This window comes from Paramacrobiotus metropolitanus, unplaced genomic scaffold (genome assembly GCF_019649055.1).
Source record: "Paramacrobiotus metropolitanus isolate TYO unplaced genomic scaffold, Prichtersi_v1.0 Parri_scaffold0000094, whole genome shotgun sequence".
Lineage (NCBI taxonomy): Eukaryota > Metazoa > Tardigrada > Eutardigrada > Parachela > Macrobiotidae > Paramacrobiotus > Paramacrobiotus metropolitanus.
Genome location: NW_026570314.1, coordinates 467,053 through 535,938, shown reverse-complemented (window position 1 = coordinate 535,938; position 68,886 = coordinate 467,053). Strand labels below are relative to the sequence as shown.

The 68,886-nt window shown below is 44.5% G+C and overlaps 7 protein-coding genes, 1 long non-coding RNA gene and 1 pseudogene across 11 annotated transcripts; 2 read left to right on the top strand and 7 right to left on the bottom strand.

The window, feature by feature from the left end:
• Positions 1 to 9,311: 9,311 nt before the first annotated feature.
• Positions 9,312 to 10,388, bottom strand: LOC129596731 (uncharacterized; annotated as a pseudogene).
• A 799-nt stretch (positions 10,389 to 11,187) lies between these two features.
• Positions 11,188 to 15,394, bottom strand: LOC129596764 (decapping and exoribonuclease protein-like). The gene is made up of 7 exons (XM_055494115.1): positions 15,008 to 15,394; positions 14,822 to 14,901; positions 13,668 to 13,812; positions 12,555 to 12,806; positions 12,105 to 12,243; positions 11,469 to 11,563; positions 11,188 to 11,371 (listed from the first exon to the last, which is right to left on the bottom strand). The coding sequence occupies exons 1-7, from the start codon at positions 15,331 to 15,333 to the stop codon at positions 11,266 to 11,268; spliced, it is 1,143 nt and encodes a 380-aa protein (XP_055350090.1). The 5' UTR covers positions 15,334 to 15,394; the 3' UTR covers positions 11,188 to 11,265.
• Positions 15,395 to 17,882: 2,488 nt separating this feature from the next.
• LOC129596693 (BTB/POZ domain-containing protein 3-like) lies at positions 17,883 to 23,266 on the bottom strand. Its single transcript, XM_055494036.1, has 6 exons — positions 22,898 to 23,266; positions 22,697 to 22,819; positions 20,983 to 21,142; positions 20,685 to 20,872; positions 19,951 to 20,086; positions 17,883 to 18,881 (listed from the first exon to the last, which is right to left on the bottom strand). Exons 1-6 carry the CDS (start codon positions 23,050 to 23,052, stop codon positions 18,369 to 18,371), a joined length of 1,275 nt encoding a protein of 424 aa, XP_055350011.1. The 5' UTR covers positions 23,053 to 23,266; the 3' UTR covers positions 17,883 to 18,368.
• A 126-nt stretch (positions 23,267 to 23,392) lies between these two features.
• Positions 23,393 to 27,129, top strand: LOC129596736 (BTB/POZ domain-containing protein 3-like). 4 transcript variants are annotated; one of them, XR_008691470.1, is made up of 11 exons: positions 23,393 to 23,674; positions 24,321 to 24,443; positions 24,527 to 24,686; positions 24,752 to 24,936; positions 25,146 to 25,281; positions 25,387 to 25,483; positions 25,552 to 25,654; positions 25,736 to 25,893; positions 25,972 to 26,039; positions 26,219 to 26,536; positions 26,801 to 27,129. XR_008691470.1 is itself a non-coding variant. In XM_055494085.1 (10 exons), exons 1-10 carry the CDS (start codon positions 23,514 to 23,516, stop codon positions 26,897 to 26,899), a joined length of 1,290 nt encoding a protein of 429 aa, XP_055350060.1. In that variant the 5' UTR covers positions 23,393 to 23,513; the 3' UTR covers positions 26,900 to 27,129. The 4 variants fall into 4 exon arrangements, 1 of the variants encoding a protein (XP_055350060.1); XR_008691469.1 differs by having other exon boundaries at positions 26,216 to 26,536; XR_008691468.1 differs by having other exon boundaries at positions 25,972 to 26,536.
• An 801-nt stretch (positions 27,130 to 27,930) lies between these two features.
• LOC129596759 (BTB/POZ domain-containing protein 6-like) lies at positions 27,931 to 31,400 on the bottom strand. The gene is made up of 6 exons (XM_055494110.1): positions 31,138 to 31,400; positions 30,935 to 31,054; positions 30,695 to 30,851; positions 30,306 to 30,484; positions 29,562 to 29,697; positions 27,931 to 28,644 (listed from the first exon to the last, which is right to left on the bottom strand). Exons 1-6 carry the CDS (start codon positions 31,302 to 31,304, stop codon positions 28,084 to 28,086), a joined length of 1,320 nt encoding a protein of 439 aa, XP_055350085.1. The 5' UTR covers positions 31,305 to 31,400; the 3' UTR covers positions 27,931 to 28,083.
• A 5,116-nt stretch (positions 31,401 to 36,516) lies between these two features.
• Positions 36,517 to 38,647, bottom strand: LOC129596745 (BTB/POZ domain-containing protein 1-like). The gene is made up of 6 exons (XM_055494097.1): positions 38,477 to 38,647; positions 38,273 to 38,392; positions 38,001 to 38,157; positions 37,705 to 37,883; positions 37,318 to 37,453; positions 36,517 to 37,093 (listed from the first exon to the last, which is right to left on the bottom strand). The coding sequence occupies exons 1-6, from the start codon at positions 38,632 to 38,634 to the stop codon at positions 36,524 to 36,526; spliced, it is 1,320 nt and encodes a 439-aa protein (XP_055350072.1). The 5' UTR covers positions 38,635 to 38,647; the 3' UTR covers positions 36,517 to 36,523.
• A 15,736-nt stretch (positions 38,648 to 54,383) lies between these two features.
• LOC129596747 (uncharacterized) lies at positions 54,384 to 56,045 on the top strand. Its single transcript, XR_008691471.1, has 3 exons — positions 54,384 to 54,654; positions 54,799 to 55,611; positions 55,832 to 56,045. It is a non-coding gene; the product is annotated as an uncharacterized LOC129596747 (long non-coding RNA).
• A 3,177-nt stretch (positions 56,046 to 59,222) lies between these two features.
• On the bottom strand, positions 59,223 to 62,578 carry LOC129596676 (BTB/POZ domain-containing protein 3-like). Its single transcript, XM_055494009.1, has 7 exons — positions 62,359 to 62,578; positions 62,079 to 62,271; positions 61,873 to 61,992; positions 61,639 to 61,795; positions 61,310 to 61,488; positions 60,680 to 60,815; positions 59,223 to 60,026 (listed from the first exon to the last, which is right to left on the bottom strand). The coding sequence occupies exons 2-7, from the start codon at positions 62,249 to 62,251 to the stop codon at positions 59,454 to 59,456; spliced, it is 1,338 nt and encodes a 445-aa protein (XP_055349984.1). The 5' UTR covers positions 62,252 to 62,271; positions 62,359 to 62,578; the 3' UTR covers positions 59,223 to 59,453.
• A 622-nt stretch (positions 62,579 to 63,200) lies between these two features.
• LOC129596746 (BTB/POZ domain-containing protein 6-like) lies at positions 63,201 to 66,273 on the bottom strand. The gene is made up of 6 exons (XM_055494098.1): positions 65,986 to 66,273; positions 65,777 to 65,896; positions 65,392 to 65,548; positions 64,975 to 65,153; positions 64,362 to 64,497; positions 63,201 to 64,069 (listed from the first exon to the last, which is right to left on the bottom strand). Exons 1-6 carry the CDS (start codon positions 66,150 to 66,152, stop codon positions 63,515 to 63,517), a joined length of 1,314 nt encoding a protein of 437 aa, XP_055350073.1. The 5' UTR covers positions 66,153 to 66,273; the 3' UTR covers positions 63,201 to 63,514.
• Positions 66,274 to 68,886: the final 2,613 nt, after the last annotated feature.

Sequence of the window (68,886 nt, the reverse complement as noted above, 5' to 3'; positions counted from 1 at the left end):
CAGTCCGCACGCTGCCTTTTGCACTACCCTTTATTCCCTGTACTACCATTTCGGGCACTACCTTTCATTTGGGAAACTATCAATCCATGCTACCGTTAGCGTTGAGATTGCCTTTATGGAATAGACTAAGCGAAAGCATCTTATTGCAGTAAAGCTTTCAAAATAAAAAAACGAAAAAGCGGCACCTTGCAAAGCTTCAAACGCTGCAAGGAAAAACCGACACACCGGCGCTCGATGTTGCTTACGTTAGTTACGTATAGGTAACTGCTGATAAGATTCTTTAAATTAAGCAGTAGTTGTAGCTGTTAAAAAAAAACTTTGATTCCCGAAATAACGGTGATGTGAAGAAACTGAAAAAGGTCGTGCATGTGCACGCAGATAAAGGGAAAATTAGCCTTCGGAGTGGTCTCCAGAACTTAAATACGCATACACAATGTAATTTATTACTACAGTTTATGTTACACGTGTATAATACACTGTAATATATACTGTAGTAATAAATTTTTGTGATACACAGAACTACGTACGATTCATTATGTATATCGTCTTTTCTATAATCTATCACACGCGGGTTCCAAAGCAGCGGCTCGACCCTTTTACCTCGATTGCCTTTGCCCTTTCAAAATCTACTTATAAATTCTGTTGCTGCCATAATTCAGAAAGGTTAAATTAAAGGTGTCTGGCAATCCGTTCTCTTGCAAAAAGTACAGATATCACGCAGCAATCCAGCTCCGCCAAGCGTCCATGGCATTTTGCAATGTACTGTCAAATTGGAGGAAAACCTTTTTGGAGGAAGACATTTCAAACTGAAGGAAAACAATACCAACTCTCCGCCTAGCTGTGTACTAGGTATCCGGCAAATAAGTGCACCGCTTTTACCTAATTTTTGATTTCATATCTCATCTTTTAAAATAATAACTGGAGGTTGCTTTAGCCAGGCAATCATTCTCAAAACGGGATATACCGCTTAACATACAAGTTTGTGGGACAAACACGTTGTTCGGAGGTCTAATCGAGCACAGTTTCGGGCAGGAATTTTTTTCTACAGCTACCATACGTTACCATTAACATACAAGTTTTGCTCAATGTGAATTACACAAGATTTCGCAACACGGAAAATGAAAACATTATTGAACAAAAATTGAGCTTTATTCTTTTACACACTGTATAGCACCACACTGTATAGCACATAGCAAGGTAGTAGGTACGGTACGGTAAAGAAGCTACCCGCCGTAACCCGCGCGTGGTGGAACCCGCGTGTGATAGATTATAGAAAAGACGATATACATAATGAATCGTACGTAGTTCTGTGTATCACAAAAATTTATTACTACAGTATATATTACAGTGTATTATACACGTGTAACATAAACTGTAGTAATAAATTACATTGTGTATGCGTATTTAAGTTCTGGAGACCACTCCGAAGGCTAATTTTCCCTTTATCTGCGTGCACATGCACGACCTTTTTCAGTTTCTTCACATCACCGTTATTTCGGGAATCAAAGTTTTTTTTTAACAGCTACAACTACTGCTTAATTTAAAGAATCTTATCAGCAGTTACCTATACGTAACTAACGTAAGCAACATCGAGCGCCGGTGTGTCGGTTTTTCCTTGCAGCGTTTGAAGCTTTGCAAGGTGCCGCTTTTTCGTTTTTTTATTTTGAAAGCTTTACTGCAATAAGATGCTTTCGCTTAGTCTATTCCATAAAGGCAATCTCAACGCTAACGGTAGCATGGATTGATAGTTTCCCAAATGAAAGGTAGTGCCCGAAATGGTAGTACAGGGAATAAAGGGTAGTGCAAAAGGCAGCGTGCGGACTGCGGAGTAAACGGTAGGGAAATGTAGTTTACGCCTTTACGGAGTGGTCACCTTAAGTCATTTGGGGATTTACGATTGCGCAATACTTTATCTGTGCGTGACCGATGTGACCGACGTGACAGAAAGTCCCGTATTCGTGAACATAGAGGACCTCCGCTTCGCTCCGACATTATTGAACAAAAATTGAGCTTTATTCTTTTACACACTGTATAGCACATAGCAAGGTAGTAGGTACCGTAATCATAATTAGTTTAATAATAGTTCATGACCTTCTGGCGTCTGTAATGGGCCAGTGGTCAAAAAGACCTTCTTTCAACAAGGTTTTTATCTAGTAGAGCAACTGTATCGCGTGCGAAATCAGTTAGAGCGTTACCGGTTAAACAATCGCAAAACTGTGAAAATTATTAGGTCGAAACTTCCTGTTGGCCTTGAATGAAGCAAATGCGTTCAGATCAATGTCGGAAAACTCTTCAAGTTTTACGGCTGGAATCGAGGCGTGGCACCCTTGGATCAAAATCTGGGTGCTGTTTCTGGATGCAGCACACTTTCATACAGTATCTTCTTTGTTTCGCTTCGGAAATTACATCCACCGTAACCCTGAAATCTGCACCTTTCCCATAACAAGCCCCCCTTCCTCCGTAATAAGCTCCTTCCCTTGACCGGTTTGAAAAATAAGGCCTCCACAAAAAAAAACGTTACTAAAATGTCAAGTGCCGTAAACGGAAGTTCAAACATATTATGAATTCATTAATAATAATTTAAGAAGGTTTTCGGCTAATGAATTGAAGCAGCAATTGAAAACTGGGATGTAAGAATTGATAACGAAATGAATGTTAATGAACTGAGAGAGATTGCTTGGGCATCTCTGTATACCGCGCTTGCACTTCAAAGGAAGTACAGCAACGCGAATCGCATATGTCATGCGTTAAACAGCCGTAATACGAGTATCGAAATTGAAATTAGTGCGCTTAACGCTGAACTGACTAAATTGCGTAATAAAACTGGAAGAATTAAAAATGAATGTCGTGTCGAAAAAACACGAGCTGTTGAATTGATGGAGCGTCAGTTAGCTTTGATGTTGAAAATGGAAGAAATGCAGCGAATGCCTGAAGTCGGTGACAAAATACAGTATCCGCAAGTGTACGAAGGTACGCAAGAAAGCGGTAAAGTAGAACGTTTCATAATGGACTGTGAACGATGTAAAGATTTGAATGGCTGGAGCGAAAAACAGTTGATCGAAAAAGGACTGTCATATTCATTGAAGGGTGATGCATATCTGTGGTATGCGGAACATAAAAAATTAAATCCCGATAGGGACTGGAAGGAATGGAAAGTCATGCTAATTAATCACTTCTCATCGGAGAGTGATCCGGCCGAAATACGGCAAGCGATGTATGCACGTGCCTTCAAAGAGGAAGACACGGTTAATTCTTACGTTGACGGATACCTAAATTGGTTTAATGCACTTGGTACGAAGGAAGAAGAAAGAGTATCTGTACTCGTTCTGGGCTTGAAAAAAACGCGTAATAAGTGGTATGAAAACTTGACTTTGTCAAAACCGAAAACTGTTGAAGATGTTATGGCACAGCTAAAAACGCTGTACGTACTGAGAGTGCAACGAGAAATGTATGAATACGAAGATGACTGTGGAAATGAATACGGTGAATATGAAACCGAAAGTTTGAATGATGACGAATGTGAATATGATGAAAATTATGAATGTTACAATAATTATGGTAATAAGCCGTACATGATCGGAAATGTCGAAATTGATATTAATAAATGGCGAACTGATAGCGGTCAGCCGATCTGCTTTAAATGTCATGAGCTGCACCCAGCAAAGTACTGTACTTTCGAGGGTAAATGGAAAGAAGTGTCAAATGAGCCGCCAGCTGAAGTGCTTAAGCGGTACAATTTGAAAAATGTAGAAGCGCGTTCACTGGAAATTCGTACTGTACAGTGCGATTTAAAATTAACTGAAAAGGTGGAAACTGAAGTGCAGCAGCAGCAGTCAAGTTTGCGGGGGCGAACAGTGCCCAATGAGCTACCGCCCGATGCGTTGCAAACGACTGTGTCCAGTCAAGTTTGCGGGGGCAAGCCCGATATGAATGGGAGCGCCTTAATGGCTGAAAATTTTGTAAACGAAAAATTTTGGAAAGCCGAGCAGCGCAAGTACAAGGATACCAAACACTGGTTCTACTTGTACAAAACCCAGTTAAAGCGAAAAATAAATTTCAAAATGAAGAAATTTATCACTTTGTTGTGATAAATGGTTTGCTTTGTAGAAAGCGCTCTGAAAATGGTATCGACAAAATTGTGGTGCCTAAACAATGGCAGGAAAAACTGGTTGAATCAGTACGTGAACGATGTTTAAAAAATGAATTAATGCCGCACGGAGTGTCAGTTCAACAGTATCTGACCACTCGGTATTATTGGCATAATATGGAGAAAACAATTGGAAATGTTTTGTTGAAATGTGATTATCCTGAAGTTTCTGAAAATGTATGTAGAAATGTCTCAGATTGTGCGAAAATCCGCCATGTTGAATGCGTAGCGGAAGTGTGCGGTGAATTGCAGTTTGAAAAAATTCATAATTGTCAGTTACAGGGAGAAAGCCAGTGCACTACGAAATGTGTTCAGTGCGATTATAATGGGGCTGGTCGACGCATCGACGCAGATAATTGCAGAAAGTCCAAAGTTGAAAACCAGACATTAGCTGATTCAAAAAATGCGGTAACTGAAGTTGATGGTCAAGTAGTGAAAATGGTGTATGAAGTGGTGTCCAGTGATGTGGACAATGCGCCTGTAAATTTCTTGGGAGTTTATTCCCGGAGATATCCTTTCTGAATGCCGTCAAACGGTGATTGTGTGTGCTACGAGAGTCGCATTGGTAACCGCCTTCGGGTGTTATGCTGACTACTTGCGTTTGACTGTGTTTCGCAATTTTCAAAGTGGTGTTTGCTTTTATTTTCATTTTTCATCGCGGATGTTTTTTGCTTTAGTTTTTCATCGGCGATTTACATTAATTTAATGTTTGCCACTGAAAAAACATGAACTTTGTTTCGTTCCGACGTTTCCTGTTTGTCTTTACTCCGACTGCCGTTCTGCCATCCTATTCAGTCTTTCTGCCTACGCTCAGTTCTCCATCCCGTCAAGGATCCTCTCCTCATTCAACATCTCACTCAGTCACCCGTGGAGGAGGATCAGTCAGTTTGTGGACGGTGGATGGAATGCCCGCCTTTGCCCAGTCGTGAGCATGAGAACTCATTTAGTTTTTGTTCCTGTTTTTTGCTTTCCTTTTCTGTTCTTTTTGTGCTGGGTTCCCCAAGAGCCGTTTGCGGGGGTGACGTGATATAGCGGTACTGTAGCGATACGTACGTAATAATGTGACGGCTTTACTCGTACTTTGTATTATTCTTACACTTTCTCGACGTTTCTCTTTTGTGTTCGGATTTACTTTTGGTTGTTTCAACACGGATGCGCCGTGTCTATATAAGTGTCCGTGAGTGGCAGTACTTTTGGAATCAGTTCTCTCATTACGAGTTTTGGCAGTTTCGGAGTTTCTAATTAAAATATCGTCGGAGATGCAGTTCTCGCTTCGCGTAGATTCGTAGACTTAGCTATGCCACATTGAGATTATTAGCTCATACTCTGTCGTTGAGTAGGTCGGTAGGATAGATTATTACGGTAATTATTCCTATCGTACTGATCTCTCCGTCACAGGTATGTAGCCTACAGTCTCCGCCTAACTTTGGTTTCCGATCAAAAGGTGCTTTTAATATTTGCGTCCCTTGCCGCAATTGACGCCCAGGGCGATTTTAAATACCACCTCGCTTGGTCGTTCGAAATATATGAACGCTTCCCGCAGATAAGCGCTCCGGAGCGATGTGACGACATCTTCTCTAGTCGCACCGCACGACCAATGTTAGTGTGACGACATCTTCTCTTGTCGCACCGCACGACCATTAGTCACCGGAAACCTACGTGCAGGTATGCCCTGCACATTTTTGCGCGGTCATATGACATCATGGTGACCGCATATCACATCATTTTGCCGTTATGCACTCTGTCACTGGCTTGTCGCCACACCAGCCCCACATATGGTAGCCGAACCCATCCGGACCAGGACCATATATAAAGCACCCCTCCACTCCGTACCAGTCAGTAGTATGACAGCAGTCCACCAGCAGACTCTCAGTCGACTCCCAATCTACACCTGGCTATCTAGCATTAGCATTGTTTATTGTGGGCATAGTGTTATATTGAATGAAGGTCACTGTCTTACGGGTGCGTTGCCTAATCGTTATAGGAACACATAGGTAAAGGTCATCGTTGACCTGCGCAGGTGTAGTACAGGTGCGCTTACAGGAGAACTTAATAATGCGACAGCGACGGTTAATCTTTTTCCCAAGATCAGCCCTTTTGTGTTATTGGTTTGACTAAAATTATCCAGGGTTCGAAATAACAAGCTCCCTAGATGCATCAAAAGCTTTTCCAAAGCATTTGAAAAATCAAACGCGCAGTGCATTTAATGTACAAACCATAATAAAGCGACTTATCAAATCGAATTTCTTATTCAACACTCAAAGAATGCAGTTGACTGTACAAGTTACAAAAGGTCACGAAATCATCTATGGTAACAGTTTTCAGAATCGAGAACCAACAGATTCTTGTGGACCTAAATTAGTAGAACGAACGAACAAAGCAGAACCGAAGCCAAATAAAGTCAAGTTTAGAAAAGCTTGACCACTTCCGTTAAGTTAAATGAGGGCAGGGCCGTCGCGAGGGGGGACGTGCTGGGCGCAACTGGCGCTGGCGCGAAAAAATGGGACTGGCGCTCGAAAATTACAATAGAAAAGCGTAGAAAAGTGGCTTTTTTGAGCCACTTTTCTACGATTTTTTTCAATTTTTGAGCCATTTTCGAACTGGCGCGCCGGGCGCGCGACCGCGCGTTCCCCCCTACCCTCGGAACTCGCGACGGCCCTGAATGAGGGCAAACCAGTTATGGAAACGGGCCATGGTTAGACACAACATGCTGAACCGCTTAGACAACATCCGCTTTACTGTAGTTGTTTATAATTATAATAAAAAGTTAAATGGAGAGGTAACTGGCTGCTTGTAGGTCAAAGCGGAGCACGTGCAGAACGGAGCTCTTGCGACAGCCCTGAACCAACGCTTCCCCAACAAGGACACCGTTTTCATGAAGAGACCTCAAGCAGCTGACCCTGGAAATCGCCAGCAATGTGGTGGCCAGCGAAGTGACCGACGATGAATTTGTCAGCCAAGACCAGTCTATCACCATCGGCACCTTACTGGAGAACATTCTCAAGGCCAAGAGCATATCGACCGAATCCTTCGAGGAGCAGATGTGGAGCTCGGTGTTCTGGCACGACGAGAACGGCCGACCGGACCGCATCACCCAGTCCTTAAACGATGCGTACAATAAGAGTGATAGCACTTTAAAGGACGATATCAAAAAGTACATAGCTAACCAGGACAGCACCAATGTCTCGGGTTCATTCATGTCGAAAGTGGACGTTCTGGGAATATTTGGGAGCGACTCCTCTGGCTCCGGTGGCGTCAACACGGCGTCGCAGTCCGTCAGCAACGAAGAAAAGGCCAAACTCGTCGAACTGATGACCGAAGCCAAACACGTCATTCAATGGGATGGGGAGAAGTTCATTCCCAAGGCCATGCAGCTCCGACGAATCAACTTATCTGGTAAGACGGAAGCGACCGCCGCCTTGTTCAAGAGATTTTACTCGAAATTTAAGCGTCAGGTGATCCGTAATATTTGGCCCGCGCTCAAATTAGAAACTGGGCCTAGACCACTTCGGACCACTTATCAGACTTGGACTTCTTGACTTGGACTTGAACACAATAGTTTCTTAGTTACTTTAGGTTTTCGTTCTTACATTTTCTAAGATATCTTGAGATTTGTTTTAGGTTTTCAGTTCATGATGTTTCATAAGTGTCCTTGAGTTGCTGGTTTTCTTAAGGAACAACCTAAGAAATAATTTGAGAGACGTAAGAAAACATAAGAAATCGAGATCGAGAGATCGAAACTAAGATCGAGAGGTCAATTCCAGTGTAAGAGGTTAAAGTGGACTAGCTCGAAACTGAAGAATTTTGAAGCTAATACAATATGCCGCAAAAGTTAGTAAGTCCAAGTCAAGTAGACCCAACACTCACCTAGCTCAAGTTTTATTACTCGTTAGATAGTCCAAGTTTTAGAATCTTCAGTTCAGTCTTAGTTATGTAGTCCAAGTCCAAGTTTTAGTACTGCAAATCCGAGCGCAAGTGCTAGCTTAAGCGCAGACTATACTCTATGTATCCAGTTCTGGATGCGTTGCAGGACTGCGAACATCTTCCGTTATAACGTCCACGCAAGTGCAAGTGACGAAGACCACATCAGAACTCAGCAGCCGCATCAATATCCTGCCGTCCGCTTCGAGCACCGGTGCGTTGGCTCGCCAAAGAGAGGAAATGCACCGCCTAGAGCGAAAAGTCCGACAGCTCCAAAGCCGAATGGGAGAGATGGAAACGACCGCAACGGATATCCAGGCCGGAATGATGCCCATCGGGTCGGTTATAGCCTACCCGGTCAACCGAGAGATTCCACCATGCTGGCTAAAGTGCGATGGGAGTTATTTTAGTTACACGCACGAGAACCTGTCCAGGATACTTCCCACCTCGTATACTCCGGATTACCGGGGACGTTTTCTCTTGGGCAGTAGCTTTGTGTACAGTCTCGGAGCCACAGGGGGAGCCGCCACCCACAAGTTAACCATCAACGAGATGCCGGCCCATTCTCATTCAGCTGATACCAGCTTCCTGACAAAACACAGCGGCCAAACGGTATACGATATTTGGACAACGCGGGTCAATGATTTGAAGTACAAATGGTCCAGTAAAACAGCCAACACGGGCGGCAGTATGCCTATAACAACATGCCACCATATCATGCTGTCAATTTTCTTATTCGAGCCTGCTAGTGCGTACATTTTGCTTCAAATACCAGGTGTGCTCCTTTATTGTTTGATATATGTCGTTAACTTATTAGACGGGCTGTGTATGCATGTGCTACACATACATACATAGTGTAAATGTTTAAATAAAGCCGAGTGCCCTAATGATATTTGTGAGAATGATAAGTATCACGTGCAACATTCTAGCTTGGTATTGCAGCTCTTGCGGAAAATGAGCTTCGATCTGATTCACGGTAAAATTCTAACTTGAAAGCATAAGGACTGAGCCATATGATAGCACAATGATGTCAAATATTCAGTTTGATAGCAGCAGCCACATCCCCGTCACGAGATTCGGTTGATACATAATAATATTAATATTGTATTTGTTCTGCCCATCGTTGTAATTTCTGCGTTCGTATAGCCATTTAATGCGAATAAAATGCTTAACAGTCATAACAAAACTCGATAGTACGGTACGTCAATGCGATAGAAATTCTTTGTTGCAAATTTTTCACGGTTCTACTATTTGCGAGCACAGTTGCTCTTGCGCTGCAATTCCGCCGGACATTGTACCGGTGCAAAGTTCATGCTGGGATTATCTGCTCCTTTAAACCAATCAAACCGCCAATAACATCCGGCCCGGATCGGCTGCGGCAGCGCATTGCACTGGTCCCGCGTCCGCACCCCACCGTACCGCTCTCCCCACGCACTCGCCGCTAGCCCCACTGCCGCGTACACCCATCAAAGATCCCGAAACCGCCGCCCGGGATCTGCAGATCAAAGTAATTCTCCCCCAGATCGCCGCCGCTGTTGACCACCTGCACGATCATGGACTTCCCGGATACCGGGCCGCTGGTGAAATCCAGCTTGTAGCACAACACCATCCGCGCTCATCCGAACCCTTGATATGGGCGGCCGCGAATCCGTAGGCAAGCTTATCGTTGACCGCCCACGGGATGTTGTCGTTACAGACGTACGCGTCACCGCCGTCACAACCACTCTTGGCGTTGACATCAGTTAACGCAGCGATACCGTCCTTGCGGCAGGTTTTCACGGGGTTGCTCACGACGGCTTTATCCTTCCATGAGCAGCTGGGTTTGCAGCAGTCCCAGTAGCGGGTCGTCTTCCCCGTCTGCGTACTGCCACCACCGCCACCACCGCCGTTGCTGCTGCCGGCCGTTTCGCGAATCACTCCGCAGACTGCAGAAGTATCCCCGACTGTTATGGCGTTGGATTTGCTGATGGCACCGCGTTTCAGGGAACACCCCTTCGAGCGGGTCCAGGAGAAATGGGTGCACTGGGGATTGTTGGCACACTGTCCACAGCATTGCTCGCTGGGTACCTGGACGCGGGATAGATCGTTCCCGGAGAAGTCGCAGCCCATGGCCCAGTTACCGTTCCATTGAATGTTGGCGCACAGGGCTTCTTCCACCAGGTAGGAAGAAAGCAGGAACAATGAGAGAATACCAGACATCTGTAACAGTAGAGCTTGCATTATTGCAAATACGAACAGTTACAATTACAAGCAAAGCACAGCTGCAATACTATCCCTCTTTCAAAACCGGGGACAGCAAAAGGAATTGATGCACTTCTCAGGACAAACAACAGTTAAGTACTTTTCATTGGAGCGATAATATGATTTTGGCGATGCAGCCGTACGCTGAAAACATTTATTCATAAGGAATAATATAAAATGTGTGTGCGACTGTAGTACGTGATACATCGAGGCACGTTACACATCGGTTATAAGTGCTTAAGGAAACAATTTGCCGGTTCAGCGGATTTACAGTTGCGAAAGCAAATTTCTTTAAACAGTAACAAACAACTCTTCACCGGATATGGAAATTATGCAGGGCTGCAATATCTACGTAAGCGGAATAGTACATTGTATGGAATTCTGAAAACCGCTCCCTGTCACGATCCACTTTCACACGGAGGTGCAGCTTGAAACGTCACTTTAACCGGTTACCAACAAATACATGTGTAAAATTACTAAGCAGAATGTACGGTCCAGAGGGATCCCATTTGCGCTCGTGCCGTATTCCACCATACTCCCCATTCTAACAATCCCTTCTGTTTGCATCTTCGCATCGAACCTCTTTTTCCTCCATTCCAGTTTTAGCGTCCCATTTTTAAAGCAGTGTTTTGAGTGAGCATCTGATCGACGATTGTGCACATTGCAGATATCATCAGGAGATTAGGTCGATACAGTTATTTGTACTGCATTTTGCTTTGCCCAGCTGTAGCCCATTAAATGCAAATAAAATGTTTAACAGTTATGACAAAACGTGATAAACGTAAACAAGAAATTCGATAGAAAACTAAAAGCAACTGCACTACTGGAAGCAGCAAACAATGATGAAACCAGCCACATATCTGTAATTATCACAAAAATTTCAAAGTACATATCTGATTCTGCATTAGATAATCCGTCAATATAGGAAAGTAAATAATTAGGACAATAGCCGGAGTTTACGCTGCTGTTTCACAGTAACTGCTCTTCTTTGGTTGGTTCTTTGTGATACTGTTGATTTTGACTAATAACGTTCCGGGGCTCCATTCAAATGTGTACATATTCCTGCAAAAGAAGTATCCACTACAGCCGCCCGGAAAAAGCAGCACGTTGCGCGCTCAAAAATTTTTCACGTCAACAAGCCAAAGACCGGCCCACTCACTTTGTATAGTCCTCTTTCACTGTCTTTTTCACCTTATCCAGAAAGGCACCCAGAAAATTAATAGCATCTTGGCAGTTCCACTCAGCTCCTGCCGCCTGAAACCAGGAAACGATACTGCTACGGTGCTACTTAATGGTGCAGGGAAAGTACGACCCGGGTACAGCACTGTACTTCGTACCGAATTCGTATACGTGCACGGAAACATTCGCTTTCGCGCCCTCCCAGACACTCATTTGCGTTCTTTTTTTGACAGTGTTTAGGCACATAATTTAAATGCAGTGGCGGGTGCACGTTGTGCTCGAAGCATCAGGTAATAGCGTAGTTATCGGTCAAATAAAATTTCAAAAAGTTTAAAAAACAGGCCTTTAACAGGCAAGTAGGAATAAGTACTGTACATACAAAAGTTGGCACCAAGTACTTCGAAATACGAACTACTACCTGAACACACACTTTTACACTGAAATTACTCACTACTACCTTTACATTGAAATTCGCAATAATCGTCACAGATTATGGTATAACAGTACGTCACTGTACTACTGCAGTACATGTACAGTGCTCTTCAGCCGCCAAGCTGAAATCCTTTTGTTTAGCTAAAGCGCCAATGGTTCGGGTTGTGCTGTCACTTGTCAGTACCTTGCTCTTGGCGGGAAGATCATCAGTGTAGAATTCATCGGTCGAAACGCAACAACCGTCAGCAGTCCGGTAGCCGACAAGCACTTTTGGGACTGCAGCAATGTAACACTGAGCCCACCAACTCAGCATCTTGAAGCGACTGCAATGCAGATTAGATGGTGCGACTATTTGTCTACAATGAGTTTCTTAAAGATATACAGTAACAGCAAAAATGATACAAGTCGTAACGGTGGCTCCGGATCGGCTTTTAACTATGGGCAGCGAGTTCGTACTCACAGGCTGTGGGTCACAGCGAAGGCATAGTAGAGAACAGAGATATAATTCTCTGTACTTACGGTCAGGGAAGGTTTTTTAAAATTGTGTAAAAACATTAATGGGGATTTGATTACATTTTCTAGGTGCACTAATTTCTCACAGTCAAAATGTAAAGCCCGTAATATGCTGACTTACTAGTAATTGTTTTTGGCATTGTTCATACTCCTGCCTTGGTGGGTACTTATGGCGTCGACGGATGTTGTTTTGAGTTCAACGTAGCGTCCGGAACCGTCCGGATCCCGGCAATCTATCTCCGCTCCAAACAGGACTTTGATGCCGTTAATTCGGCGCGATCGGACCGCGATGTAGCTGGTCTTATCTGCTGATGTATCGCTGAAGTTCGCTTCCTCGTTCGAATGAGTGAGACACTGCTCGAACTTCTGGCCCCTGTACCCAAAACACTACGCAAAACTGATGCTAATATGCATAGCCATTACATATCGGCAAATTTGGTGACGCCAGTTGTAAGCACTGTACATTAAAAGACAACGGTGTGGCTTTGTTAAAACGCAGAATAGGGGTGATAACTAAATATTACTGACGGAACTTATCTAAACGACAGATACGTCTTCAAATCAAACAGACACGTCTCACACTGCTAGCCTTTGACACACTCGATCTATGGGGAAAGTGGAAAGTCAGCTATCCTGTTAGTGAAAAATTCGACAAGCGACTCAACTTTCTACGGGTGGAACTCGCTCTCATGAATTCCTTCGCCAACGGCTGTCGCTGGAGATTCAGCGAGGCAACGCCATTTCTGTACTCGGAACATTGGAAGGATTGAGGGCAGCGTTAAATGAAATTTTACTGTTATGAATACGAGTACTGTTACTTATTATAAAATCTACTTTTAAATTACAAGTTATAAGCATAGATTCACTAACGTGCACCTGATAGCGCACTTGAAAGCTTGAAAGTTAAGGCGCGCACAAACGCTTTTCACGTCACTGTGTACAGATACACCCGTTTTCTTGCAGAGTTTACTAACAACCGGCACTCAAAATTAAACATTCTCTAGACACATCTGCGGGTAACCATGCGAAAATACAAAGCGGCAAAAGCGCCTAGTACACATCAGCGGAAGGTTAATTGAATTTTGATATAAATGCTGTTCACATTTGATAAGCGAAAAATAAAATATAGTATCACCTTGATTTCGTGCAGTTAAAAAGATTAAAACAGTATGCATATGAAGTATACTAAATGTGGTTCCGCTGCTTAACCAGTATACTTTTATTGCACGCCTACCAGAATGAGTAGCGCTCCGTGTCTTCGTTATCCTTTTCCGAAGATTTTTTCATCGCGGGCTGTTCCACGGGCTTTGCTGGACGGTTCACGTGCGCCAGGTACAGCGTTCCTTCGATTTTCCAGGCCAACACGATCCACCCTGTGGCTGCATAAAGCCATATACTGCTTGCATTTAAGGGAAGTGGCCCGGTACATGGTACCAAATTTGTGTACATGCACGGAAACTTTCACTTTCGCGCACTCCCAAACACATTTTTGTTTCGATTCACAGCATTCTGTAGCCAGATGATTTGTATACGCTGGCGAGAAAACCGTATGTGCGCGCAACATCAGGTTCAAGAGTTATGGCTGTTACAAAATTCTAAAAAGTTTAAATGCATTCAGGTGTACCAAAAGTCTCATTATGGACCGATCTCCCTCAAATTTTGCACGTAAATGCACATAACCACAAAGAACGTTTTCACACCGATCCACTGTTCTAGCATGTTTTTCAAATTTTAAAATGAATTTCAAAAATTTTAAAATTCATTTTAAAATTGGAAAAAAATCATGGAATACTGGATCGGTGTAAAAGCAATCTTCAAGTCATGTCCATTTACGTGCAAAGTGAAATCGGTATCTTTTTACAAAATCATTCTTTGAAACCAGCATAACTCTTAGACCGGACGTTGCACAAGCAGTTTTCACGCATGTATAATCATCTGGCCATAAACCGAAAAAAATATAAGTGCCTTTAAAGTTTCCGTGCATTCTGAATTGTACCATCAAAACCACTTCCTAACTCTGAATAGGATAAAACAAAGAACAACTCATAACAGTATGCATAGTATGTATACATATTAACCATTAAGTTTACATAAAATTATATATATTTAGGCGTTTTATATCATCCTTATGTATAATCAACAATTTGTGTATGTTGCTGTGAAAACTATTATTCTTGCGCAGAGCTGGCGACAGAACTACAGTATTTTGAGCAATAAAATGTCAGTATATGCCAAATTAAGGGTAGTATAAAATGCCGAAATGCTAGGGTAGTAAGTATATGTAGCGACGTATTTGCTGCGGTATCTTCAGTTGATGGGTAAGCAATATTTCGAGCAGTACGATATTAGCCGGTTCCGTTGCCCGTTATAATTATGAGCTAATCCTACCTTCCGGGTTGTGCAAATGTGCCGGCGTGAGCATAATCGTTTTCAGCAATCCAGCCCAGCAGACGACTTCTGGTCTACAACTGCAAACATCATAAAGCATACGGCACAATTCGAGCTTGCAGTGCCAAAGTCCAAAGTGAAACTGAATCAACCGAAACACGCGTAAAAGTAGTTAAATATACTAACGCAGGATCTCTAAAGACGTCCGGGTGCTCCTGACACCATTGTCGCAACGGGGCCAATTGGTAGCGCTGCGGAAAATTCTTGGGATCCTTGGCCGGCCGGTTTTTGAGCCTGTGTGTAAAGCCAGCGTCCAGGTTCAGTGCCAGTCCGTTGACGCGCTGCTTGGCCGGTCCGCGGCGGTACAACGTGGGCGGAGCATCGACACCAGTGTCCAGCGCACCATAAGTCCACACATGGTCATCGATTGGGCAGACGCAGCCATTGATAAAGGATGGTATCACCCATGGGGTCAAATCTGTAACGGTGCTAGCAGCTGGCAAGCCTGTCATGACCCTTGGGATATGCAGGATGCGTTACGGGATGCACTGATCATCCAGGAAATTTCTACTATACTTCTATCAATACTTTTCGAAGCGCTCATAGCCACATCTGTCGCAAGCGCACTATAAAGTACTGCATGCGAGCGCAGAAGTGACTTTAAAAGTTACAGCTTGTCGTTAATGTGCACGGGCATATTAGTCATGCAGTGGAATGAGCTACCAATGTGATAAGCTGAGCGATTATACTCATGAATTATACAGATTATACTCATGAATTCACTTTTTTTACTCTCCTAATGCACAAGGGCAGCCCTTGTTGCCCAGATAGACGCTGCTGCTGTAAAAGCCTGTAATAACGAGTCGCTTGACAGCTCACTAAGCACAATAACCGCCTGCACTGGATCAATCAATATGTTTCCGTTTCAATCATATCAAGGCTTTTTTCAACTTAAATTGTTTGCGGTTTTTCGACTTTAGCCCCATTATTGATATAGCCTGAGCTGTTTCAATTTCTGAATTTCTTGCGCACGCACGTAGCGTCTGGCCTATGTTTAAAGCGAATATATAGGAAAGGTCGAAAGCCACCGATTTGAAAAGTACTGATGTACTCGAAACATAATATAATATTAGTACTACACTGATGTACTCGAAACATTAGTAATACTTAACTTGTTTGTTATCCGGCCTTTGCTATGAGGATCGCCTTTTTTAAGCTAGGACGGGAAATCAAGAATAGAACCAAAACGTGTGAGGACATGTAAGAAAACAAGAAAATATGCAAATTGCACTACATTCATTCAATTTTCTACATTCTTTAAACAATACAACATTCTTCATGACGATACATGGTTCATGATACATTACAACACATTTTTTATAACGTGGTAAATTAATAACAAGACGAAGAGTCTGTAGAATAAAAAAATTCTTGTTGGCGATTACGCAGACGTATATAACTTAAATTAATGATATCTCTGGGAGAATAATTTTAGTAATCACTAACAGAAAACCCAGTGTCCGGTTCTGGTGTAATTGTTCTTCTGGACAAAAACATGCAACCATATTCCAAACATTTTAGGTTAGATTTACCTGATAACTATGGATGTGATCATGTGAATAATGTGATCGTGTACAGATACTCAGATAGCATGCATTCGTGTCCTCAGAGCAAGGTGTTGCTGGTGCCTAGTACATTCTCAACCGACAAGATTCCCGTCTTTGTAGATATGCCGCATAGACACATAGACGGAAATCTTACTGAGCACGATATATACGAGTATTTCTCGAAGTGCAAAATGATTACTGAAACAATCTTATATTCATATCATAACGGTACTGAATCTAACCATTTCCGATTCATGTACGTCGACTCGAAAGCACGATCGGTTCCATTTCTTGACAACCGCACCGTATTGGGAAAATAAAGGAATTAATTTTTGTGATCGGTCGGCTTGGTTTCATTCCCCGTAATTGCTAACAAAATACCAGTAAGTGAAAATAGTTTCGAAGCCATGCCAATCTCCCGCCACAAGATATTTCGATCGCTGTGGTATTTTATCGTCCATTTGCTGGTACTTATAAAAAGAAGTAAAGTCTTGGAACGCCAGAGAATGGAGAATTTTTATTCAGGAAATTTAAAGCGATTCGTATGAGCTCCGGTTGCTAGGACCCTCTGCACTCGTGGAAGGTTGAAAATGGTAAAATGTTGTGACAAACGAGAACACGTTTGAAGGGGCAAACACCAAACATTCACCTTGAACTTCGAATCGGCAAAGCTCGGCGAGTACGCCATGTACAGAATTCTGTAGTTAGAATTTGAGCACGGTTCTTAGTCACATTTTTGTTTATGGTAAACAGAGGTTTATGGTAAACGTTTTTGTTTATGGTAAACAGTTTACGATTCAGAGACCACTTGTTCCACACATGTTATGCATGAAGTTCAGTAAATATAATAAAGAATTAAATTGTCTAAACGAAAATTATTTTCATTGGTCCAAACAAAATATAGCAGTACTGATACGAGTACAATTGTCAGACGCCATAAAGGCACAAGACTTAAGCTTTTAAAAAATCGAAAACAGATAATAACTACTAGGTAACGTACGAGTAGTGCAAATGCGTTTACTTACACCAAGGATAATGGCGGCATTACCGCGTTGTATGGCGGTAATCACAATAACTCATGATTATAAACGTGGCGTGCTGTAGATACTCAGCTGTTTGGCCGCAGCGTTCGTACAAGGTCGGGTCCACAATGTCCACGCGATAAGCGATCCCGTTTGCGAATTCGCAACGAGATCGCTTGTCATAACCTCTCCACATAGTGCTGCACGCTCTCGATACGCAAGGAACTATTGAAATGCTAATATCCTTACGAAATCCTTGTGTGTACGTGTTATACATAAGCAGATAATAACATAAGATATAATCCTGTTAAAGCGGCTATTTTTTTCATTCGAAAATTATTTTTGCACCTTGTTTCATCTCAGCCGCCGAATTTGTATGTACGAACATTGCTCTCTACATACGCATACATTATTTTTAGGTTTAATGTTAAACTGAAGATTTTCTTCCGCTCATTACAAAAAACGGCAAACATGCCACCATTAATAATTCAACGTTGTTTAAAATAACTGATGCTTGGTTCATTTACAAACTAGAGTTGCAGTCTCATCAAACAATCAAAAACTCTAATAAATAACAAGAGCGCAAAAACTGAAAGCGATTATTATGACCGTTACACATACAGGTATGCCAGACAAAAAACGCAAAAAAACAACGCAGAAACCACCGGAAATTGCCGATATGGACAATTGCACCTGCAATTACATTTTCCTTTGCCAAAACTCCATTAATGGTAGCTCTATTAAGCGAAAGCAAATTTTTGTGCAAAGACATCAGTATACTCTGGGGAGAGATCGCCGAACTGAAGCAAAGCCACGTGGTAATCGATATCCATAATGTAAAGCGAGATCTGCACGGAGGAATGAGGATTAAATCTTTGTCCGCCACACCTTCATCAAACAGCGAGCGAGCATTCTGATTCATGGATTAGCCCGGCGGACACTCGGTCTCTGCCCCGCAATGCGCTTCTTGGCCTCCTTCCAGGCCTGCACGTCATCGGTGAACAGACGGATATCCTTAAAGGGCACGGCCCATTCATGGCCCTCATCACTGAGGATGTGCAGGTTGTCCCGCGGGGCCATGTACACGGCCTTAATCCCGTAGTCGGTGACGATGCTGCGCCCCCGCGTCAACACGTCCGCCGCCGGGATAACCTTTTCCAGGCTCATGGCCACGCGTTCGCGCTGCCGCGGCGACACGCACATGGAGACGAGCACCTGTGATTGGTTGCGCCCGATGACTTGCGCCGGGAACCAGAAGCTGCTGCCGCGGACCAGGACGGCGAAGACCTCTTCGTTGCGCTTGAACTCCACTTGCCCGATGCGGAAGGCCCGCGGTTGGCGGGGTTCGGAGGAGAAGGGGAGGCAGGGCTGGGCGGTGCCGTGTTTGTGCATGAGGATTTCGTGCAGTTCCGTCGACAGCAGTAATCCGCTCTGTAAAAATAATAAAAATTTATAAAAAAAGTGAAAAGCTGCTACATCACTGGAAAAGCTGTTCACTCTGACTAAAAAGAATCGTACAAATATTAAAAATAAAATAAAATTACTCATTATCAAGAACATGTACACGTGTACGTGCATAATGATGCGCTTATTCTTCGAATTTTTTGTTTTCCTTAATAATTTAACACGTCTTGTACGTAGATATCTGTACTTGCATATATAAAACGCGGGTACAAATTAAAATAAAATCAGCGGATATAAAACAGCCACACAAACTCAGTAAAGGGCATACATGTCATAGTGGAATCATGCACACCAGGAAAAATCACAATACGTTAACGTAAAAACAAAAGTTTCCCAGTACAATAAATAAGTTTTTAAAACTTATTTCAGCCATGGACAAATCTAATGGTAAGTGCTTTAGAGATGCAAGAAAAAAAACTGCTTGCTTTGCTTAACGTAATATACAGTACTCAACAGGAGGGCCAGCACATTGTTAAAAGATGCTTAATTAATTAACGATTTTTGGATAAAACAAAGGTACCTAGAGTATCTCATATTCACAATCATAAACTACAATCAAAATGGCTACTTCCACTACCCCGCCAGCCAATGCACCTCCAGATTTTTGAATTTATAAATACAAAAAGTAATTTAACAGCGGTATACAAAGAAAATAAGACAATATTATGAAACTGCAGTATAAGCTTAATAAACGTAGAACAAATACCCTTTACGCTCTGACCTTCCGCGTTAATTGCTAATTATAACTTATCCATGAAACGTGTATCAGAAAATTGAAATAAACAAATGAAAAATACGTACATTATAAAATTTCTAAATATAGAAACATTAAAATTTTTGCGAATGGTCCTATATTATTCGAGGGGTAACAATGGAAACACATAAGGAAATATCATCAAATCACCACGAGATATTTTTTATGCGTCGCTTTGAAACATTAATTTTGGTAGGCAAATGTAAGTAGGCAAATGTTTTGGTAGGCAAATGTAATTTTGGTAGGCAAATGTTTTGGTAGGTACTCAATGCAAATGCTTACCTTCACAGGGCCATCCGCCAATTCAGCCTCGCTGAGTAAGGGAAATCGTATGAGGAATAACGCGGCGCCGAGCATCCGGCGCCGGTTAACCGGAGATGCAGGTACATTGTTCCGCTTGCAGGACTCGACAGCCCATCTACAATTTCCCAACGTACAGAAATTAACCCATAAAAGCACACAAAACCAAAAGCCTACTTAATGCCTTGGTATCGATCGATTGATTAAGACATCGTCGTTTTCCTATGGCACGACCGATACGCACGTTATAATTAATGCAAAATTGACTCGCGTACATGAAAACAATAATCGCATGATTTTATACCCATTACTTGCTAAAACAAAATATCGCGCAGTAAAAGATTTCTTCTGCATTACTTTACGCCATGTTGCAGACATGTTAACGTCTACAGAAGTACTGTTAAGAAAATTCACTGATCTGTATATCAATTTTTGTTCGTACAATAAATTTCTATATGCAGTCAGATTTTTATGTACTCAAAGACTCCTACATGGATTTAATCATCCGTACCTTGTACACGTAGTACATAGTCATACTCTTGTATAAGAGTACTCTAGGTTATTCAACTGTTATTGTACTATTGATAAATGCAACCAGATTTATTTTATTACTATAAATATACGTAAAATATATATTTTATTCGTAAAACGTATTTATTAGTGCCGCCGAATTTAATAATTATTATAAATATATTGTTTAAATCCACTGTACGCACCTTTCTGCGGCAGAATAGACGAGATTCTCGTCCACTGACAACGTATCCCGCTGCAGGATCTTGCGCAGCGTCATCTGGCCGACGCTGGCGAACCGCTCGGAGCGGAAGATGGTCTCACAGTCGTCACTGGACACATCCAGCAGCTCCAGGCATTTCTCCGCGATGCCCTTCGCGCCCCAGTGAATCGCCTGTAGCAAAGAAAAGCCACGCGTACAGCACATTCCACGGACTGGTAATGGTGTGCGCTTTAATGAGCCTAATGAGCGGCCATCCTTATTGTAAACCAAGGAACACGTACATCCTCCAGATTCATGAGAAAGTTATCGGCATTCAGCTGGCTCATAATGAATTCCGAGCACATCTCCGTCAATAACGGGAAATCGTATTTATCCGCGCAGTTAATGGTGGGAAAGACGTTGTCATCTGAGAGATCCTCCACAGCGCCAGTATACACTAGACTGTACAATTAACACAGCTTGATTAATTTTCAATATTGCGTGCATTTGTTTATTGAATTTCAAGCCAACTTAAATGGCATTAACTCAGCGTTAAAATACCTACAGAGACCTTAAAATACCTCTGTGCATATATTACCTGAAACGATTTACTACAATATTAGAATATTAAATCGCTATAATTATTAATTACGTGTACAGTGCCCCAATAAAAACAAAATATGTATGTAACGTACTATCTTGGTATCCATTACCCAAATTCCCTGCGCCAGCTTCTAGACTTTGCAGTTCAGTTGTTTAATCAACGCTATTTAATCTTTAATCAACGCTCTTTAATTGATTTAATCAACGTGACCCGACTGGCAACCGAAATAACCGACTTTGACCCGGAAGTGTACTGCGGCACCGCCGAAGCTGAGTGGCAGCGTGTAACGGAAGCTGATCTTCCAGCTGTGGAAGCCCGAAAATTTCAGAAAATGTGGGATGAACCAGTCATCCAAACTTCCGTGAAAATGCTTTCTGAAATGGCCCAGTCCGACATTTCTAGCCAAGCACGGCTTCTGGGTGTTAGCACCAAGGACAACGGAGCATGGCTGGATGCACTTCCAGCTGCATCACTGGGAAATCTCCTAAACGACTCTGCATTAAGAATCGCTGTTGGCCTGCGTCTTGGAACACCGATCGTTACTCCGCACCAATGCATTTGCAGTGAATGGGTGGACGCACGAGGCTACCACGGCTTGAGCTGTAAGAAAAGTCGGGGCCGGAAGTCACGACACAGCAGCTTAAACGCCACGCTCAAACGAGCCTTCGCCTCAGCCACCATTGAGACTGAACTCGAGCCTTTGGGTATATCGCGAACCAACGGCAAACGCCCAGACGGAGTCACCTTAGTGCCATGGGAACGAGGCAAGATGTTAACATGGGATGTGACATGTGTGTGCACGATGGCCTTATCACATATCGCAGCAACATCCACGCAAGCCGGCGCAGCAGCGGCTCAGGCCGAACGGAAGAAAATTGGGAAGTACCAGAACATCACGCAGGACTACCTGTTCCGTGCGGTGGGCGTTGAGGACATTGGGACCACTCGGACCGGGAGCATCCCAGCTAATCACTGAAGTGGGCAAGATGATTCGTCAGGAAACAGGCGAGGTACGTGCAACGGAATATCTGCGCCAGAGGTTCAGCATCGAAGTCCAACGGGGAAACGCGGCATCCATCCTGGGAACGGCACCAGCCACGGCTAATTTAGATCAAATGTTCTCTGTAATTCGGCCGCCTGTTTCCGCTGTTTGTTAAATTCGTATTGTCATGTTCCTTTTGTGGATGTTACATTACTTTGTATCATCGGATTTAAAAATAATAAATCAACGCTTCGCAGTTCAAGGTTAAGCAATTTTTTTAAAATTGTTACTAGAGTAGTGGTGAACTTAATTTTTACGGATTTATGCTTTATAAGCTTGAGTGTCTGAACATGTGATTTTGAAGAATTTTCAATTAGTGTTAAAACATCGCAGCGCAGACTACTGATGTGTACGTATTTAGCATATTTACTTGAGCATGTTGTTGAAAGCTTCCGGTAGAATATCCGGAATATCGATGGCATCCTTGCATTTTTCCGGTAGACTTCCGAAGAACATCCGACGGAATACTTCGTTACGCATAGCCAAGATGGTCCTACAAAAAAACGGGCCAACATAAAGATTTTCCATTAATGTTGATAACCAAATTGCAGCAGTATAACGTTGTGCGTACTTATGCGCGTAAAAGATCTTGACATATCCATAATATCGTCCCACAGCGAACTGTACATCACTCAGATCACCGCTGGCCAACGCCTGTTTCATACAGTCCAGAACATCGGATCCTTTACGATCCTGGGTGGAGGAGGATGCCAAGATAAGGGACATGATAGAAGAACTGTAACAGATGGAAGGAGATACTGATTTCAACGGCGAACTGCACTGATCAGCAGGGACTGCCAGCTCAGTGCACGTGCAAATGGAAGGTGGGAGAGATGAAGAGCTGACGTCCACAGTACAGGTGATAAGTGGCAGGCATCTTGGGAAAAATCAATAATCTAGGCGAGTCGCAGGGATTCCCAGAAGCAGTGCATAAAACGCTAAAAATATGTTTCTCATAACTCATAACCGCCGTCAACAGATGGCGCGGTGGTGATATCCGTCCGCCTCCGAGCGGCGGTTGGCCATGCTTGCTTCGTCAAACGCAGTTTGAGTTGAAAAACCAAAACACCATTTTAAATTTTTGAAAGCTTTTGAAAGCGCTCTTATCCAATTTATCGCATGGCATTTTCGATGTTTTCTAAGATTATTTTTCTGGTTTTGGAATTCTGTGGATGTAGCTGCTAATCATGTCTCAGAATTCCATACGACACTCGGACGCGGAAAGGCGCGCCGCGGTGGAGAAGCTTGCGGACTGTGTGAAACAGTTTTTGCTGTGTGATGACATGAGTGATGTGCAGTTCGCAGTGGGACACGAGCATGGCGCCGCAAAAATTTTTCCTGCACACAGGTGAGCGCTCGCTTTCCATTGCTGCGACTGCGATTTGCTGTTCCATGTTGAAACATCCGTAATAATTCCTGATCCATAACGCTAACACTTTTCTACGGTCGATGTTTGTTTAAAAATTATAATAAGTATAAGCATTTGCCGTTGGATGTGAAGGCAGATGGGTTGCTTACTTTTATTCAGTCTAGACTCATGGTCAGAGCAGTTACCACTTACCCGCACAATTTACAACTTAAATTTTCAAAAAATATATGATTCCTTATAATTTCTTCCCAGTTCTTCGGATCGGAATATTCAATATTGCGGAATGTTCCTTCTCTAAACTCGCACAGTAAAACAAAACCAGATTGCGCTGCCACCGTGGGCGGCTATAACTGCTCTGAGTGTCGGAAGTCTCTGGATCTTCTTATTTGAAATTTTCACGTTGGCAATTTTTTTGTAAAATATAAATGTAGCTGAATACACAAGCGGTTTCTACGGGAAAATTAGAACAACCGAAAAGAATCGATCATATGCATTAGGAGGTCATATGCATAGTTTACGTGCTTGCAACGGCAGTTGAAATAGTATGCCTGAGTCTACGCTTGATAAAGTGGTAATAATGGCAGATAAGTCTGGCTTCCTTGCAGTTCGTGATTTTGTTATCCAGGTTCATTATGGGCGTCCGTAGCGCAGTGTTCCATAGGATGTTCTACGGAAGTCTTCCCCAAACCTGCACAGCTCCTATTGACATTCCCGACATTTATCCGGAAGCCTTCGCGAATATGCTGCGGTATGTCTGTCTTCACGGTATTGCATTACAACTTTCTGCAGGGAATATCCAACTTGTGAGTAACAACTGGATGAACTATACAGGTTCATGTACACCGACACGGTGGCGGGTTTCACCCCGGACAACGTCTTCGACACGCTAATCTGCGCTGACAAGTACGAGCTGCCGTTGCTGGTTGTCATGTGCACCGACTTCATCCTGGACATGCTCAACACCAACAACTGCCTGCATATTCTGGACAGAGTGGGTGGCCATTATGCAGCAGAAGGCGCTAATCCACATACTGACCGGAATGTTATTGTTTTAAGGCGGTTCGGTATGCGAATGCTCCGCCCACCATCCTCGAGAAGTGTCTATGCCTTGTTGATGAGTCGGCGTTGATTGTTTGGCAGTCGGATCAGTTTTGTGCCATCGGCTTAGAGGCACTGCGGTCCATTCTCCGGCGGGACACTTTGACAGCCAACGAAGAGACCATTTGCTCGTCGGCTGACAAGTAGGTTAATACTGTTCTTACTATTATCCTACTAAAAAAAATTCCATTAATAAAATAGGAGCCAAAACTCCAATAACGAAGATATCTTGCCATGGTATTTTGGCAGTTTTATCACCATTTTTACAGTCTTAAATTAATCATGTATTTCCGACCGGTGAGATTTTGAGCTGTATGAATTCTGCTGGTTAGTGATTGATTCTTCTTCGCAGGTGGGCGGAAATAAACTGCACTCGACACAATATTGATGCTTCCTCCATAAATCGGCGCGAAATGTTGGGGCAAACACTGTTTCTCGTTCGCTTTCCTCTTTTAACGGATACACAGCTGCTGGATGGGCCCGAAAAGGTAATGACTAATATAGTAGTTCGCATAACTATTTGTTTCCCAACTAAATGTATATTTCGCATTTTTATGCAGATGAATGGGTAATGTCGGGTTTGGCTTGCTTAGACTGGTTTGTTGCTGCAATCGGAGGTACTGGACATCTACCGCTACAAACACGCCACCATTAAACCGCAGCTGCCGTTCCCTACGGATCCCCGTCAAAGTTAGCGCGTTCATGCATTTCCCTCAAAATTCCATTCATGTTTAAAAGTATGGCTGTGACCTTTGTAGATGGACGCGCTGAAGGTACCATTAATTTCACGGTTCCGGATGTGCGAAAACTGTATGACTCGGCTACGATCAGCGATCCTATCACCGTCCGAAAGCTGCTTTGGTGCGTAAAACGCCACGCCCTGGCGCAAAACGAAAAGACAGTGCTAGAAGGCTGCCATTACTGACATGCCTTGTTTGGCAGGAGTATCAGCGTTACAAAGGACATTGATGGCCCGTTTCCGGCGCTGGGCTTCTACCTGCGTTGCAGGAGCTATCCGAAATCGACTCCCTGGACGTGTCAGGTTAATGCAGAACTGCGCTTACTGCCATGGAACGCGAAAACTGCGCCAATTAAGAGAAGTACGCGTTTGCCGCCGTTTGGGTATCCGTATGGTTACTGCAACAGAACATTCTCACCAGTGCTCTAAAATTTTGCAGAGTTGTCCCACTTGTTCGACATGGATACGTGTAAAAGCAGTTGGGGATACTCATTCATCTCTATGCAGGTGAGATTGTTTCTGCGAGAAAATCCTTGGGTACGCGGGTATTACTCGTACAGCACGAAGTTCAATTCAGTTTTTCTCTCACTTGGCTTACTTTTACGTTTAAGTTTACATATTTTGCTCACTACGTGTCTGAATTTCCTGACAAATAAACTAACAGAAACAAAAACTCTTCACAGCAGAAACTTCCCCTATCCTTCTGAAGAATAAACATCAATAAATTTCCATAAAAACACAAAGGGAACAGTGTAGCAAGTCACAAGTGTACCGGGCGGCGGGCGCAACGGGGAAGAACGGATCGTCAACGCATTCTGCATAGGCACTTCGGCAATTTTAGATTTCAATAAATTCCATTTATTCCATCAATACAGAGCAGCGAAAAAAGTCAGAAGGCAAGTCGTGCGACTTACGATCAGCAGTCACTCATCCAGCATGCCGCTTGGGGGGGTGGTGCTGGGATCGGGGAACAACATATGGCACCATACACTTTAAAGTTAAAAGTAAGCAAAACATGACAGTACGTATGAACTGCGATATCAACTGCTCTATTGTTTGTCAATGTTCTTAGATTTATAATATTAGTTTCTTTCTGCAATCTTATGTTTCTTAGACTCTCCTAACTACGATTTTACCTTGCTTAGTTCTACCTTGCTTCTTGTACATACAAATGAAGTTTCGATTCGTTGCGCATACATCAAGACATCGCAAATTAGTTTAACACATAAAAGGTACGTTTTGCTTACGTAATCATTTTGTCTTTGCAGCAATTGTTGGATCTGGAGAGTGGCTACATCAATCCTGCTGACTTCTCCTTGAGACTGCAAATCCAAATGACTGCTGACCTTCCTGTCGGATTAGACTGAATGCGGAGCGCGTCTAGATGTCAGGGATGCTCGTAAAGGATTATGAAATTGTCTTTGAAATGGTTTCAGGTTCCTCGTGTTTTCGGAAATGGGCCATGGCGTACCATTGTCGTGTGTTTGACTAATTTAGTACTAATTCCTTTTGGTTGGTTTTTCGTTTGTGGTAAATTGATCCGGTTGTATGTTCTTATATATACCAATTAGTGTGGAGGTGTATAACAACAACCCGGCTGCTGTCCTGTTGTGTGATATTTCTAAATTCTTGTTCTTTTATAAACAGTCTGCTGCTTTGGATAATGTTTCATAACATAGCTTCACATTTTAGGTTCACATTTCGGAAGCTTTAATGAATTTTACACCAGGAACACAGTTTCTGTCTTGATACGTACAACAAACGATGTTCAACCGTCATTCCGTCAATAATCGACTGGTCGTCCTCTTCCTTTTCTGCTTTCCTCTGCTGTCTGATGCGCGTTGTCAAGAGTAAATCAAAGTTATCGCACATCTCTGCTTGTGATGCATTTTTTGCTGTGTGAGCACGAAAAATCCAAAAGCAGTATTGCTCTGCTTTTAAATGTCACGGAGCCCTTCCTTACCGCTGCCGCCAGTCAATTCAGTTAGTTTTCTTCGAGACTCAAATGCCAGTACTGATGTGTGCCCATAAGGCACCGTCCACAATATTTCGGGGGATGCCCTGTCACGTATTAATTGATTTAGACAAAAACATAAAAAGCGAGAGTCATGCATAAGAGAACTGCGTTTAACCGGTGGTTTAAACCGTATCTTTGTTGGACTCAACCAGTCGAACCATGAAGTGTTTTCTATACCACCAACCGATCTTCTACGTTGCCGCAAAACGGCGGCTGAGAGAGGTCACCGGTCTCTTTGCGAATCTACCCTCGCCTAAACAGTCAGCCAGTCACTCATAATGTATCTGCTGTACAAGAATTTATTATTACCTTGCGTAAAGTGTACATCCAGAAGAAAATTATTTTTATCTGCACAGCGTAAATGAACGGAAAACTGGAAAATATGGAAATACATTTGCTGATTAGAGACAAACCAACTGCACTCGTGCAGACATAAAGAAATGGAGCTATTCCGTTGAAATGGTGCACGCGCTCTGTCAGCACACAAAACTGCACACTGACAGCATCGGAGCGGCATTCACATTTCACAGCCGCCTATTCCCGCAAGCGTTTCTTGGCAGGGCCATCGCGCTCCTCCGCGTCGCTGATATCACCACTCTCCTGCTCAACCACCCATTTGCGCGCATCATCGCGCTTAACAAAAATATCCTTAAACGGCACCTCCTCTATGCGGTTGCGCGCTTTTAGGCAGTGGCGTGCTCCAAATGAATAAGATAGACTCAGGTAAACGGCATCGACATATCTGGCGGTACCACAGTGGCACACGAGGTCTCGATCCCTTTTCAAGAAATCGCCAGCACGCACGAGCTTCCCGGGTTGCACTAACCGAAAGCCTCCTTCATCCGACAGCCCATGCATTGATACAAGCACCTGAGAATCACTCACACCGATCACCTTGGCCGGTACCCAGAAAGACCCTGTCGGATCCTGCTCCACAAAAACCCCTTCCCGACGCTGGAATGCTTTACGACGGAGACGGAATGGCTCAGCTTTAAAAGCTCGTCGTCCGGTTGGAAATGGTAAATTTGCGGGCTTCTTCTTAGCCAGCTGATATCCGTAGAGTTCTACCAGTTCACGTTCGGTTAACAAGCCAGTCTAGAAAAATATTAGCATAATTATAATATATTGCAGTGAACAATTGGTACGAGTATGCTGTATGAGCAGAAATACCGCGGCGAAAAACGCGACAATATTTCAATTTGCAAATCAGCTGATTTCTTTATTTTTTGAAATTTCATCTTTTGTTGTTTTTTTCGCTTCTATTGTTGCGTTTTTCCTTGCTTAAAGGGAAACCAGTCACTACCCATTCTAACACTGCCGGTAAGGCGGGTAAGCAATAACATGGAAGATGACTGGTTACCCTTCAGGCTTCACTCACCAGGCCACATTTTCCCCCTCCAACTTCAGAAAATTTTCATATTTTGTAAAAAGGTAGTATACTATAGTGGTATGCGTAAGAAAATATTTTCATATGCCATCGTCAAGGGGGCGTGGCCAGGCAACATTTTAAAGTTTGCGTACTATCACTGAAATACTGTGTTATGCTGTATGCGGTACAGTACAAGTTATTCGTCATTATTGTTAACTTTTTGCTGCAGCCGCGCCGTGGGCTTCTTTTGATTCCCTACTCAACAGCTGCCCGAGTCTACGGTGTGTCAGTAGACAGTCAAGTACGATTGTACGAATAACTTGTACAAGTACTGCACAGCATTACACAGCATATCAGTGATATTACGCGAACTTTTGATAAGTAATTGCCTGGCCACGCTCACTTGACGATGGCAGCTAAAAATATATATTTCTTTGCGCATACTACAGTAGTATACTACCTTTTTTCCAAAATACGAAAATTTTGTGAATTTGGAGGAAGAAAATGTGACCTGGGCAGGGATGACCCGAGACAAAAACAGAGTCAATCAAACCAATGAAAATGTTGCCAGAATTCACATAACTCGTAGCAGTACCGCTTTGCCGTCATCCTTTGAATTTGTTTGTTTTGAATATTATCTCACCATGGCGGGTCCGTCAGCCAGCTGGCTCGGGGTAAGCAAGGGAAATCGGATAAGGTGCAGCATTTCTCCCAGTACTGCACGTCGACTGGCCGCTGAATCATCCAAATTATTCCGCTTGCAAGCTTCCACACACCAGCTGCAGCCAAAGATGACAAGAACGGTGTAAGAAATAACATTACTGACTCGTGTATCGACCGACCGGAGTGTAGGCCATACGGATTCCTACGAGCCCGGCTCGAAAGGTTTGGACAATGTAGGCACGACACGAAAAAAAGCGCATCGAAACATTAGATTTCGTTTGCTCTACACTTGATCCACTGCAGAATCTGCCCAAGATTTTTGCCTGTGCAGTTTTCTTTATGTCAAACCTGCAAAGCTGGTGGCGACCTTGTCTATATGACGATCTCCCTCATGTTGTAATAACCCGCATATTTTATGCTTACAGTGGTCCAGGAAATTCGAGCTGAGATTGTACATAGTTCCAACAAACCAGCGATACCATGCAGAAATAAACAAGGAGACAGCAAAAAATGAAATGAATTTTTGAAGTGGTTAAATTTTTGTAGTGGTACGAGATCGGCAAGAGCCCAGGCTATATTATATATTATCAACCATTCTTGCTATTCATGTTTTATTCCACTCACACGGTCACACCCAATTTCTGATCACAAATAATTCGCTCTCCTCCGGTCGATTTTTAACCGTCGTACAGACCATCAATTATTAAGGATGCAACAAACTCACCTTTCAACGGCTGTGTAGACTGTGTTTTCGTCCACATAGAACGTGTCGCGCTGCAGAAGCTTCTGCAACGTCTCTCGGCTAATTGAAGTGAAGTGCTGGGATTTTAACGCGGCTTCGGCGTGGGCCCCCAATACACTGAAGCACAATTCTTCGATACCGTCAGCGTGCCACTTCACAGCCTACAAAACGTACTTTAGTGCGTTAGCTTATCACTTGCTTATGTATCTCAGTATCTGTACAGATAGTTTACACTCTATAGTACTTTTTTAGGCTTCCCAATAGGCTTCGATTTTCTACTCCTCTATAGAGAGTCGTACTATCTGACTATCATACCAAAAGGAAGGCGAACAGAATCCATACGCAAACAGTACGCACAAAGTACCACTTACATTTTCCAGATGAATCAGGCAGTTGTCCGGTTGGATTTGGGTGACCACGAACTGGTTGCACAACTCCACCAGCAGCGGAAGATCGTATTTATCCGCGCAGTTCAACACGGGCCAGACATTCTCCAAAGTGAGATCCGCTCTGTCAGAGTACACGTAACTGCAACAACAGTATCCCGTACGCAAGCCTGTGCAGCTGAGTGCCAGCGGAAGAAATTCACCGAAATACAGTACTGCTTTTACCTCAGCATAACCTCGAAGCCTTCGGGAAAAACATCGGGGATGTCAATGGTCTTTTTTCGCTCTGGCAGGCTGCCATAGAACATGGTGAAGAACACGTCACTGCTCAGGCTCAAGATGTACCTGTAAAGTCAAAAAGCATTGCCGAAGTCCTTCGTGCTCGAGCACCTACAGGAAATCACTTCAGGGGATTGCAACGAACTCACTTGTGCGCGGAGAACGTGCGGGTTTCACCATGATCTCGTCCAACTACGAACTTGATATCGCTCATTTCACCATTGCGCAGCGAACCCTGCAGCCGATTGGAAATGCCTGCCACTGCGCCTCGCCGCGGCTGCGGATTACTTTCCATCGCCAGAGATTTACGCGACATGGTGGTGCGAATTTCTTAAGATGAAGAACTATTGGCAAATATGTGGGCCAAAGTCAGTAAGTCACCAGATCGTCAAAGTTTTTCAAAAGTCCCAGAATAAAACTGGCAAGCTTTGGAAAGAAAACTGAAAGCATCGAATTCGACTCACCTGTTCAAAGTAATTCCCCGAATTCAGGTAAGCGGTAGCATGTGCGGTAAGCAATCATTTTATGCAAACCGACCTCCTCAGTGCGGTTGCGCGCTTTGACCAGTAGTCCACTTTCAAACGACTATTATTCGTTTGATTGTGGACTTACCAGAACAGAAACGATCTGGTAAATGGCATCGGCATATCCGGCGGTACTGCTTTGGCACACGGGGTCCTGACCGCGGGTCAAGAAATCGGCAGCACGTATGAGCTTCCAAAGCTGAACCAGCAGAAAGCCTCCTTCATCCGAGAGCCCATACCGAGACACCAGCACTTTGGAATTACGAACCCCGATCACCATTGCCGGTACCCGGAAAGGCTCTTCAGGATCCTGTTCCACAAAATTCTGCCTCCCGACGCCGGGATTCCTTACGATGGGGCGCAGTGGCGCCGTTATATTAGCTCGTCGCTCAGTCAAAAGCGGCAAATTCGCTGGCCTGCTTGTGGCTTGTAAAGGCATAATTTAAGTAACAGGAAGCCTTTAAAGATCCATTAGCTCTACGTTACTCCATACGCTACAAGTGTCGTATTCCTCCATGCTGCGAACTGCGGTATTCAAAACTGCATACAGTTCCACCAATAGCACTGACTCAACCCGCTTCGTACATCGAGGTGTGGATCCTTCTTGGAAGCGACTTGCACCATTTTGTACTTCAGAACATTTATGAGGTCATATGCGCGGTGCACTCCAGGAGGTTGTCCGTCAGTATGAGCGTGGGAAGGTGTTTGACCAGCACTCGCCGTTTTATTCCCTACTCGCAGGGCGGCTTCGCGCAGCCCCGCAAATTGTGTATAGTGCCCACCCGCCCACAGGCAGACGTTGTGGATGTCTCAAATGTTCAACAGCGGCCAGGATCCGCAGGGCCAGGCAGTCCTGCTGCACGTACATAGCGGCGAGCAAGTAGCACTCGACGCCATGCCCAGTAGTCATTTTTATCAGCCGGTATTCATTGTTTTCCTTTTAGTTCCACTTCCGTTTTCTAGCGAGGCGAAACTGGTGTAACGTTGAGTGATATACAACGTATACAACTGATGTATAAAAGAGATAGGAAGGTATAATACAGTGCACTTTATCCATGCAGTACATAGAATCACCCCCTCCAAAAGGTGTTGCGTGTCCGTGCTAATTTGTAACAGAAGTTATACAACAAGAATTAAGTATTATCTAGAGCTAATGTGAAACTATAAAAACAGTAGAAGCTGCAATAACGGAAAATTTATGCGAATAGGTAGATGTGCTCACATAGCCGATACGAATACTGTATAAAACCAGTTCTTCAAAAGTACAGAATAGATTCCAAAAATGCTGAACATTTTTTGAAAATACATCAAACTCTAACTGCAGTGTACACTGGCTGCAGCGGGAACGCCATCTATATCTGCCTATTCCCGCGAGCGTTTCCTGGCTGGGAAATCGGTTGCCTCATTCGCACCGCTATTCTCCTGTTCAGTCATCCATTTCTGCACATCATCGCGCCGAACAAAAATGTCCTTAAACGCCACCGCCTCTCTGCGACCGCGCGCCTCAACCCAATGACATCCATATTCATAAGCCGGAGCTTGGTAAATTGCGTCGACAAACCAGCCGATACCACAGTTGCAGACGAGGTTTCGACCGTTTGTCAGGAAAATGGCAGCACGCATGAGCTTCTCCGGTTGCAGCAAGAGAAATCCACCTCCATCACAGAGCTCGTACAGACACACAAGCACTTTCGAATTTCGGACGCCGATTACTTTTGCCGGCACCCAACATGGACTTCCCGGATCGTGTTCCACGAAAACATTTTCCCGGACCATGAATTCTTTCTTACGGATGCGGAACGGCGACGTCACATGAGTACGCAGCTTCGTAGAAAAGGTCTGCCGGCTTTGTTTTGGCCAGTATAAACGCGTGGAGGTCTAACTGCTCCCGTTTAGACAATAAATCAGTCTGGAAAACTTATTGCGGCACATATAGCTTAGTCACGTTTAGCGCTACTCTTGAACATTATATTTGTGTATTTTGTGCGCTCATCATACCCTGCCGGGGCCTTCGACCAGCTGGATAGCACTCATCAGCGGAAATCTGACGAGAAACAACACATCCCCCAGTACTGCACGCCGATTGGCAGCCGAAGCATCCTGATTAGTCCGCTTGCAAGCTTCCACACACCATCTGCAGCCATAAATGAGAGTACGCAAAAGTACGCACAGCAACGAATCGTGCACGGGTCGATCGGAGCAAAGGTAATATTATGGATTCGTTAAGCTAACATACACTTCGCCTCCCTTATAGTCTTATGTAACAGTTTTGCCTTCCGGAACCATAGGTTTTCATTTCCACGATGCCCTGCACTTCGGTAGATAATTTCCCTAAGCATCATCAATCAATACTGGAGCCTGCTCACCTCTCCACTGCTGTATAGACTGTGTTTTCGCACACGTGCAGTGTATCCCGCTGGAGAAGTGTCCGCAGCGTCTCATGGCTAATCGAAGTGAATTGCTCGGAATTAAACGCGTCTGGGGTGTACGCGTCAACTACACTGAAGCACAATTGTGCGATATCGTCAGCATACCACTTTACGGCCTACAGAAAAACAGTACGGACGCTTTTCTAAAGAGTCGTGCTGTCGTACCGACAAAATGAGGAATCGAGGCTACATCAACACTGCGTACAGGAGTGGTCCTGAGTGGATACCTTTTCTAGATATGTGAGGCAGTTATCCGGTCGGATTTGCTTCCACACGAACCGGGTGCACAGCTCCGCCAGTAACGGAAGATCATATTTATCCGCGCAGGACAGCACGGGCCAAACATTCTCCACTGTCAGATCAGCTTTATCCGTGTACACATAACTGTAACGAATCAACGACATCATTATTCTTCCCCAGCGCTAATGTACGAACGTCATTGATACACTGTAAACGTAGTGTACGTGTGTTGTTTCAAACTTGTGCATGACCGTATGTGCATTAATTCTCTCAGTTGATTAGAGCGCTTGAAATCAAATAAGTAAATCGTACTCACGAACACGACAGTAATGCACAGTACATAGCTTACTTCAGCATAATCTCAAAAGCTTCAGGAAGATCGTCGGGTATCTCAATGGTGTTCTTTCGCACCGGCAGACTGCCGTGGAACATGGTGTAGAACACGTCGCTGCTCAGGCTTAAGATGTACCTGCAAAGTCGAAATGCATCGACGAAGTACATCAAGTAATCAAGCATTTATTACGGCGGCAAATTACAAATATTGAAAGATATGAATAGTCTGCGGTCGACGTACGTACTTGTGCGCGGAGAATGTGCGCATTTCACCATAATCGCGTCCAACTGTGAACTTTACATCGCTCAGTTCGCCGCTGCGCAGAGAACCCTGTAGTCGATTGGCAACGCCTGCCACTTCACCTCGCCGCGGCTGCGGATTGTTTGCGCTGGCAAAACCCGCAGAATTACGCGACATGGTGGGATGAAAAAATTACAGAGGTAAAGAACTGTGGGCAAATAGTTGGATCAGGATGGACCAAACAGTCAAAACGTTCAGAAAAGCCAGAAGCAAAAACTGGCGAGCTTTGAAAAAACCGAAAACGTCGAGTAAGTCTTGCTCTCCCAAAGCCACTGTAAACGGAGAACAGTGCGGTAAGAAATACTCTTTGTGCAAACCGCCGCCCCTTTCGCGGCTGACTCCTTAGCGATCGGTACGCCCATGATCTCCAACAGCCCAGCGTTCCAACAAGGTTACCGTCAAAACAACTTCCGTCCGCTGAGAAATTTAAACCGCACGCGCTCCGATTAAGTAGGCATACAGTTCTGAGATCATGCATTCCTCCTTTTAGAAAAACATAAGGTCACCGTCGTCCCGGACCAAGTAACTAGTCACTAACTACCTTCCAGACGTTTTGCCGCCAGCACAATCCCCCTACCGAAACCGTCTGGGATCCTTTTCCCCCGATAAACAGACATGGTAGCTCGAAGTTTGTCGTAACAAAACCTGGAAATGAAATCCTTAAACAATTATGCGGAACGATGAACCGGATATAAAGTCAGGTTTCTTACTAAGGAACAGTCTTCGCCAGTGTGATGCCAAATGGCTACAGCTGGTGAGAAACAGGAAACGGCGGATGTTCGAAAATCTTAACATCCAACGGGTAGCAGCTAGTACTCTGTCCATGAAGGCCAAAAATGATCAATCCCGATGGATGCGACTACAGTTACACAACCCTAAGAGCAACTAGAGCATTCAATTCTCGTTTTGATTCGGTGACTTTCAACCGAGTCTACACTTAAAGCATGCCGTTTATGGCAAAAAACCTGGCGGATCGATCGCTTTGGAATTAAAGCGCAACGGAGACCTTTATGATGAACCGGATATAAAGTCAACCGAGTCTACCGAGTGCGCCGGACTCGGAGTGCACTGGGTCGCCTGTGGGAGATATCCTGAATGTATCCCAGTCAGCAGGAAGAAGAGCCGCCTATTTCAAGTTGAAATCAAATTAATTTTGAAGTTTCGGAGTTTGGCGAAACTGATTTTCAAGTATGAACAGAAGGCCGTGCTGCTTTGCTCGCTTCAGTGATACAGAAATTTGTACATTTCTGTGTTCCAGAAAAAGCTTGCTAGTCTTTTCTCCAATCTTCACTGGCTGTCACCGCCCTATCTATGGCTCAAGTTTTTTATGTCCGATGCGCAGTAGGTTCAGAGACCAGGAAAAGTTTATAACGCGTATTCTCTTGTGCATGTAAGCCGCGCAAACTCAGGTGCTCGTATATTGTGCAGACAGTTCAACTGTAAAAACTCCGATTCGATTCGTGTAGCGAGGATCCACCAGACCGATACACTTAATAATTAGACAAAACACTTCGAGCTACAGAGTAGTACTTATAATTTTGCATAAAAGAAAGTAATTTTAAACGGTCACGTATTTTCACATATTTGACACTGTACAAACCAAACTTTCCAAAAAGCAAAAAGGGGAAGTTTTCAAAAATAACAAACGCATTTGGACGTTATCCACGAAACTGAAAACTGGTTGTAGCGCTGTACCATCTACAGCTTCCTATTTCCGCGAACGTTTCCTGGCTGGGGGATGGGGTATCTCGTCTTCGCTCGCGTCCTCGCTGCTACCATCGTTACTCTCCGGTTCCGTCATCCATTTTGGCACGGCATCGCGGCGGACAAAAATATCCTTAAACGACACCTCCTCTCGTCGGCCACGCGCCTTGATCCAGTGGCGATCGTAATCATGGCCTGGTGACTGGTAAGTGGCGTCGGCATGCTGACCGGCGCTACAGTGACACACGAGGTTCCGGCCGCTGATCAAGATGATGGCAGCACGGACCAGCTTCTCAGATTCTACCAACTGAAATCCTCCTGCATCCGAGAGCCCATGCATGGACACCAGCACTTGGGAATGTCGAATACCGATTACTTTCGCCGGCACCCAGAAAGAGACTTCCGGAAGCTGTTCCACAAAAACACGTTCTTGAAGCTGGAATTCTCTGCCACAGACGCGGAATGGCGCCATCCTAGCTCGCAGCTCGGTTGAAAACGGCAGATTCGTGGGTTTTGGTGTGGCATGCTTATAAGAGTAGAGATCTACAAGTTCCCGTTCAGACAGCAAGCCGGTCTAGAAACTATATTGCGGAACAATTTATAATTATGTATTCATGCTTAAGTCATAGAAGTTTCTTGAAGAAGAATCCCGAGCCCTCTTGTTAAAGTTTCGTAAACATTATCCAGAATATGACAAATTCGACAATTGCAAGCAGCGGCAACACACACGCTCGCTTCGTTACGTTGCACAATAAATTTGCTTAAAACTAATAGAAATACACTTCGTGCTTATCTCACCTTGGAAGGGCCATTAGCTAGCTGCGTAGGGCTGAGCAGCGGAAATCGGACGAGGAACAACACATCCCCCAGTACTGCACGCCGATTGGCCGCTGAAGCATCCTGATTAGTCCTCTTGCAAGCTTCCACACACCAACTGTAGCCATGGAGGAGAGCAATGGTAAAACAATTAACAACAAAAAATTGACTGGAAGAGGTCATCGATTTGTATGGATAACAATCATACAGTTTTCCGGTTTACAGTAATCATTAATGCCAGTTTTCCTTCTTTAATCAACAATATTTTAACATTCTGGTTTTAAAGTTCCATCATTCGATGCGCTCTACTCAGATAATCCCGTGAGCAGCAGAGTGTTACAACATCAACCAAAGACGAAATTCTCTCACCTTTCCACAGCTGTATAGATGGTGTTTTCGCACACGAGAAACGTATCCCGCTGCAAAAGTTTCCGCAACGTCTCCTGGCTAATCGAAGTGAACTGTTGGGACTTGAACGCGACTACGGTGAACGCGTCCGCCACACTGAAGCACAATTCTGCGATATCGTCAGCATGCCACTTTACGGCCTAAAAAAAAGGACAAGTCCCTCAGCTAGGTTCACTGGCTTTTAGTCGGCCAAAATGAATGCTGCACATAACCCACATCATCACTGAACGCAGAGTTATGACTTAATAACTATGTACCTTTTCCAAATATGTCAGACAATTCTCCGGTCGGATTTGCTTCAACACGAACTGGGTGCACATCTCCACCAGTAACGGAACATCGTATTTATCCGCGCACTGAAACACAGGCCAAACTTTCTCCACGGTGAGATCCGCCTTGTCAGTGTACATAAAACTGTAACGGATAATAAGTCCATACTTATTTTTAGTACTTTTATAATCCAAGCGCCGCGTTTATACACGCTATATCAGTAAAAGTTTTACTGCTACGTTAGATTTGCATAACTCACTTCAGCATAACCTCAAACGCTTCTGGCAGATCATCGGGAATCTCGATAATCTTTTTCCGCTCTGACAGACTGCCGTGAAACATCGTGTAGAACACGTCGCTGCCCAGACTCAAGATGTACCTGCAGAATCGAAATGCCTCGGAAAAGTTTTCAAATACTTGTTACGGCGGCAGATCTGAATGCTGATAGTTGCAGTGGACGCACTTGTGTGCGGAGAATGTGCGCGCTTCGCCATGATCGCGTCCAACTGTGAACTTCACATCGCTCAGTTCGCCGCTGCGCAGCGAACCCTGCAGTCGATTAGCAATTCCTACTCGTCGCGGCTGTGGATTGCTTGCGATCGCCAGAGATTTACGCGACATGATGAAATTTAATTAAAAACAAATTCTGGAGATAAGGAGCTATTGTCGACTAGTTACAAGGACCTTATTGCCAAAATTGTTGAAAATCTCGAAATAAAACTGACAAGGCTTGAAATGAAAATGGAAAACAGTAACGATCACACACAGGACACAGACACTAGACAGCTGTTGAATGTTTGGTCCAATTCAGGTAAGCGGTAAATTGTGCGGTAAGCAGAAATTTTTGCACATCGCCTCCCGTTGCGCTGTTGCTCTATCTACTCCTTGTGCTATGTCCCTTTCCAATGTTCTTAACGATCGTCAACGCATTTGCTAATCCCTGATAAAACTTACTGTTCGATTCCCTGTAGACTTTCGCTCATCATTTGAAAGAGGCTTTTCTGTTCTTTTTCACGGTCATAGCCAAGATGTCCAAAATGCAATATGTCAACAACAACAGTTTTTTGAAAAGTTGCACTTGTGGTGTGCGCTGGTTCGCATTGTCTGTCTATTAGTGTTGTGCTACTAAATAAAATTAAATAACGGCCATTTACTTAGTAAACTACCCAACACTACTGTCTATGCGACTGTAACCAGGTCAGGCAGAAAACGTAGCATGCAGCCACCATTTCCGGCCCCAATGGGCTAATGAAAACAAAGCAAGATGTCGGCAAAATCTGCCAGTTTCTCGTTTGGTAAGTATTCGTAAGATGTGACGGAATATGGTGTACAGTAGCAGCGATGTACGTACTTCTAGATATATGTACTCGTACTTACGGCTATATTTTTGTACTTTCTCGCAGTTTCTCTTTTGTTTTGGGTTATACTTTTGGCTTTTCTAACCGGAGGCGCTTCGCGCCTATATAAGTCCGAGAGTTGCAGTATTTTTGGCATCAGTTGGTTCGCATTCGAAGTTTGGCAGCGTCGGAGTTTTTCTATTAAAATCTATCGTCGGAATGCAGTCAGATTCTCGCTTCGCGTAGGTCGTAGCGTATGCATATTATTTAGTTATGTCACATTGAGATTATCAGCTCATTCTCTGTCGTTGAGTCAGGTCGGTAGGATTGATATTACGGTATTATCCCTATCGTACTCGTCTCTCCGTCATGGCGCCCACCGTCAGTTCGAACCTTTCCTAGGCCAAGCTAAGTAATATGTGAAGTGTGTGAATTATACATTCCCAGGTGCTCAGTCCGGGTACTTCGGTACCGACTGGACGGATGTCCGGGCAGTGACTGCCGACTGGACGCCTTAACTAAGTAGTCCGGGTACTGGCGACAGGTGGGTTGGTGGTGAGCCAATTCTGCCTGTGCCTGCGACCCACGACGAAAACCTAATTGTCCGGGAGCTTTGCTCTGTCTGGACGCTGTGCAGTTTGTCCTGCCAGCTGATCGATGCAGGGTTACCCTGTATATCGATCCTGAGCACTAAACTGGGTAAAGTCTAACTAAAGTAGGGACTCAATTCTCCTGGCCAGAGATTGATGTTCCCGAATTATTCTTAAGCCAGCGAACAGACGTGTTCCTGGAAATCTGAAGTGGAAGTTGCGCAACAAAACTGCGAGTAGACAGAGTCGAAAGCAGAATTCTAAAGCTGAAGTACGTATGCTGAGAGCAGTGCCGAAGCATACTAGTGTGCACACAATCTTGAGCGTAGCTAAAGCGTGGACAGCCAGAGCAGTGCTTGAGCTGTAAAAAGTGAGTGTTACGAACACGGAGAACAAAAGGCGTAGCTAACGTATCCGGGTTGAACAAAAGACGGTTCTCGGATTCAAACAAAAGAAGTCAGTGCAACGAGCGCTGAACAAAGAACTGAAGTGAAAAAGTGAAAAAGCTGAAGAATGGATAATTCGAAAAGCACGGCGTCACAGCCTGTAGTGCAGCCGAAGTTTACAAGACAAGCAGTAAAGCAAGGTGCAGCAGAGCTGATACCGGATAAGTTTATCGTGCCGATTGGCGTTAAAATCGAAGCATTCCTTAACGAACTGAATGTTGCAATTCCAAAATCAGGAATATGTGGCAAAGATTTCGTTACCTATGATAACGATGAAGCCAAAATGGGAAAGCCACCGACAGGTTGGCGAGTGTGGTTAGAACACAGAGAGCTGCCGACTAATATTACGAAACTGTTTACTGTTGAAGCTTATAAAGCTGCTATGCAGAAGTTTAATGCGCAAGTGCAAGCTGTTCAAACAGCAGCTGCTGATGCGTATGAAAATGCTGGTGAAACGGTGGAAAAGGTTGTTTCCCCTTTTGCTTTTGTACAGCATAATAAGGAGCAGGAAGTTGATAACACAGCTGCTACCAATATCGAAAAAGATATGAATGTGAGTATCATTGATGAAGATGTGCCAACTGGTGGGGTTGAACCACTATCTGCACAGCCGTTCTTTCAGCGTAGTACAGTGGCTCCCGGTCAGAGCGACGAACAGAATAAAACGATGGACGTGATCCATCCGTTACATGCCGCAGTGAGGCAGTTTTCCTTAGATCAGGAACAGTTTGATAATACTGTTCAGGCATGGGAAGGCAGAATAGAAAATGAAAAAGATTTCGGCGAAATGAAAGAAATGGCCAAAGCCGGTTTAAATGCAACGGAAGAAATGCACATGAAGTTTGTAAAGGCTAACACGTGGTGTCATACACTAAGTGATGACAACGACGCCTTGAAAGAAGATGTGAAGAAACGAGATGAAAAAATAAATGATTTGGAAGAAAAGATGAAGAAGCACGACGAAGAGTGCAAAGAAAATGTCAAAAAATTGAATACTGAGATTTTCGATTTGCGCGTTCATAATGACAAAAACAAAGATGAAGTGGACCGTGTACGAAACACGAATAAAAATCTCGAAAAGCAGTGCCATGATTCAATGGTCAACAGTGGTAAACTGCAACGTGACCTTATACGTGCGCAGAGAGAACGCGATGATCTGCAAGTGAAATTAAAAGCAGAAGAATCTCGAGTCGATACAGAATTGAAAAAAGAACGTGACGACCTTCAAGGTCAATGGATATGCATTGAAGATGAGTTCGATAAAGCAAAAACGCGTGAAAAACAGCTGGCCGAGTGGGAGGCCAGGCTGCAGCAGTGGGAAAACACTCTGAAAACAAAAGGCACTGTCAGTGGTCAGGTTGAATCCCGGGTACATACTGGTACTTTTGAACGGGAAGCGGCATTTGATGCAGCACCGAAGCTGACGTCTGGTCAACAGTCGCAGCCGCATATAAGCCATCGGGTGGAGTTTAACGAAACCCACCGCAGTCGTGATTATGTACCCGTACGTAATAATGATTACGGGTACGAAGACGATATGCGCAGAGCAGAAGACGCGCAGTGGGAAGATGCACAGTACGAAGATAACGAACAACCGCGTGTGAATACTCGTACCGACGAGTTGATTGAGCGCAGTATAGCGTTAATGGAGAAATTTGAGAAAAGTGGTAAAAGTACAAAAGAAAAGACCCATTACCCGCAAAATTATAAGGGTACACAAGAAAGCGGGAAAGTGGAAAAGTTTATACTTGACTGCGAGCGCTGTCAAGACTTGAACGGTTGGGATGACAAACAGCTAATTGATAAGGCTTTGTCAAACTCACTGAAAGATGATGCGTATTTGTGGTACGCAGATCACAAAAAGAAGAATCCAGATAAAGACTGGAAGTACTGGAAGGGAGTACTTCTAAGTCATTTCTCTTCCGAGAGTGATCCCGCAGAAATACGGCAGGCAATGTATGCCCGTGTATTTACTGACGCGCATACGGTAAACTCGTACGTGGATGGTTACCTAAACTGGTTCAACACATTGGGAACAAGTGAAGAAGAGCGTGTGTCAATCCTTATTCAAGGATTAAGACCGCATAGATGGCGCTGGTTTGAAAAGTTAACTGAGTCCAAACCAAAAACAGTTGAAGAAGTGTGTACTCAGCTGAAAACGTTTTACAGCTTGAAGTCGCAACAAGCTGAATACAATAACACCAGGAATCAAAACAACAACAGTTACGGTAATAACGGCAACCGTGGACGCGGTGGATACCGCGGTAATAATAATCGTGGTCGTGGTGGCCGAGGCGGATACAATAATTACCGCCAGAACTCGTACGAACAAACTGGAAGTACGTACGAGAAAGGAGAGAGTATAACGGAAAATACTCAGAATAGCGGCCGACGGCCGTTCATGATCGGCAACGTTGAAATTGACTTAAACAAGTGGAAAAATGATGCCGGTCAGCTGATTTGCTTTAAGTGCCACGAGCTGCACCCAGCAAAGTTTTGTACTTTCAAAGGCAAATTCAAAGAGGCGACACGTGAACCGCCCGCGGACGTGTTAGCCCGGCATAATAGCAGAAGAGCGGAAGCTCGTGCAATGGAAGTTTGCAAACTTGGGAAGGACGTGCAAGTGAATGCATTGTCCGTTGAGCGAATTCAACAACTGTCACAGTTTCCAGATGCTATGGAAAAAGGGTTTGAAATAGCATTGCCCACTCTGGATGCACAAGCTGTTTATGTACTGTTGTCTATGAATGACAATGATGAAGTAAAAACGTTGGTGGATACTGGCGCTAGTATCTCCATTATGCCTATGCATATAGCGGAAAAGTTAAATGTGAGCATTTTAAAATGCCCAGCTCATGTGTCAGACGTAACACTGAACACGGCGGCAAACGATATTACCGATATTGATCCATTGTGTGGTATTGTGCGTATCGAAATGTTCGGTATCGGTTATGAACATGCCGTACTCATTGATCCGAATACAAAGGTTGACTTTGTATTACTGGGTACAGACTTTTTCACTGGTAAGCCGGTAGCGTTTGATTTTAGTACGATGGCTTTCAGGCCTACTCGTACAGACGCCGGGTATCCAAGATATCACCCAAGAAAGTGTGTTAAAATACTGGATTATGTACGGCGGCACAGTTTTAAACCGGTACTGAATCCCGGTGCACGTCCATGTCCCACAGTCCCTGCGTGGTTTGATACGGGGCGTTCTCTCCAATACTGTAAAGCATTCGACGGAAGTAGTGTCACGTATGAACACTTAAACAAGTGGTTAAACAAAGAGCGGCCGACGATGTCAGTCCAAAAAGTGGACGCGGTACATACTACAAGTACCAAACGGAACGAAGTGTCGCCACAGAAGTCATTTGCAAAAGCCGTGAAAGGCAACATTAAAATTCTTAAGAAGCCGCAAAATGCACCCGGTGCCACGTCAAGTTTGCGGGGGTGTCAGCAGCCGCAACAGAGTACGAGTACTCAAGTTTGCGGGGGTAATGCAGATGCGGATGAAGGTACGCTGCCAGAGGGACAGTCAGTTACTTTCGGTAACTCTAAGTTAGCCGAACAGTTAACTACAAAGTACCCGGCGAAAGCGTGGACACGCCCGCAGGGGCGACCGGAAAACCATGAGCGTGTGGTCACTGCTGAAGAGTATGCGGATGAAGCGTTTTGGCAAGCGGAGCAGTGCAAATGCAAGGATACCAAGCATTGGTATTACCTTTATAACAACCCGTTGAAAACGACTACTGATTTTGAAAGAGATGAAATCGGTTTATTCCAGGTATACCGCGGCATGTTATGTCGAAGACGAAGCGGAAGCGGTATTCCTCGAATTCTGGTGCCGTATCAGTGGCAGCTGAAATTAGTACATTTTGTACATCAACGGTTTCATGAAAAGAAGCTCATCCCGAGTGATGTGTCTGTACAGAAGTACTTAGTTACTAGGTACTACTGGTTTAATATGTACGATACTATTAAACAAGTACTGTCACAGTGCACACATTCACCAAAGTGCAAAAGTGACGATGTGTACCGAACCATGGGACAGGAAATGAGAAGCTGGTCAGACCCACAGGTTCGAGAAGAAAAAGGTGTGATTGGTGTCGGTCCGTTTCAGTTCGCACACACCAACAAGTTCGACGTGCTTAATTCAGTTGAGTCAGAAGACGTTGGTGAAAGCTCGCAGGAAAAGTCGCAAGCAGTGCAAAATGCTGCAGTTCAGCAGAAGAAATTTACCACAAAGAAAAGTAATTATGGGAAACAGAATCGCGGTGAACAAAAGCAAAAGTACGAGTATAACTTTGCCGGTCGTCGCATCGGTACTGATAAACCGAAGGTAGTTAATCAGACTTTAGCTGATCTGAAGTCTGATGCCATTATCGAAGTAGATGGACAAGAAGTGAAAATGGTTCACAACGGAAGTGTGAACAATACCGAAAAACGTAAAAGCGCAACAGTTGAATGTCGCCGCATGGAAATATTCCCGAATAAATCGATTACTGTACATCCAAAAAGTTACGTTGAAATAACAACGCGAATTAAAGGCGCAAATAACGTACAGTATAAGCGCGCTGAGTTGTGTGGAAAGCCGTTATTCTACGACGGTAGTCTGCATGCAGATAACACGCAGATGTTTATTGAAGATGGCGTACTAGATGTGTCAAACAAAGGTACATGTACAGTACGTATAATAAACATGTCGAATGAGCGCGTGAAATTGGATAGGGATACTTCCCTTGGCAGTGTAGAAATGGTAGATGAAATTCTAACATCTGCAGACGCTGAATTTGACAGTGCATACCACGAGTTGTACTGTACTGATAAAGCACAGTGTGAATGCCGTAAGGCTGAAGTTAGTACGGCAGAAGTTACAACCAACCCGGAGACTGAAGAAACTATCAAGAAAATAAAATTGGGTCCATTATTAAAGCTGGAAAATATCGAACGTTTGTACAAAATACTTCGCGCAAACAAGGAAGTATTTCCAACAAAAGAGAGACCGGTCGGCTGCTGCAATATATATGAGCACCCGGTCGATACAGGTACAAGTGCACCAGTAAGACAGCCACCGTATCGTGTGTCCTTTGAGGACAGGAAATGGCTGAGAGAGAAAACAAAAGAAATGATGCGTGATGGGATAATTGAGTTAACTAATTCCCCGTGGGGGTCGCCCATATGCATTGTAAAGAAAAAAGACGGTAGCCGACGGCTAACCGTAGATTTCCGTAAACTGAATGAAAAACTGCAGGGCAGCAGTTATCCACTGCCCAGAATTGACGACATATTGAATGCGGTCGCAAAGGCCAAAGTATTTTCAAAAATCGACTTGAAGTCTGGATTTTGGCAGATAAAGCTGAAAGAGGAAGACCGGAAAAAAGCTACAATGGTAGCTGAAGAATTTACATACCAATACAAAGTACTACCATTCGGTATGAAAGATGCGCCAAGCGCATTTCAAAGAGCCATGGACTTGACTTTAGCTGAGTTAAAGCACAAAAAAGTACTCGTATTTATTGATGACATCATATGTTTCTCAGATACAATTGAAGAGCACTTTCGTGACTTGGCAGAACTCCTTGCACGCTTAAAGGAGTGCGGCTGGACGATTAATCCAGACAAATGTGAATTTTTCATGGAAAAAATATCATTCTTGGGTCACGTGGTTGATGGTAACGGTATCAGTACCGACCCGGAAAAGCTGGAAGCGGTAAAATCGTTCGGTCCGTTGAAAGACCGTAAAGGAATACAACGATTCCTCGGTATGGTCGGTTACTACCGACAGTTCATTCCCAAGTTTCAGGACATAGCTGAACCGCTTCAGCGGTTAGTCCCGAAATCAGCAGAATTTAAGTGGGAACAGGAACAGGAAAACGCAATGCAGCAGCTGAAAGATGCTTTGCGTTCTGCTCCGATATTGGCGCGCTTCGATGACCAGGCGCCGATACAGATGGTGATTGATGCTTCGAAAATTGCTGTTGGCGCAGTACTCAAGCAGTTTGTTGATGGCCACTGGCGGCCGATTGCGTATTTGTCCAAACTGCTTACGCCGACTCAGAGCAGAATATACTTCCCACTCGAGTTGGAAGCGTATGGACTCATTTGTGCGCTTAAAAAATGGCGTCACTTCTTGGCGTATAAAAAGTTTGAAGTGTACACTGACCACGCCGCGTTAACGTTTTTACGTAACATGCGCGATATGCATGGACGTATTGGTCGATGGGCATTGTATGTACAGGACTACGATATGGTGCCAAAGTACATAAAGGGAGCAGCGAATGTTGAAGCCGATGCTTTGTCACGGCAGACCGGTAACATGAAAGAGCCGGAATCGAATGAGTCGGATGTCATTCCAGACTATCGTGAAGATGACCAGCCCGATGAACATACGGTGGCACAGATCGATGCAGTGCGTAAGAGAGAAAACTGTAAACAAGTACAGTACATTGACGCGTTCAGGGCTGAAGTTCGGTTATTCAACAAAACGGAGCGAAAGGAAGTGAAAAACAATACTGAAATACAGTTTGTACCTGAACAGCGTGCACAGTATTGGGTTGAAGAGCAGTCAAAAGACCGCGTAATTGCACATTGGAAATCACTACTTAGTGATCCTACGCAGGATATGAAGCCGTACCAGCGCCGGTACTTGAAGAAGATGCACGCGTACTATTATTGGCCGCATATGAAAGAGAGTGTCACTAACTATGTGATGTCCTGTGCACAGTGCCAGGCACGTAATCCTGTGAACCAGAAAACGGCTGGATTTTTGCAGCACAATCCTATTGTAAACCCGCGCAGCTGCTGGTCTATTGATGTGGCTAGCAGTTTACCGTTAACAAAAAACGGTAAAAAACACATCATGATTGGTGTGGATTATGGATCAAAGTGGGTTGTCGCACAAGCGGTAGAAGCGAATGACAGTGCTACGCTAGCACAGTTCGTATTCGAAAAAATCATTATGCCGTTTGGTGTGCCGAAGAATCTCACGTCGGACAGGGGGTCCAACTTCATGTCCGACATGTTCGGTGAATTGTCTGCCGTTATGGGAATTGCACATGTGCCGGTTGTTGCATACCACAATATGGGAAACGGGTTAGCAGAGAAGCGCGTAGGCGAATTCAAAAAAGCAATATCAAAGTACATAAACGATGAACAAACAGATTGGGATGTGTATCTCCCTGCTATCTGTTTTGCCTTTAACACGAAGCCGGTAAAACGCATTGGTGGTTTTACACCAGCGAAGTTAATGTATGGTGAAGACTTGCGTTTACCGCAAGACAACTTCATTCCGAAGTACGACGGTGACGAAGACTTCCCGATCCCTGCACATTTGTTTATTCAACATCTGCAGTTGACGTTGTCAGATGCATTGGATCAGGTGCGAGCGGAAGAGACCCAGCAGCGCTTGAAAGATAAGATTCGGTATGATGCGAACGCACGGGAAGTGGAATATTCTGTTGGTGATCAAGTGATGGTGCGAGCAATGGCGCGTACGAAAGGCAAACACAAGGCGTTTGAAGGTCTATGGCGAACTGGTTACGAAGTTAAGGCGAAATTGTCCAGTATACACTACCGAGTACAGTGTCACAAAAGAGGAGCAGTGAAACTGGACGTTGTACACGTATCACAGATGCGACCGTATAACATGCGAAAACCAGATGAGCCAGAGCCGACTGATATTGAAGATATAAGTACAAGTCATAAGCCGCTTAAGCCTGTGGAAAAAGAGCTCGAAGACGAGATCGAGGAGTTCCCCGTCAGGCCAGAATTACCTGAACCGGAAGTCCAAGACGTTCCCGCCGTTCCAGTTAGAACTCGTTATGGCAGAAATGTGAAACAGCCGGACAGGCTGATTAACAAACAGTAATCCCCGAAATCCCCGGGAACTGTCGCAACCGCCGCGAGACGGCAGGTTGATGCAGTATCTATATGCTGTATGCTGCAGCCTTGTGGTTGAAAATCGCATTGCAAAAATTTGCAGCTGCTCACTGGTGAATTTGTTTTGGGTTCTCGAGTTTTCTCTTTGCGGATTGATCTCTCTTTCTGTGAATCTCAGTTTGTTTTGTCAAGTTGAAATTTTGTGATATTATGCCTCCGTACTTTAACCGTGGACGAGGCGGCCGTGCCCATCAGCATTATCGGAATCAGCTGCTACAGGGCCTGTACAGTACTACGCTAATGGCTGCAGGTTTCCAAACGCAGCGAGGAGGTTATGGTCGTCGTCGCGGACGATTTGCAGCTAGAAACCGCGGCGGTGAATCTCGTGGACGTCGTGGAGCTAACGCTGGTGACAATGCTCCTGCTCCGAACGATAACTGGCGTCGAGCTGGACGAGATCTTGCTGCTGATCCCGAAAATGGACAGAGTGGCAGTGTTGGTAATGTTGTGCGTGACGGTGATGTGGATATGACTGCTGGTGGAGGAAATGGCTCAGTCCCTGCCCATAATTCAGCTGCTTCTTCTACTGTTCCCACTGGCCAACAGAGTGCCTCAGCTGTGCAGAGTGATGCGGAGAAGGAACGTGAGCGACAACAGAAGCTTCGTCAGCAGATGGCTTTGGATGTCAGCAAGAACGCGCCGTCGACAGGTACTGAGCAGACTCGTTTCTCATTCTGATCGCGCTGATGATTCCTGCTGATTTATTGTGAATCTGCATTCTGGTTACTAATTCCCTGTTGATCTCCGCTATGGAATTTTGCTCATTTTTCCCTTGTGATTTTTGCACATTTTGCTGACAGAATTCCCCAGTACGAAAAGTGGCTTTTTATTTTCATTTTCGTGTTTAATCGCGGATGTTTTTGCCTTAATTTTCATCGGCGATTTTACGTTAATTTTATTTGGATTTTGCCACTGAAATTCCGATTTATTTTTTCCGACGATTTTCCTGTTTGTGTTTTCTCCGACTGCCGTGTTTCCTACCAACTCACTTTTTCCTGCCAACTCTCACTTCCACCCCGTCTTGGATCCTCTCCTCATTCACCATCTCACTCAGTCACCCGTGGAGGAGGATCATGTCATTCTTGGACGGAGGACGGATTATGCCCGCCTTGCCCAGTCGAGAGCGTGAGAACTCATTTTTATTTAGTTTTTTATTCCTGTTCTTTTCGTTTCTTTTTGTGTTGGGTTCCCCAATAGCCGTTTGCGGGGGTGACGGAATATGGTGTACAGTAGCAGCGATGTACGTACTTCTAGATATATGTACTCGTACTTACGGCTATATTTTTGTACTTTCTCGCAGTTTCTCTTTTGTTTTGGGTTATACTTTTGGCTTTTCTAACCGGAGGCGCTTCGCGCCTATATAAGTCCGAGAGTTGCAGTATTTTTGGCATCAGTTGGTTCGCATTCGAAGTTTGGCAGCGTCGGAGTTTTTCTATTAAAATCTATCGTCGGAATGCAGTCAGATTCTCGCTTCGCGTAGGTCGTAGCGTATGCATATTATTTAGTTATGTCACATTGAGATTATCAGCTCATTCTCTGTCGTTGAGTCAGGTCGGTAGGATTGATATTACGGTATTATCCCTATCGTACTCGTCTCTCCGTCAGATGTCCCATAACTGCGAACGTGGGTCCAAGGCCAGGAAGGAATCCACCACCGGTTCGCATTTCTGTTTACTGAAAAAAATAGCACAGTACCGGCTGCAGAAGGTCGTCTATGCTGTATATCTATGAGATGTTACACGTGTTCTGTCATATTTCATAATCAGTATCAAAAATCACTGTTCAGTCTTTTGGGGAAAAGCAACCGCTGTGAATGTATAAGTGTTATCTTGCGTGGCTGGCAGCTCCAGTTAGTCCAATACGTATCTGGTCTCCGGAAAAATTCTCCGGAATGCCTTCTGAGTCCTGATATTGTTGTGTTAGCTTGGTTGAGTCATCTACAGAGCCAGAGGTACGGTATAAAGGTCAACAGAATAAGTCGACTGAACAGCGTCGCGTCTGTTCTTAGTTCAGAGGTTATTCTCTACCACCAACCAACCGTAGAGCCTCCAAGCTTCGGACACTAATACACTAATCCATTTATGAAGAAAGGGAAGCATTGGTGGCTGATTTTTATTGCCATAAGCTGTAGCGTCAGATACGTATATTTGATAAGCTTCCAGTTTTACAATGCGGCACTGCTCGAGCACAAGAATTCATGTTACAGCGTGCAAGTCCAGAATTATATAATTAGGCTAGTTTTAGATAAATTCTTTAACATTCGCGCACAATCTGGGCTCTGAACCCAGTCCGAGGCTCGTTATAAAAAGAAAGCATAAAACAACAGCAAACCAGCAAATTAATTTCCTATAACAAACAAGTGGTCAGCACGGTAAAACGTTTTACTGACGCTGCAGATTAACTTAATTCGAAAATAGGGATGGCAAACCATTTAAGGCCAATTTGATGGCCACTGGCCAGGGAGGTGCGGAACTGGGAGTAAAATTTGGGCTTCTCGCTGTCCATCGCGATGCTTAGTTCGACGTTGCTCCACTCACCGCTACCGGTGTCATACTCCTCCATGCTGCGCACCCGGTTAATACCCCGATTATGCACCCGCTCTTCTCGCAAAAAGATTCTGTGGTCCCAGCGTCCATCGTTCATCTCGGCGCTCAGCAGCTCCCATGCTTTCGCCTGCGCATTGAAACGCTCACAGGAACGCAACGGCTCACAGGGAATACTCGGATAACCCGGTGGCATACTGGGCACCCCACCCGTCACGAAAAGGTTGCCATCGTCAAGGGCAACTGCCGCGCTGCTTCTCCTCGGTACCACCAGACCGGGGAAGTCCTCCCACTGACCTGTGTCCGTGTGGAAGGCCTCGACGCAACCGAGCTTTTTATCGGCTTAAAATCGCTGTTGAACACAATCGCGTCGGCTTTTGGATGAAAATAATGATATCCCGCGACCTAATGACGTGTCTATCCAAGCAATTGGTAATGAGCCACGTTCCTTACCGAAATTTGTGGATGTGCTTACAACAACCACGGCGGTTGTTCCCACACGTGAAAGAAAGGTTAAGAACGCGGGGAGTTCCCGCCGCAGATCAGAACATTCTCGAAGAGAAACGGGCTTTCCGGCTCGGAGCGTTGTGCAGCACCACCAGAGATATGTTGCAGAAATCGAACACCGGCAGGATTTCTACTCAGCACTGAACTAATTGACTCAGTGGCCGAATTAATAATTCTTGGATCAACGCTGCTCTTGCTTTGCCCAATAAAGTCGTAACTGCGGTTGGGTTCCACTCCATTACATTCGCTAAAAGGAACAGTCACCCTGATTTTCCGCCACAAATGGTCCTTTACGTATAAACACTGTTGAAGAAATCATATCGAAACTAGTAAATGCTGTGTTCACTCTTACGGTTGTACGTATGACGGTATGAGTCCAGGTGAACAATTGTATACTCGTCCAGATTGATCATGGCTCATGGGCACAAAGTACCAGTAAAGATCCTCGTACATCCGTCGGTTGCTGCTTTTTGTCACCAATTAAATCTGAATTCAAGCTCGTCACAAAACCTCATAAGAATTCCGCCTTTACTTTAGGCCTGGTTTTGCATAAAGGTCACCATGGCGCCAGAAATCCATTTGCGTGCATGGATGCATGTGGGAAAGGGTTATCATTAGACAAGCCATTTATTAGTTATTGTACTGCGATGATTTAACCTTAAAGCTTTTGCCACATGACTTTACAAAAAAAACCGTGTCACATATTTCCCCGCTTTTGCCCACGCAAAACAACCATATTTTGCAACTGCATAAGTAAATATCATGGTTGCTGATGCCGAAAGGTTTCGTAGAATAAAAATGATACAAGCGTAGTGTTCGGTACAAGTTAGTTAAAATGATGCTTCAAACGCCTGTGGACCTCCGAGCTTGTAATCTAACAAACACAGCCAATAATGTGCATTTTACTTCATACGTTTCGATAATGATTACTGCGAAACGCGGTTCCAGTTGCTAGTTCCCTGTATCGCACTATTGTATGTATCGCTGGTAAAAGGTCCCATTTGACGAGTGTAACCTTGTTTGTGTCCTGCCGGTCGATCGGCTTTTCTTGTCCATTCAGTACATTATGTATTTCAAGAAATGTTTTCATAACTGCGTAATTTCCTTAAAAGATAAATGCACACCGTGGCGAATTTAACGGGGGCTACCGGCTTTAATGCCCCCACCCGTAATTCGGACGTCAAAAAAACGTGCAGTAGAGGGTACATTGCGAACGTTTTTACGCCGGAGGTCCTCGAAAAAGCGAGAGAATGCTCCCCTCTTTGGTGTGAGTTCTTTAGCCCTTCCTCGTCCAAACCCGCCTAGATTCGCCGCTGGATGCAAAAACAACCGTGAAACATTGTTCGAGATCGGTTCAGTGGGGAGATTGTGCTGGCGACAGAAAGTCTGGAAGTTAGCTATTTCGTCGGTAGCTCGGGTGACCTTATGCCTCTGAAGGTGACCCTTCACAGATCGGTCAGAACCATATAAAACCGACGATTTTAGCAGCAGTAAATGTGATGCATGGCAACGTGTGCCAGTGCAATGTCCTATTACATACCTGTTCTATTTGTTAGTTTACGTATTTAGTTGAGTAATTATTAAAGAGCACGTCGCTCCACGTCGTGACAGTAAAATTAGTAAACGTTAAATGACATTCAGTTAAATAGTATCCGGTTGTTATGTTGCGTCTGCTTTTCGGCTTGGCATTGTCTAATGCACAGTTACTTCGGCGGTAAGTGATACGTAAGTGAAAGGTTCGTTGTTGTCCAGGCATTTTTACCGGCTAAGTATGTCCTTAGCGAATGTTTCGATTGCTGCAAACTGTTAAGCTTAGCTGTTTTCTAGCTAGCCTACTTGTTGTTATTATTTGTTGTGTGTTATGATATGTCCATGGCGGAAAAGAGTGTAACAAGTATAAAACGGCAGAGCTGACGAAGCAAGGTGGTTAGCATACACGTATGCACAGTAATTCCCGAACAGCGTTGAATACAGCCTATTAAACCTTTCTTGATTCTACGTCAGACTTTAAGAACTCAACACAGCCATCGGATTCAGACGGGCGAAATCGTTGCGATCACGCTAAGAAAATATTAAGTACAACTTGTGATAACAGAAGGGACAAAAGGAACAAAACCTTCAGAAATCGATTTCGTATATATTCGAATTAGGAATTCGTTTGAGAATATTATTGTCCAGCAACTTATACAATAAGTAGCCAGTCAAAACGTCGTCCTTGACCGGGTCGGTATTAAGGTAATCAAAAGACCCTTTCACGATCGTGATCGACAAACAAACCGCACCCACAGCAACCCCAGCGGCCAGTCCTACCGGTCCACCCATTGCCGCTGGCGCAACAGCAACAGTAACTCCGGTGAAAGCGGATCCTGCCAACGCCGCAAGACACTTGCGCCAATCCACTTCGATCTTCTGCTTGACCTGTCCGACCAGAATGTTGTACTTTCCATCATGTCGTCGTCTATATAACAGTACAGACTTTTGAACCAGGCGGTTGCCGACGGTAGGCGTGCTGACACATTTTGCTTTGGAATCGCCGACAAGGATGGTGTTCTCATAAAGAGCTTTCAAGTCCGGGTCCTGACAAGCTTCTTTTAAAAAATGGAATTCTTCCCTGGTGATGCCAGTTGTCAGCTCATATGAAAACTCAAAAGTGTCTGACAAGAGACTTGTTGTGCCCCATTTCCTCGTCAGCTCCTCGAACTGCTCCAGCTGACTGTGAGAAAATGCAAAACCCGTTGGTCGATTGTTCTCCGTCATATCTCTCAATATGCTGTATGGAAACTCCAGATTTACCACTAATCTTGTTGATTAGTAACAATTTGAAAACTGCTCGGGTCTTATGGCAGCGTACTGGCGAGAGGTGCCAGATAATTTATCACCATGCTTATCTGTGTGTCTACACTGCTAGTACTGTTCTAACAGATAAAGACGGAAGGAACCGATTCTAAGTGTGTTCTGCTATTTATAAGAAAACTTTACAATAGTTAGGCTAAATTGTGAAGTGTTTTGTAATGGTTTTCTGGTGGCTTACGCCGTGTTATCGTGTTAGCTCGAGTATCGAAGTTGCTTACAATGTGAAATAATTTTACTTGGACTCAACAAGGGATCTGTGACTGCATCGCCTAAACTTTCAATGCTGTCAAACTGAATTAAAAACGCACTTCCGTTTCTGAATTGTTCAGGAAGTTTTATGGTGGGATCGCCTCGTCATATTTTTTTGTACTGTGGTCATCGCTGCTATTACGCAAACCAATTTTAAGCTTCTGATTCGACAAACACGGTAAGAGTATTGTACTGCTACTACTTTATAGTACGTATTCAATTCATTTGGCTCTAAAGTTCATAGTCTTTATTATTACGTTTATTTTACCTTTGTAAATGCGTAGGCGGTAGGAATATCGCAGAAACTTATTTGTTTTTACAGCCAAATCACAGGAATCAGAATGATAGAATCCTCAACACCGGAAACAGCACTGTTCCCACCGCAAGCACAGGTGTCCAAGTGGAATCAGGCCGTCCAACCTACGCTAACACGGCCATCTACTCATAATACGAGTAAATCTCCGGCGTGCGACCATAAAGCGAGTTCCGTACAGAGTGAGCTATTTTCTTTTGAATACGACATCACGACTGGACTAACACATGATGAATTGCTTATGCTGTCAAATGAAACCAAGTGTCCAGAGGAAAAGCTGTTATATGACAATGCTCAGATGTCGGATGCGCATTCCTCTGTAGTGCTTTTAAGGCATACTATTTCCCCACTAGAAGACTGCACTAACTACCTCTACATCCAACGATCGTTAGAAAGCGAAGGAAAATTTGATATTTTGGCTGGTCGAGCTAAACGAATAAAGTACAATGATTACAGAAAGAAAATACTTCCGTTCATGGCGACAGCAGCTGGAGCAGGTGCCACCGCAGCTGCAGTTACCCTCGCTATCGGCGCTTCGAATGTCGCCACGCCGATCGGATTATGCATCGCAACCGCTGCTGTTGTGATTATGAAGCACGTCGGTAGTGTGCACCATGATACACTGACCATGAAAGCGCATAACTGTGGTATATGTCGAGCGCAAGCTGAAAAGGAGATGACAGATTATATCACACAAGAAATGAAACGCCGGGGAATCATGCCGCCGCATGGAGCTGTCCATGTTTCTTTCTAGAATGAAACTACATAGTTACTGGAACTGCTTTAACTGGAAATGGCTATAATGACAGAAGTGCAAGCACGGTGATACTACTGCATAATACTAGTTTTAAATTTTAAACATATTTTTAAATAAATTTTTAAACATTGAAAAGACAATCATATTCTCTGTCTCTCGGAAATTAAAAGCTCGTGTACTTAACGCTGTAGCAGCTTTCTCGTTGATTACAGCCAAAATATAGCATTTCGTTAAAAAAGTAGATGTCCAAACTGATGCTCTCTTTTTTTTTAATTACCTTTACAGTTTTGACTTCACAATAAGTACCTGGACTAGGGAGAGCGACGCCAACGGCCGAAGGGTATTGGGGAGTGCTGAAAGATGTAATTCTCGAACGCCAAATTAATACAGGATGCACCGCAATTTTGAGCTGGTACTGATATTGCTGACTCCAACATACCACGTGGAGAAACGCAGAGCTGTCAAGGTGGAATAAAAGTCAATCTTTTTACCTTAGTGGTCGTTCTGCAGACGTATCGCTTAGGATTTTGTATTATATGCGATCGCCGCGTAGTCAATCCGTAACTCCACCAGACCGGGACACTTCTCCCACTGCCCGGTGCGCGTGTTGAAGGCCTCGATACAGTGGGAGTGGATATCCTTAGATCCCGATCCTGCGATGTAGTAAATAATCCCGTCCATTACCGCGGTTGCATAGCTTTCGCGGGGAGTTGGCTTAGTTTGAGCGGGGTAACTTCTTGTATGTATAGATGTTTAATCGCAGGTACGAGCACTGATAAAAATTGGTGCTGAAGCCATACAAAACGTCTCCGAATACCACGGCCTTTCAAAAATGCTGTAAGTTGATGTAGTCTGCCCTCGGGAGCCGGCGCCAAGCCCCTCGGACAATGTCAAGCAACAACGTGCCGTACAGACCTTCCAAACGAGTATTAAAAAGTATTTCCGTTACGCGTGCCACAGCGCAGTACTCTAAGGCGTCCGTCCCCTGCAGCGCGACGGGCAGGTCTAGCGGACGCAGGGTGTTCGAGATGGGATCGTACAGCTGCAGGTGCACGGAGTAGGTCCGTCCCATATTGAAAAAAAGGGCAGTTCTGCGTCAGTTTCGTTTCCTTTCAACCGGCACGGAGTATCGGCAGCCAGAGCGGACGCCCGCTGGATGCAGCTGCGTAAGGGTTCATCAGCGGCAAGGAACAAGATGCGTGATACGTCGGCTAGTTGCTGCCACTCCAGCTCGGATACGACGCTGCTCCGTGTTGCTTTGTTCCAGCGCGAAGCGTTGCCGAAGCGGCACCAGGAAATTGCCACCTACAAGCATCCTGCAGATTTGTTTCCACAGATGATATTACCACTTTGTTACGTACTAAAAATGATGTGTAAAAATAATTGCAGCTTTACTTTCGCGAGTTGATTTCGCTCTGCAATCGGCAGAACCGATTATGACGTACTTGTATAGGTAACATGGTGAAATGCTGAGCGCATAACATGAATGATAGATCATTGCAACTACATGACGTAATTAAGCGTTCAGTCGGTTGTTGAGATTAATTCAAGAAACAGAATTAATTACTTGTGTTTCCTACATTAGATAGTTCTCTCTCGGTGGCGACTTGCACATCTTCATGCGCCAGAACGTTCTTCAGTTCTTCCGCAGTGCACTCCAAGAATGCATCCGTCAGCATTATCACCAACAAGTTTTTAGCCACCATTTGCAGAGCGGCGTCTCGCAGTTCGGCATAATTGTGTGCATTACCCAACCGCCAAAAGTGACAGGCGTCGTCCACGTTCAAATTATCCAAAAGTATTTTGCAGCTGTATTGTGCAGTGCGGTCGAATTGCAGGTAGCTGTCGGCGAACATATAGCGCTCGCGGCATTCTTCCTGGAGATAGTCAGCTGGAAAGTGTCTTCAGCGACGTGAAGGAGAAGGACCATGACAGCGCTGCTGTCCACCCGATCGGGCAGTGTCAGCCGCAAACTGGCGGCGGTCTCCTCGCGGAACCCTCCGGGAGCCAACATTGCCGCAAAGTAGGCCGAAGAACGAATGAGGCGATCCCGCGGTACAGCAAGGCTGTTCTTGCCGAACAACAAGGTGACATGCTCTTCGCGGTCCCAGCTGCTTATATCCATTGCCAGGGGATATTAAGAGGAAACAGCGAGCTGAATGTGACGTGATTATGTACAGATATAAAAATATACTAGAAGAATATGTAGTGTTTTGGAATCGATCATGACACGGACAGTATCCGTATTATAATTTCAAAGAATGATGCGATCCCAACGTACTTACTGTTGGTATCATATGCAGTTTATGATTATTACCAGTTCTAGCTGCGGTTTAATAAGCACGGCTTTCGTCTTTCGAGCGACAAGCAACGCACTTGGCGATTTAGTACGAGCATTAAAAAAGGAAGAGGAACCAACACCCAAGCTGTAAGGTGTGTAGGTAAGTGCCAAGCAGGGAATCAAAACGAAATGCGGTATTAAGCCCGACCAATCAGCCAGATAAATCATTTTTACGCTTATTAGTTGTTCTGCCACCGTGCATAACGCTACTACGATAATCACGTCACCGATAAAGACATACTAATTTTATAAAGTACTCGTACGCGTTGTACTAGTACAGAACTATTCACTCTCGACTCGTATTAACTTTTACACAAAGGAGCTGGCAACGTTCTTAAACACCGAAGCTAGAATCAACAAGTTTGGATTTATAGGATTGTTATCACTTATCCATTTACTCCAGGATAGCGTAGAATTGTCAGTTGCACAAGGCTGCCACCAATCGCGTTCATGGCTATCTTGTGCCATACTTGCAGTGCTTAATTATTACGTACGGCGATAGATTTGACAATTTCTCCTATCTTTGGTGAATTTATCAGATAAGCGGTATCCCTTTCAGTCAGACTACCGGATGGCATAAAAACAAATGTGGAGAAAAAGCACAGCCGTTTGCATGAATGCTTTTTTTCGGCTTGTTTCCTCAAAAAGCGAGCCAATATCAACAGACAGGTCATAGTAAGCGCATAGTGTTTACTTCCTAGCTGCTTGCGTAAACGTATAGTAAGCGTATAGTGTTTACTTCCTAGCTACCACCTGGGCCTGCAATAATCGCAACCAGGATACCATTTCGCTCGCAGTTTTTTGGTGACTTGTCTTTTCTGATTTTCTTCTCAGCATTTTTTTACCGAGTTTCAGCTAAAAGTGGGAGCAACGCATACAGGAAGTTGAAATACTGCCGCTAGGGAGAACCGTTGTAGAGGAAGACCAGCCGACTAAACGCTCACAAATGTCTTAATAATTAGGAACGGTTAAGAGACATACGACCTATGGACAAAGGTTATCGCTGCATAATATACACACTAAGCACTGACCACACAACACTTCCGGTGGAGAAATAGTGCGGATGCCAGGATGCATATTACCATATATTATCAAGGGCATAATAGGATGGAATAGAAGAATAACAGGAACACATGGACGAAACGTACGCGAAATGATTAAGAAAGATCGGGGACGGCGTCTGGTTTTCCCAAATTAAATCTGTGTTGAAAGGGGTTTAATTGCCGTTTTCAGCATCGACAGATTGCGCAAATGCTGTAATCGGAGACAGAAACATCCACTACATACCGGTATAAGCAATTTTCCCGAGCATATCATTTCACGTTCCTGCCAACACTAAAATCACTGCTGACGGCTGATATACCATCGTTTGCCACTGTTTAGTCTCATTCACAATATAAGTATTATCAACCGTTAGTCGTCATTAGTCGGGTATTATCAGCTAGATGTTATACTGCAGAATTACAGAAGCTAACCTCACAAGAAATACTATATCTGTAAAGCTACTCATGACAAAAGCCACGTTCCCGCGTTTGAGTTTTCTGCTAAGTCAGCGTTTAATAAGTTCTAATTTCGCAAGCGTTTCTTTGCTGGGCCCTCACGCTTCTCTTTTTCGGCATTACTTTCCCGTTTCATCTTCCATTGCTCCACGTCGACGCTCCGTATGAATATGTCCTGGAACTGTATTATCTCGGTACGCACAGGCTCAGTTTCGCACACTTTGACACAGTGACCTCCATTGTCCAGAGCTTGGTAGCGGGCGACGACTTGTCGTTTGATTCCGGGTCCGAGGTCCAAGTGGCAGACAATATCTCGGCCGCGGGTCAACAAATCTGCAGCACGCACCACCCTTCCCGGCTCCATCAACAGAAGTGCTCCCCTGCCAGTGTGCTCCATAAGACACACAACCACTTTTGCTTGGTGAATGCCAATCGCTTCCGCCGCGACCCAAAAACCTTCCATCCCGGGCCATACCCCCGTATGATCTACAAAAACCTCTTCCCGAGACTGGAATTCCAGATGTCCAATGCGGAAAACCTGCGGCATTCGTGGCTCCGTGGAAAACGGTAAATCCGGCTTGGTTGTGGCTAATTTATACGTGTATAGGTCCAGCTGCTCCCGTTCCGTTAACAGGCCAGTCTGGAAATAATACGGTACATCCATCCAACAGGTAATGTGTCTAACTCGTATACAAAGTATAAGAGTTGTTCTAATGCCGGGATAATGTCTTTACTTGCGTAAGAGATCAACTTATATGAAATCAGAACAATACGTCTTTGAAACCCAAAAAAGCCAGAACAAGTAAACAGCTGCCCTACCTATACTGTACTTCTATAGTACTTTAGAACAACCGACCGTGCCTAAAACAGAAGCGGCGTTTCCGTGCTGAATTGGCCTACACTAGTGCGCTGCCGCAAAAATTCGGTTGCTCACGCTTCTCCAGTTTGCTCTTTATATGACGATCAAGTTCAAGATTAATTGCAAGTTTAGACAGATGGAAAACACCCAAAAATAGTTGCTAGTAACAACAAACGGTCAATCTGGCAGCATTTGTTAGGTAAAAAAACCCAGTGAAATTCGCCAACATTTTGACACAGTCAGACATTTGGACAGTAGCACGACCATTCCGTTGTCAATCTGACCAAGGAGTAACGAAGTAGTGATCGAGATAGATTACTAAAGAAATGCTGTGTGGACTGAGTTTAGCTTGACTTTGGCCATTACTTCTGACATCACCACAACGTGTTTGACCTACTGCACGTACGCTTTCACCTGCGCTAATCGCTACTCACCAAGGCGGGCCCGTTTGCCAGCTCAGTCGGGCTGAGCAGCGGAAACCGGACATGAAATAACGCTTCCCCTAGCACTGCACGCCGATTAACAGCTGACGCCTCCAGATTATTGCATTTGCACGTTTCCGCACTCCAGCTGCAGACATATTATAACAGCGGTAAGGAATGCACAGACCGAATACCGTATTTCGAAGATAACAGTTGAGCGTACTCCTGTCTGAAAGTACATCTGTACAATGGGATTTTTTTAAAACTGAAAATTCCGAAAAGTTGGCAGTTCCGATTCCGAAACAGCTGCCACATTTAGGCAGCTGATTCAGAATTTAGGAGTCTTAGACGTTTCCTCACCAGTACCACAAGAATACCGCTATCTAGGTGTTTTCGTTCTGAAGAAAACGCTTTCGAGAATATCTGCCATGCATATTTGCAAAATAGGAGAAATACTTTTGTTTCTGTACGAGGGAAGCGGCAACTCTTTCCCATCGCTTTAGTTAATTATATCACTTTCTCTGCTGCATCTTACCCGTGTGCAAGCGCTCACGTGATACTGCCGCTTGCCTCGTACCTCAGCAATAGGGTACCCGGTCGGTGCACGATATATTAGTTATTATTACGAACAAAGCTACTTACTTTTCCACAGCGGTGTAGATTATGTTTTCGTTAACTTGCAGCGTGTTGCGCTGCAGAAGTTTATGCAGTGTTTCTTGGGCAATCGAACTAAACTGCAGCGACTTGAATGCAAGTTCGCTGTATGCATCCACCATGTTGAAGCACAATTCCACTATATCTTCGCAATACCACTTGATAGCCTACAAGAAAACGTTACACTCCACAGTGCCACACTTTGCTACATTTTTAGCTGTGGTTTGCACAACGTTCGGTTGAAGCAAAGCGGCATCTTCGCGGTTATAAGCGTATTCCAAATAAAGATAGTGACGACTTATGCCGACAGTATTCACCATTTCCAGGTAAAACAGGCAGTTGTCCGCTTGGATTTGGCTCCATATGAAATTCTTGCACTCGTTCACCAGTAGGGGAAGATCGTATCTATCCGCACAGCACAACAGTGGGCACACGTTCTCCTCAGTGACATTAATTTGATCTGTATAGATAAAACTGCAAAGCAAAAGTTGTACGTATAATAATCAGCGTATGTGATTTCGATTAGTGCAGTTTGTTGCTCTTCGACGTACTGCAGCATGATCTCAAACGCTTCCGGTAGTACATCGGGAACTTTGATGACCTTTCTTCGCTCAGGCAGGCTGCCGTAGAACATGGTGTGGAACACGTCGCTGCTTAGGCTCAAAATGTACCTGGGCATTAATGGTCAAAATGCGTCAACGAAATACGGCTGCAAAGCGAATTATATCGATGGAGTGAACGTCTGCTATGCACGTACTTGTGAGCGGCGAATATACGTATTTCCCCGTGATCTCGGCCGACTGCGAAGTCGACATCGCTCAGTTCACCGCTGCGCAGGGAATCCTCCAGTCGCTGGGATATCCCTGCCACTTCGCCTCGCCGCTGCGGAGCGTGTAATTCGTTTGCGATCGTTGGAGAGGTGCGCGACATAGTTTGATAGGAAGCAAATCCTGAAATTGGGGATATTTTGTTCTACTACTGGTAGGGCATTCGCAGATGCTGTACAGATATTTGTTGCCAAGTAATTACTTGCTTACATGAACGGAACACTGAAATTAAAACAGTTCGAATACAGTTTGACAATCTTCCGACAGCAACACAACAGAACCGAGAAAACTCCAATTAAAACTACAATCGTATTCAGTACGTAACAGGTCACTATACCGTAAAAATAAAAAATCTGGTCAGCTAGCTGTTTAGTTATAAAGTTCAAATTACCGGTGTACTGTTTAGCGAACGATTACTGGTTGCAGCAACTTAACCTAACCCTTTCCAGTTGCTATTTTCACACTGATACGTTATGTGAACCGGAAATTGAACCCTTATCGATTGGATTTTGGAACCTTTACAGCAGACGAAGTACGAGTACTGTCCTGTACGGTCTTTTCAGCACTACATGTGTCTGCGTTGGCAAATCTTAACTTGTATAAATGTGAGCCACAGAATTCGTTGTACATTGGTTCGACCTGAACATTATGGTTCAGGTAGGCTGCCAACAAGAAATACGGTATAAGTAATTATAACACCAAGCGTTCGCTGAATTGATCGGAATTAATGGGCCTTGTTTTTCGCCTTTAACGGCTTTTGAAGTACGGACTATGGAGTGGACGGACAAAGGACAACGGAGACCGATGATTGAGCAAATCGCATTTACGGTTGTAATTTGTTGTAAGTACTGTGCAGCTGTAGAGATATACAGTACGTCTTATCCGTCGGGATTAGTCACGGACTGAAACTCTCAGTTACGGCAGATTTTTTGAGGGGCTATTTGTTTTTATTTCTCCCTACCTTCCTCTAGGGCAGAGCTGTTTCACAGTGACAGATGTACTAAGCAAATTATATTATTCTGCAATTTCTGAAAACATTTCAGCGAGCGATAAAAGACGAGACTATAGCAGGCACACGAGGTGCGCTCTTACTGATGCCGCACTAGAATCTCCCCAGCGGCCCAGCCACAACAACGAAAACATACCGTGATTAGGTAAAATAATAAACTGCATTGCCAGAAAAAAAAACAAATGAAGCATTCAGACAGATAGACACATTTTCTGACCCCGTACATAATCAACTTTCTGAAAATCAAGAACAGAATTATTCCGAGTATACCACATAACTGAATGAATGTCTTCGCATGACACCGAAGTTGTTGCCGAACCGTACGCCAGGCTGTTGCCCAAAAGCATACGTACCAGCCTATTCTCGCATGCGCTTCTTGATTGGGCCTTCGCGTTCCTCTTCCTCGTCGCTATCATCCCCGCTGTCGTTGTCATTCTTCCATTTCTGTGCGTCATCGCGCCTAACAAAAAGGTCCCGGAAATCCACCACCTCTTTCCGACCACAGGCTTTGACAGTGTGGCGGCTTCCGCCGTAATAGGAGCTCTGATAAACAGCGCTGGCACATCTAGCCACACTACAGTGACACACGAGGTCGCGTCCGTTGGTCAAGAAATCGGCTGCACGCATGACCTTCCCAGGTTTCACCAACAGAATTCTTCTTTCGCTTCCGTTCTTCAAGCACACAACCACTTTCGAATGAAGAACACCGATGACCTTCGCCGGCATCCAAAACGGGCTGTCCGGATCCTCTTCCACAAAACTTTTCTCCCGAAACTGGAATTCCGTGCGACGAAGGCGAAAAGGCTGGGGTTCTCGTTCCTCAGTGGAAAACGGAAATGTTGCCGGTGGCTTGGTCGTGGCCAGTGTATAAGTGTAGAGATCAAGCAGTTCCCGTTCCGAAAGTAGGCCAGTCTAGAATAGAACGCAGAACGGAAACGCTAAACTGTATTCCCGTCTGAGCATTAAAATGCAACATAAGCGCGCTTCAGATGCCTAGAGTAGAGGAAAAAGTAGTCAAAGTAAAAAGCAGGCTCGAGATGGAGATGCGAACGGCACGGACACTTAACAAAAGCCAAGCTACTCAACCATGCGAAATTTTACCACGGTTCATATAAGTCGGTAAATATCCCACCCGACTTAACTCCGCAGATGTTTAATATGCATTATGTTTCTGTAGCTTACATTATGCGCTGAGATGTCTCACCTTGGCTGGGCCGTCAGCCAGCTCAGAAGGTTCCAGCAAGGGAAATCGGATGAGGACCAGCGCCTCCCCCAAAACAGCACGCCGACTGGCAGCCGAAGCCTCCTGATTATTCTGCTTGCAAGCTTCCACGCACCATCTACTGACAATTACGACAATAATAGTAAAAAATTGCAATGCAACGAATCGTGGCTGGTTCGATCGTCGTCCGGTCGAACTGACTCGAACCAGGCACGACTGGTTGTTGTGCTATGTACAGTGACACCGGAGCGCAGGCCTAACTGGTTCGGATTTTTATCAAGTTATCCTATTATATTTCGCCTCCGAGCAGATGAGAGTGACACCAGTAATACTGTAATTACATAACGTATTAACCAGGAGATGATATAAATCGCTTTAACTGGCAATAGTCATCAGATAGCCATAAGTTTGAAAAGTGCAAAAGCGAACATACTACTCGACAGTTAAAATTTGATCGTTGAAAAAAACATCCAGTTGCTGATTCTTGGCTGTCAATCAGCAATTCATGCGCTACGCTACAGTCGATTATTGCCGTAAAGGCGTAAACTGTAAACAGCCTGAGCATGACTGCATGAAAGAAGCTACAGATACTCACCGTTCCACGGCTATGTAGACTGTGTTTTCGTCCACGCGCAACGTACTTCGTTGCAGAAGCTTCTGCAGCGTCTCTCGACTAACAGAAACGAATTGCGGAGACTCAAATGCGACTTTGGTGTATGCATCCGCCACAGTGAAGCATAACTTCACGATATCGTCAGCATGCCACTTTGTAGCCTGAGAAAAAAAGGTAATAATTATTTAGGTCCGTTATTTGTGTATGTTTGTATGTATCTGAATGCGCAGTGTCAGCGCTCAAGCTGGTCGGTAGCGCTTGTATGTACTTATAGTTCGCGTACTTATGTACATACTATTATTTTTACCGAGGACATCCAGGTAAAATCCCGTACCAGAGTGGCGAAGTGCGAACTAAGCCTAAATCATCTTACATACCGGACCGTGAGGTTCCTGTTACCTTTTCCAAATACGTCAGGCAGTTATCCGCTCGGATCTGCTTCAGCACGAACTGGTTGCACTGTTCCAGCAACAACGGGAAATCATATTTATCCGCACAGTACAGCACCGGCCAGACATTCTCCACCGTGATATCAGCCTTATCCGTATACACATAGCTGCAAAGAAGATACCCAGCCAAGTGTCAACGCACAAGATTTAACAGAGCTGTAGCAACGCACCTAAAATGTTGTCCCAATGAGTTCGTGTACGCGTACGGTAAAACAACACACCACCAAAAAATTATGCTTGCACAAGAACGAGCAGTGTACACGCTGCTTGTGCTGGGTATAACTTGATCGAGCCGCTACAGTAACTGGGATACACAATTTTGCAGTTGTGCTTACCAAAGCATAACCTCAAAAGCCTCAGGAAGGACATCGGGGATCTCGATGGTCTTCTTCCGCTCTGGCAAGCTGCCGTGAAACATCGCGTAAAATACGTCGCTGCTGAGGCTCAAGATGCACCTACAAAGTCAGAATGCATCGGCGAGCCACCGTAGCACTTACGACTCAGGAAATCAGGTTAATTTACTAATGGACCGCACAGAACGTACTTAAGTGCAGAAAATGTTCGTGTTTCGCCATATTCGCGTCCTACGACGAACTTGATGTCACTGAGTTCGCCGCTGCGCAGCGAACCCTGCAGTCGATTAACTATGCCTGTCACTGCGCCTCGTCGCGGTTGTGGATGGCTGGGGATCGGCAGAGGTTTTCGCGACATGATTGGATGGACAGGGATTCTGTTCAAGTAGGAATATTTCTAACTCGCAGTACAGTACTCTAGCAGCAAGTGTAACCACAAAAAATCAGCTACATACTTGAAGTAGGCTTAACAGTCAACAAATTTCTCGATCCCCAGAAGAGATTCAAGAGAACTGACGAAATGCTTAATACTAGCTGCAGTTCTCCGTTCTCGCACACCGTGAAAAGTGAAAACGCTGAGTCAGCTTTTCCGTCAAGTACAGGTAATCGGTAAACCGTGCGGTAGACAATTTTGCTATCGAGCAACGCAGCGCGTGGGAGGCCGCGAAAGTTGTTGCGCTAGTTCAAACATTACCAATTCCTTGACCTTAAGCTTCCGAATCATCCATTTCTTCAAATTTCAAATGAACATTATGCCAGTGCGAGTTTTGCTTTCACTTGCTTTTGCGAGGTTTTTGTTATCTTAACACTATCGAATATCCATGCGTACGAGCACGTACCTTCATGGAACGTAGTACTGGGGAATTTCGTTACTTCCGGCATTTTGTTTTCATAGCGCCGCGGGATCGTTACACTATGCACATGCTGTCGCGAGGTCATTAGCTGAAGGTTGATTTTGTATCGGTGACGATACTGATAGCGTCAGCGATGTGCTAATCCAGAATGCAATCGGCTAGAATTCAGTGTCTGCGAGTTGAGTCCAGGCCTCTCGTGATTCTTTTGAAAGGGGCCTTGTAACCATTTTAAAAGGTCATGCCTACAGTCCCCATGTTATGTACGTTGACCTTATACTGAGGACCGTATGGCCGTTTGGTGTAGCACTAGCATTTAAGAAATAGGCGACCTGCAGATTAGACGGCCAATAATCCTGATGTTTTACTTAGTGTTTCTTTTTCCTTTGCAGCGTTGGATCGCAACTTCTATGACTATCGAATTCTCCTAAAGACAGTTTAGGCATTCGCGCACAGCGAAGAAGTCAAACTATCTGTGGCATGAGCTACTGAAAACCGTCTGCGTTGTGCTCGCCGGGACCATTTCAACTTTGTTGGTCGAACTTAAGCAGAAATTGTTCTTGCTCCAGACTAGTTCTATTGTTGGAGCGGACGTGACAATAACGAATTCAGCGACAAAGAAGATTTGACCAGAACAAAGGCCTGGTTTTTCCAGCGGTCAGATCCAGCTGGTGCACTTTATTTCAATATGGCCGCATTCCAGCGTTCATGCGCCTGGGTTGTAAAATAAATGGACAAAGTGCAAGATAACGAAGCAGTAACAGAAAGCGGCAAAGATTTGTTTATCTCTAATGTGATATAAAAACATTGTAGAATGCCGTTAAACTTAGTAACAACTTTTTGTTCGGTTCAACTGAGTGTCAACTCTGGAATAGAAACTTGAAATTTTCCAAAGAATTCGCTATAAGTGTCTATTAGTGGTGAAGGCGAAAGTAGAAAAAATTAGTGGCCATACAATGGGTATGCTGCAATCTGAGTGTAGAACTGTAATACAAACAGATGTGCAAATGCACTGATACAAAGTTAGAGTTGTCCTGCACTGCGACTTCTTTTGATAGGCGCGCCTGCTGAGCCAGTCCATGATGTCACGTTATCATTGTTCCCCTAAGAGAAAAAACTAGTTTCCAGTATGGACTGCCGTCACTTTTGCGAATCAGCGCATACCTCTTTTAATGGCCGGGATGCCATGTATTACTGTTGACCTAAAAGGCTACAAGCCCTCTTTTCCTGGCAGCATTATTCCCATGCAACCTATACTTTCAAATCGACGGTACAAAATATTGGTGATTATCCATAAACAACTAATGCGTTTAGTCGAGCGCGTAACAGCAATAAGTTCCTTCCGTTCGAATTTTTTACTGCAAACATTGCTCTGAATACTGCAAGTATACTTACTCGTACAACAGATATGGTCACACTTCTGTTATAACTTCCGTGTTAGGTATATGTATTTTTAACTATTTTAGAGGTTTTCCTGGTCAGTTTCTTTGTGAGGTAATAATGTACAAGTGGGCCTGAAATGAAGTGGGCCGAGAATGCTAGAATGCAAGCATGCCGGGATACGAGGCTCCATACTGCGGGCCTGCTTGTATGCTGGGCTGCGGTATGCGGCGCTGTGGAAATGCCGAGCTGCGTATATGCTGGGCTGCATACTGCGGGCCTGCTTGTATGCTGGACTGCGGTGTGCGGCGCTGCGGGAATGCCGGGCTGCGTATATGCAGGGCTGCGGTCTGCGGCGTTGCAGAACTTGCGGTTGCGGGACTGCGGTTTGCGGTTCCGGCGCGTTGATGGCGAAAATGAACGGATACTTTTATCTGTCGCGGGAATTACGGTAGCTACAGAAGCCGAGAGATCAGCAATCTGTTTCTTTAATTGAGCGAGTTCGTCTGCCACCGATTTCTTTTTGGATACTCCGGCGTTAGTAGGCGCGCTACGGGTGTTAGCTCCCGGTCTGCTGGAACTGACACGGCTGGTTCCTCGAGGTCGTCCGCGTCCACGTGCACGATTCGAACTGCTACGTATCGGCTCCGGTCCCATGATTGGCGGTGACAGAGTACGAAATGCGCGAAAAAAGGTGGTCAAAAGTGAGCTGATTATCGAAAGAAGTCCGATTTGTAGTTTAATTTGTAGAACAATTCAGTTTAAGCAACAAAAATGACAAATGCAGCCGCAGCTGAAGGAAACTTTGAAAACCAATCGCTTGTATAATGAGACAATTCCACCAATTCCACCAATTCCCCC

Bases quoted from the DNA above. Each gene is read 5' to 3' on its own strand.
- LOC129596746 (XM_055494098.1), bottom strand. From the start codon at position 66,152: ATGTCGCGAAAACCTCTGCCGATCCCCAGCCATCCACAACCGCGACGA. The intron at 65,897-65,985 runs GTACGTTCTGTG...CTGACTTTGTAG, and splicing joins CGAACATTTTCTGCACTTAA to GTGCATCTTGAGCCTCAGCA. The intron at 65,154-65,391 runs GTAACAGGAACC...TTTTTTTCTCAG, and splicing joins GCCTGACGTATTTGGAAAAG to GCTACAAAGTGGCATGCTGA.
- LOC129596676 (XM_055494009.1), bottom strand. From the start codon at position 62,251: ATGTCGCGCACCTCTCCAACGATCGCAAACGAATTACACGCTCCGCAG. The intron at 60,816-61,309 runs GTAAGTAGCTTT...ATATGTCTGCAG, and splicing joins ATCTACACCGCTGTGGAAAA to CTGGAGTGCGGAAACGTGCA. The intron at 60,027-60,679 runs GTGAGTAGCGAT...TATTATTTCCAG, and splicing joins TGGCAAACGGGCCCGCCTTG to ACTGGCCTGTTAACGGAACG.
- LOC129596736 (XM_055494085.1), top strand. From the start codon at position 23,514: ATGTCTCAGAATTCCATACGACACTCGGACGCGGAAAGGCGCGCCGCG. The intron at 24,937-25,145 runs GTAGGTTAATAC...TCTTCTTCGCAG, and splicing joins ATTTGCTCGTCGGCTGACAA to GTGGGCGGAAATAAACTGCA. The intron at 25,655-25,735 runs GTGCGTAAAACG...CTTGTTTGGCAG, and splicing joins ACCGTCCGAAAGCTGCTTTG to GAGTATCAGCGTTACAAAGG.
- LOC129596693 (XM_055494036.1), bottom strand. From the start codon at position 23,052: ATGTCCCTTATCTTGGCATCCTCCTCCACCCAGGATCGTAAAGGATCC. The intron at 22,820-22,897 runs GTACGCACAACG...GTTTTTTTGTAG, and splicing joins AAGATCTTTTACGCGCATAA to GACCATCTTGGCTATGCGTA. The intron at 20,087-20,684 runs GTGCGTACAGTG...GGGAAATTGTAG, and splicing joins GTCTATTCTGCCGCAGAAAG to ATGGGCTGTCGAGTCCTGCA.
- LOC129596745 (XM_055494097.1), bottom strand. From the start codon at position 38,634: ATGTCGCGTAAATCTCTGGCGATCGCAAGCAATCCACAGCCGCGACGA. The intron at 37,454-37,704 runs GTGAGAGAATTT...CCATGGCTACAG, and splicing joins ATCTATACAGCTGTGGAAAG to TTGGTGTGTGGAAGCTTGCA. The intron at 37,094-37,317 runs GTGAGATAAGCA...TATAGTTTCTAG, and splicing joins TAGCTAATGGCCCTTCCAAG to ACCGGCTTGCTGTCTGAACG.
- LOC129596759 (XM_055494110.1), bottom strand. From the start codon at position 31,304: ATGTCGCGTAAATCTCTGGCGATGGAAAGTAATCCGCAGCCGCGGCGA. The intron at 31,055-31,137 runs GTGAGTTCGTTG...TTGACTTTACAG, and splicing joins CGCACGTTCTCCGCGCACAA to GTACATCTTGAGCCTGAGCA. The intron at 30,852-30,934 runs GTAAAAGCAGTA...CTGTTGTTGCAG, and splicing joins GGCTTCGAGGTTATGCTGAG to TTACGTGTACTCTGACAGAG.
- LOC129596764 (XM_055494115.1), bottom strand. From the start codon at position 15,333: ATGACAGGCTTGCCAGCTGCTAGCACCGTTACAGATTTGACCCCATGG. The intron at 14,902-15,007 runs GTTAGTATATTT...TGATGTTTGCAG, and splicing joins GACGTCTTTAGAGATCCTGC to TTGTAGACCAGAAGTCGTCT. The intron at 12,244-12,554 runs GTAAGTCAGCAT...TCTGCATTGCAG, and splicing joins AATGCCAAAAACAATTACTA to TCGCTTCAAGATGCTGAGTT.